This window comes from Grus americana, chromosome 9 (assembly GCF_028858705.1).
Source record: "Grus americana isolate bGruAme1 chromosome 9, bGruAme1.mat, whole genome shotgun sequence".
Classification (NCBI taxonomy): domain Eukaryota; kingdom Metazoa; phylum Chordata; class Aves; order Gruiformes; family Gruidae; genus Grus; species Grus americana.
Window position 1 is genome coordinate 19,824,697 of NC_072860.1, and position 71,687 is coordinate 19,896,383.

At 47.0% G+C, this 71,687-nt stretch overlaps 1 protein-coding gene and 2 long non-coding RNA genes across 4 annotated transcripts; 1 reads left to right on the forward strand and 2 right to left on the reverse strand.

Moving 5' to 3' along the window:
• Positions 1-3,914: 3,914 nt before the first annotated feature.
• LOC129210179 (uncharacterized) lies at positions 3,915-52,679 on the reverse strand. Of its 2 annotated transcripts, XR_008578341.1 has the most exons (5): positions 52,409-52,679; positions 17,721-17,888; positions 16,353-16,722; positions 10,879-10,970; positions 3,915-5,159 (listed from the first exon to the last, which is right to left on the reverse strand). It is a non-coding gene; the product is annotated as an uncharacterized LOC129210179 (long non-coding RNA). The 2 variants fall into 2 exon arrangements; XR_008578340.1 differs by having other exon boundaries at positions 16,353-17,888.
• On the forward strand, positions 20,438-32,837 carry LOC129210180 (uncharacterized). The gene is made up of 3 exons (XR_008578342.1): positions 20,438-20,521; positions 23,627-23,826; positions 32,637-32,837. It is a non-coding gene; the product is annotated as an uncharacterized LOC129210180 (long non-coding RNA).
• On the reverse strand, positions 39,601-42,034 carry SOX2 (SRY-box transcription factor 2). The gene has a single exon (XM_054835837.1). The coding sequence runs from the start codon at positions 41,575-41,577 to the stop codon at positions 40,630-40,632; it is 948 nt and encodes a 315-aa protein (XP_054691812.1). The 5' UTR covers positions 41,578-42,034; the 3' UTR covers positions 39,601-40,629.
• Positions 52,680-71,687: the final 19,008 nt, after the last annotated feature.

Genomic DNA, 71,687 nt, shown 5'->3' on the forward strand with positions numbered 1-71,687 from the left:
TGGCTCGGCTGTGCTCCTCACCCGCACATCAAAATAAGCCACCCATGGGCTGCTTCCTTGGAAAAGGCCTTTTTTTTTTTTTTTTTTTTTTTTTTCCCCATCAAAATAGCACCCAGGGCGGTGGGTGCAGATGCTCGGGAGGCCTTTGCCCGCAGCACCCCCTCCCTGGTGGGACCGGGTCTGCCTGGGAGCGGAGGTGAGTTCAGTCTGTATGTGGCACTGTGGTATAAGTGACCACCGTTGTGAAGCAAGGAGGGGGAAAAAAAAGAAGGGGGAAAAAAAAAAAAAAGCTTAAAATTTTGCAAGAGAAAACAATCCTCCTGCCGACAGCGGTAAATAAAATAACAGCAGTGGGGTGATTTGCAACCATGTAACGGGCTTTTGTCTAGGCCTATTTCTCTCTGCCTTGAGGGTTTCTGTGTTCCCTCTCTGCAGGATCCCAATGTTTCGCCCTCCGGCTACAAAGGCTGAGGGCTGCAGCCCCTCCCCCGGCTGCTCACCCCCAATCTGCCCATGCTGCGCCTCCCCTCCAGCAGCCTGAAGGGCTCCGGTGGGGTGCAGGGCACTGCAATTTAGGATTTCTGTAGTACGGGTTGAATTTTCAAGAGTGCTGCTCGAGGACTTGCCAGGTTTAAAAATAGCTTTTACTCATCTTTTTAACTCTTTTTTACCCTGAGTTTACATTAAGCCTGTTGGGCATTTTGTTCCCTGTAGGAAAGTTAGACGTATTTATAAGTCTAATTAGAGGCATTTATAAGAGTGATTAGTGTGAAGCATCAGCTGCTGGCGGCTTTCTCTGTGTGTCTGTGTGTGTGTGTTCACACATGGATGCAACACTACAGTTTACAATTTGTTCCTGTGCCTGAAAGCTGTGAAATGCCCTTAATTCCCCCGGCGCTGATGGCAGCAGCGGGCACTGGCTGGCTCCATGCAGGGGCTCAGCACCGGACAGGATTGCAGCCCTGGGTAGTAGCTGCGGTTTTGCATCGATTGTGCCTCTGTATATTCATGCAGTGATGTAGGAGCAAGTGGTTGGGGGGGGGGGGGGGAAGGGAAGAAAAAGGATATATTTGCTGAAAGCTGCTGTTTAACTCCTAGGGACAGAGACTAACATGGCCCCCATTCCTGCCTACCCATGGGCTGCCTAGCAATCCCTCATCTCACAGATCATAGCATCACCGAATGGTCAGGTCCTGCTCGCCTGCGTGGCACGGCAGGGAGAGGGCCGGCAGCAGGGAGGGCAGCCGGTGCGGCAGAGGGTGCTTCCAAAACAGCCAGCCTGCGAACCTCCATGCTGCCAGCCTCCAGTCACGCTGCTGGGCAGGACCTGCCAGAAGCATGGGGCAGCCCCACAGGTTGCTCCGGAGCCGGTGAGCGCCCGCCAAACACCTCAGCCGCTGCAAAGAGCAACCTGGGAACCACCGCCTGACCACCAGCCTCGGTGCTGGGCTCCAGCGCTGGCACGAGCAAAACTGCATCTGAGAAGATGTTGAGTTGTGTGTAAGTGCTCACAGGCACAGGACCTCAGCACTGTCCATCTCTTAGGCCTAGTGGGACGTGTTTGTGCCCTTGCATCTCCTTCAAACCAGTGACAACCCCGCAGGTGCCTGCTGCCAGCCAGGAGCGCGGGAGCAGGGCTGGCTGCCTGCAGAAACACCTCAAGTTATTGTTGCTTAAAATGTCTTGAGGCAACTCCTACAAGTTCAAGTCCTCCTGGACCAGGGATTTATTTTTTCTAGTCATCATATAAACAGAATTAAAAGGTCAGTGCTGCCCCCACACGCTTACAAAAGCTTTTGGTTGGAATGGCTTGAGAAAGATAGGGAGATATGTAGGGAATACTTTAATAATATATTTGTTCTGCATAACTGTGGTCTGTTTCCCTGTCACAAAACAAACAAACATAAAAACTTCCTTGTTGATTTCTACTTTAAAAAAAAAAAAGAGAAAAGTGTTCACAGACTTGCCCACATCCATGTCACAGCTGTGTTTAAAGTACAGTTACACTGGCACACAGGGATGGTTTAGCTTGATTTTTTTTTTTATTATTATTTTTATTTTATTTTATTTTATTTTATTTTATTTTATTTTATTTTATTTTATTTAGGGAGACATTGATAACCTGATGGTCCCCAAAATCATCTACAAAACAATCTTCTTTTCAGATACCCCATCTGTGTCTAGCCCATGTAACCCATATAATCCACATGGTGATTTTTCTGAGGGCAGACTTTTGCTTGCTTTTTCATTTTTTTTTTTCTCTGTCCATGTCTGCACAAGCTACAGAAAGTCCCACACAAACTGAAACGTGAAACACAAAGCAGAGGAGTTACAATGAACTCACTTTACTCCAAATAGTACCAAGTGACCATGTGAAGCGATGTACAAAAACCAAGCTATTTTTCTCCCTAGTCTTTTCAGCGACAGTGAGGTTAAGGTATCCTTCCTGGTAGGGGGTGAGACTCAGATGTCATGCTGAAGAATGACGTCGTGTATGTCCCTTTAAAAACTTTGAATATAAACTAGTTTAAATTTTAATCTAAAAAGAAAAAGTGAGCTGGTTTCAACCTGGAACTGGCTAAAATATTTCATGCAACATCTCTCTCGGGAAATAACAGTTGCTTTTAAATTTAAATGTTGCTTTTGATCATTTTCAGTAGCAAAAGGTTAAAAGACTGCTTTATTTTCTTACCACGGACTGTTCATTTCACTCCAGAATTACAGCAGTGAGAGCCGGACCCTGCAACGGGGTGGAGACACTGCTTGGAAATCCCCTGTGTTTCTGGCTCTTTGGCCCTGTTCACAAAAACCAGGCACCACAGCCCATCAACTTGTTTCAAGAAAGTGATGTTTGCCCAAGACCACCCTGCAGATGCAGGCAGGATGGCTCAGGCGGGACGTGGGCTGATGTGGGCCACCACCACCCGCCCCATCTCAGTGACAGTGAGGGATTTCACCAGCTCCGGTCTGCCCGAGCGGCCCCGGAGGGTGTCCCTGGGGTCCCCGTGGGGCTTCGGCAGGTGGCAGCCCCGGCAGGGTCCCCGCTGCTCTGCCCCCACGCCAAGCCAGTTCCGTGGGACAGCGGGAGGGATGGGGAGGTGCCGCGAGGGATGAGGGGACAGGGAGGTGAGGCAGCAGGGGATTGCAGAACACCCCCATTGCATCAAGCTGGGCTCCCACGAAAGCTCAGCCTAGGCAGAAGGAAGAAACAAAGCTTCACCGTGGCCTCTAACACTGACCACATCTTTTGCTGGGCCCAGTTGTTGTCCATGTACAAAATCCCCTTACAGGCTCACAACACAGCAGTGTACGAAGTACCGGCCAGGTATCCTCTCTGCGCAGGAAAAACTAGGATTTATCTTTCAGAAGGATTTCCCCCCCCCCCCCACAAGAGGGTTCAGGCTTTGAAATGAAGCTTGCAAAACTTCCTTTGTCCAATTTTCTGTACATTTTTTTGCAGCCCATGAAGGAAACTTTGCCACGATAAATTTCATTCAATCTTCATTTTAGTCCTTGATGAAGATTCATGTGAATGCATCCACTAAACAAACTGCTCTTACTGCCCAGGCTTCTTCCAGCTTTAGATATCCTGAATATGCAACTGGAATACAGGTACCTCAGGGTTTTAGCAAAAAAAACAAAAACAAAAACAAAAAAACCCCCTCAAAAGCCAAATCATTGAGTTCAGAGAGTACCAAGACCAGCAGTGGGGTTATAGAACAGATTGACATGTAGGAACAACAAAAATTTTGATCCCACTTTCCTAATTACCCAGGTAATATGGGATAAGGTACCAAAATCATAACTAGAAATATAGAAATGTCATGAAAACACACAAAAACTAATACAAAAATATTTTAATGTTACCTGATCAGAAATTCCATTTTTAGAAATACAACAAATACAAATGTCACCATTATTTTGTAAACTTCTTCCCTCAAACCCCTTGAAATGTCAAACCAGATTTTAAATACAGTTTCACAAAGAGAATTATGTAGAAAAAGAACAAATAGTTACAATGCATTTGAGAAAAGTCCTGAAATGAATTGAAAAAGGACATGACTTTATGATGAAAATACATCTGGAAGAATTGCAGTTTTCGTTTGTTTAACAATCCTCAAATTTTCCTAGCAGGAAAGCTGGATGGGCACTCTCTGTAGCATCCCTCACAATTTTGAATTATTTGTTTGTTTGCCATGAGGTAATGGATGTGAAGTGACTTTGACTTTGTAATAAACAGCCAGTGGGAGTTCTGAAAAAGGTGTATTAAATACCAGAAGGAAAACGAGCGAGATGGCATAAACTGGAGCCTGATGCTGCTAACCCTGCTCCTCTGAGCAGCCCCCTTTCTTTTCTACTTACTGTACAGTGTAAGAGCTTCAGGATTAAGTCAGATCTTGGAACCATAATTCCATTTATTTGGAGAGGCAAACGTGCCTTTTGCTTAACATCAATGTTTTCACTCAAAAGGAGACTGTCAAGTCTGCAAGCGTATTAAACCCATGTTTCGAAGAAACTTTGCGCACAGTTTCAGACAGACCAGGGGACTGTGCAGAGCCATAGGGATGGGGTGATCTCAGCAACTCCTGCACCCAGAGCAGCCCCAGAGCCGCCCTCCCCTGCCGCGGTCACCACGTGTTCGGCAGCCGGACGAGCAAACACCCACCGCGCTCACGCGCCCGGATGCACGTGACACACGTGGACGCAACGCTGCCAGACACCCTTCGGATGTTCAACGCCTGCAGGAACTCCAGGGCCACCGATGCCTCCCACTGCCGCGCAGCACCCCGAGAGCCCGGCCGGCCCCCACGCAGCCCCTTTGCCACCAAAGTCACCTCTGCTCCGAGTCGGCAGTGGGAAAAGAGCTCCTGGAATTTCAATATCGCATCCCCGTCACAAGGCCGGTGGGGTGCTGCCAGCGCTGCAACGCGTTAGGCTTGCTTGGGATGGGAAAGAGCAGCTCATGAAATAAGCAGCAGGCACCACACAAAAACAGCCTGCCATACACTTAAAGTTTGTGTTGAGTCATCCATCACTGAAATTCCACTTGAAAACAAGCGTGTCAGCAGCACTACATGCAAATACACATGTATGTGCACACAGATACACAGTTTGCTGTTTCATTTTATACAGGGTTTTTTTGCCTCTTGAGTTATCTCCTGTAGAGAGAAAAGACAGAACAGAATGTAATTTACTGTTCACAACATTTTTCATACAGCATCACACAAGTTACCAACAACAACAAAAAAAAAAAATCACAGCAGCCTGTGACCTGGTTTTTTACCTGTAATAGTGAACAGCTAATTCTGAACACACTTTTTTTGCTTGCGAGCCTCAGATCTGAGTTTTGTTACATTTAAAAAATTGCATCAGAAACTTAATTTCTCTGCAAGAAACGGTCAAATCATCCTTTAAGAGTCATTCTTAATTAAATAGCATCATATATAGTTCCCCGCAAAGGACTAAAAATATCCTGCTCTGATGAGCCTTTTTGTTTTTACATTTCATCCAGCTCAGGAGTGCTGCAAAATAAGTCAGCAGTTGTCATCCTTTCACAAATAATGTACTTTCTAAAAGGAGAGGTTTTATAATAGTTTGGATTCAACTAATGGATGAATATCATTGATTCATACATCCTTTTTTAAAGAAAACTGGGTTGAGTCATTAAATAACCCAAAATAAGACATTTTTTACTCCCAAATTATTAGACCACTTTTCTTAAGAGAGCACTAAGGCATATTTCGCCTCACTTCAATATGAGCCAATTAGTTTCCCCCAATTTGAGTTGGTTAGATGTGAACATCTCAGGACTTACTCAGCTTTTTTCAGTGTCTCGAGTGTAAGAAGAGAGTCAGGTTACTCATGTTTACCTCTGTCAAACAACAGAATATAGCCCTTCTAACAGAACACTACGAAAATATAAAAGCAGTAGCTGATTCCCAGGAAATTCATAGAACAACCTTTTCTAATGATTCAAGGTATCTTTGTGGAGGCAGATTATTTACTATTTTTAGCTTTTCCTACTGTCTAGCTTGTCTAATTGCTCCTTGCGTGAGTGCTCTGGCCCAGGGGTTATTTTGCTGCTCTAATTGCAAAGGGAAGGATTACATGGCTTTGCTGGTGCTGGAGATGGGGCTCAAACCCTCAGAAAAAACCTCCCTGCCCTGATTTCATGCCTGCCCAGCACATCCACTCAATTTGCTGGTCTCATCTAGAACTTCAAATGTTTTGCTGACAACATGATGGCAGGTAGGCGAGTGCTGTATGTTGTCTACTATCAGGGGAGCAGGTCTGTCCAAAAAGTGCTCCGCTCTTGATAATGACTGCGCGATATATAACATTATTTCACAGGAAATGCACAAAGCCCAGTGTTGGAGTTTTCCAATTGACAGTTCTCTGCTACAGATCTGCTTACACAGTAAAGGCGCACAGCGATCACCAAAGGTGTTACCTTTCCCATTTTCTTTGAGAAGTCAAGGAGACATTCCCACAAAGTCCTCCTCATTGTAACTCTAGCTGGACATCCTGGAAACAGCAAGTAGCAGTGAGATCACGCTCCATGCTGGAAATGGGCACTGACCGGAGAATTTCATTTATAAAGGTACCTACCTACCCACTCCCCTACCTAAGTCTGGGAAAGGAAAATCAAAATGCCAAATTACTTTGACTTTGGCAAAAATGCCAGAATGCCACGATCGGAACTCATAAGTGGTGGGCTACCTACACTTCTCTACCTAAACTTTCGGAAGGTAAGAAAACCCAGGTAAGGGCCCAGATTTAGTTAACAACATTGTGTGGATGTACGCAAGGGCTCTTTGGGACGTTTTCACCTCAACCCGCTGGGTAACTTTGCCAAGCAGCAGTCTGGCAGAAGCACCTCTCATTTCAGAGCTTAAGATTCTGGCAACTCACAGCACAGCTCCCCAGGAGGTCAGGGGAGGAGAAAGAAAGATGGATCTCCTGCAGGAAAGTGGAAAACCTCAAATCTGAGACTTTGTCTTGCCTACATAAATAGTACTTGCAGTTTGGCCCAAGCCTGAATTTGCCATTTAAGTAGCCCTTGTCTATACAAATGTTAGGAGACAGTCCAAGCACCGGCACAGCCTGGCACATCACTGTGAAAAAGCAGTCACTGTCATCTCCTGCAAGGGTACAGCGGTCCTCCAGAGCAGCATCTATCTGAAAATAATTTTGTTTTCTTGTGACAATACAAACTTTAGCACAAAGGGCTGGTTTATGAGAGCAGTTGTGCAACACGCAATAATTTCAATCCCTGGTCTGAAATGTTCTACAGGCAGTTGGAGGGTCCAAGGCTGAGATCCTAAAGCACCAACGTATTCACAGCTATGCAAGTATTAGGAACTACTCACATCTCAACACATGCAACATCTTACATTATACTTAGAAGATTCCATTTAAATTCACATGCCAATAAGCAGTTTCCAATACAGGGCAACAGGGAAATATTATACTCATATAAATATTTACAGGAACTTGCAGAGGGAAAAAAAAGGTAGAAATTAAGCCAAATAATTTTTCAGCTATTATTGATTTGAAGTCTGTTTGGGGTTTTGTGCGTCTTGGGAGATACGAGTTTCTAAATATTCCACCAGGCTCTAAACCAGCAACATTCGAGACACTCCGCTCCTCCTGCGTGCCTCAGATACGCATGGGTTTGCTCCGCGTCTCGTGCTTGCTCTGCAGCCCATGTGATGCTTTGTTTACTCACTGCACAAGCAGATACGCGCAACAGCCATTCCCCAGCAGAACGACTTCTCTCTGAGTCCACCGCTTTCTTACACCAGAGTCTGCAAACATTGGGTGGCCAATGTGTTCCCCTCCTCCCCGTTCGACTACCCTCTGTGTTTTGGGTTCAAAGTGAAACTATCCCAGACTCGGGGACCTCGAGAGAGCAGGACTCGGGAAACGCAGGGAGAGACACTGAGGGCATGAGCATATTATCAGAAAGAATTTGAGTGCTCCCAGCAGCCCAGCAGCAAATTAGAAAGTTTTGGCTCCCAAGAATGAGTTGTGTTGTTTGTTCCTGCATACTGCAGCTGCTCGTCCCTCTCCCTCCCCACCCCCCTCCTTTGGGTGGTTTATTACACACAAGCTACTAATGAATGGGAGCCGCTGTTTTACAGTACACCACACTTACAGGACTTATCTCTAGGCCTACCACAGATTTGACTGATCAACAGCAGGGCACCACCATCATAATTCTTCCTAGAAACAGGAGGATAAAAAGGGGTTTGTTGGAGGTTGGCTGTGTCTGCAGAGAATCCTGCCTGCAGGGCCTGCTGATGCCATCGCTAGCTGCTATGGTCTTTGGCCTAATAAGGTACAGAAACAAAGATTGTTCACTTGTTCGAGAATACTAAAGTACCCAAGTGACGGAAAGTGGAGGCAGCAGGGCACACATCCAAGTGGGATTAAGGCCACAAGTGCAACGTTACAGGGCTGACTGGGTGGCAGAGGGAATATCTGCCTCTGAAAAAAAAATCAGTTCAAACATAATTTATAATATGTCACTCACAGTCAGAGGTGGCTGTCATTAAGAGTTAAATGTTGCATTGTGTTCAACTTATTCCGATAAGAATTCTCTAAGCTGCTTATATGTTATCGTAACTCATGAGTAACCACAGCGTGGGCATGGGGAGGGGGGAGAGGCTCTCTGGGGCAGGATGGGACCCAGGCTGGGAAGCAGAAACGCTGGAGCTGAGCTGGACCGCTGGTACCTCAGCATAGTGTGCCCACAGTCTGCACACTCCAAGGACACTGTGGTGGGTCTTAGAGCCTGCCAAGCCCATAATGCTTGTCAAGGTCCAGACTCTATTTGGACAGATGCAACTTTTTTACTTTTATGCACTTCTCCCAGCTAGGGAGCCAGGCACTAACGCCGAGGTGATCTGAAACGGTGCAGTCAACCTCTGTTCAGCTGGACCCAAGGGAACAGCCAGAGAAGGTCTGGGTGCAGTAAGGTTGTCTAGGGAGGCTTAGGCATTGGTGTTGAAGGAAGAAAAAGTAACCAGTGTTGTAGCCAAGTAAGAAGCCCTTGAGTTAATATTGCTCAGTGGACATGGGACTGCAAATCCAAGAGAAGAGCAGGGAAGCAGCTTACTTGGGGACGATATTAAATGCCGCTGACTGGTTTAGCAATTTTGAAGCAGTAAGATTGTTTGCTCTGGCTTAGGGAAACCCAGCAACAGACCCCACTGAAGTCCAAGGAGCCAAATCAGGCCCAATCCCACTAAACCTTACAGGCTTATTAGGGAAATTTTTTGCTACAATTTTTCCCATACCTCGTTTTGGATGTAGAGGGAAAAACCTGTGTGGAATAAAGAGAATTATCAGTCATGGGAGCTTGTCCATTTTCCCAGGTCTTTCAATAGCAGCACAGCTCACTTAGTGCAAATATCCACTGTAATTCCCAGTTAGGAGCGTTTCTCTGGTGCAACTCGTTCAGAAAGCAGCAGTTTGTTTACTCACTGGCTTGGGCTGCTGGATCACGTTACACCTGCTGGGGCTGCTGGTAACGTGGGAGGTTGGTTTTAAACTGGCACTGTTGCTTTTATAAAGCCTTTAATGGCATAGGCTCTGGCTATGTTCAAGATCTCACCCATCAAACCAAGACTTAAGGGAGTTTGGGCTGAGACATCCCAGTCTCCCATTCCCCGTCACTCAAGTCAACAACCAGGATTTTGCTGCGGTAGGTGTGGGAAAAATGTTTCGGTACCTGCTCTCCGTGCCGAAACAGCCACCCTCACCTTTACGCAGTTACTGATATAACCTTTTCTTGTCCTTTCCAACTGTGTTTCTTAGTTACGCTCTTATACCAGGGTCTTGTGGTGTACCTGGCTCTGAGTGCTCTGCCCGGTGCCAGAGGATGAGCTATAAACATCAGGGTACGGTGAGTCATGAAGGAAATATCATTCACTAACAGCCCCAAGGGATTCCCCAGCCTGTTCTTGGTGCTTCTCCATAGTTTTCAAATTTACTCCAGTCAAGGGAGAAAGAACTCCTGAACATCTTCCCTACTTCCCTGAAGCATCATTTCGGTATGTTATCTGTGCCTGGTCCGGCTAAGGACCAAGGGTCTCCAATTTGTCCACAGTACTTCAGAAGCACTCTAGAAACTACCCAGTTTTCTGGGTACCGCGCTGAAATGCAAACGTCTTACTGGCTACCACAGCACTGTCTTCAGACATGTTTGAAAGCCGACGGATCAATCACAGCGAGCTCTTGGTATCCAGAGGTGGCCGTTTCGTGTGTGCCCATGGGATGCTGCAGGGATGTGGAGGCTAAAGGGGCTGCGCCTCGTACGTGCAGTCACAACGTGATGCCAGAGCACATTTATGTCTCTGGTATCTACGTCTCTGAGGTGTTGCAGACTATCCAGCAGCAAATAACAGCAAACCTCTGTCCTTAGAGGGAGCAGACAGTTCACCATAGCCACTTCTCTCCGTGGTGCACCGGCGGATGAGATGGGAGCTGCGTGCGCCCATTCCAGCCATGGCGGCAGCTGGAGCTCACCTACGCGTGGGAGGTAAACGCATGGAAATACGTTTGTGCGTGTGTGTGCCCCCATGGGGGGATTCGTTTGCCTGTTGTGTAGCCTTGAAATTGTGCATGCTTAGATACATTTGTCTGGATGCAAGTTATGGTAAACAATCGCATTTTAGCAAATAAAAGTTAAAAATCGATATAGCTGATTTTAGATCTCTGAAGACGTGTTTTACCCTTCTCTGACTTCTGTTGGGTACCTGCGTAGAGGTGGGTATAGGTTCACTATGCAGCTACAGAGACCATAAAGACTTTCAGAGGAACAATTAGTCCAGAACTTTCATTTTATAAAATTGAACCTTTTACAAAACTTACAATATAGCTAATGACAAAGATTTCTTCAAATAAGTATTTCCCTCTGATCTTTATCACATGGGGGCTGTAGCGTCTTGCCAGTATGTGAGAACCTGAAAATGTAAAAGACAATTTTTCAGCAAAAACGAAACTCACTGGTTTATCCTCACCATCTGTAGGGAGTATAAACAGAGAGAATAAATAAATAAATACTGTAAAATACATTTGTTTCAAATATATGTGAACAAAAGGATTGACACATTTGCAGTATGTAATACTGTTTTTAAAACATGATTTTAACCACCTGACACATTCAATTAAATACAGAAAACTCTCCAGATTGTATTTGCATTCTGGAAGAGCAGATACAAAAGAAAGTGTAAGTGCAGCAAATCATTCTGAAAATAAACTGATTTAAACAGCGAATGCATTCTCCCTGAAAGGCTGCGGCACAATTGACTTTGCAGTATTACTTGAAAAACCTGCAAGTATCTTATTTTTCCCCATAAAACAGACTCACTTTGGGAAGGACAGACTGACAGTTTGGTCTACACTCCAAGAAACCATGAGAAAAAAATCATTTCTAAGAGCACAACATTTTCAGTTAGGCCTCTTTTTTCTCCAATATTCTGTGAAATTCCTAATGCAGTTCATACTCTTTACTTAAAAAAAAAAAAAAAAAAAAAAAAGCAGCACTAAACGATGGAAGAAAACCGAATCCCTTTTCCAGGCAGTGACACTGCCACTTTAACAGTTTCCCACTGTACTTGGGGTTAGTTGCCAGAGAAGCCTTGTTCAGCCTATTTGGGGGCCCCATGAAATGCTGCGAGTGTTACTGAAATGAGCACTTGTCTTTTGTTGTGCTGCGTGCTAGCACCATACAGTGCTGAGCTGATAAATCCACTTTTTCTAACACAAGCATTTTTCAAACAAAACTACCATGAGACTGATGAGTAATGCCAGCTTGCCAAAAAAAAAAAAAACCCCCACAAAAAAAAAAAAACCAACCGCTGCTGACACTGACAGCTGTTAAATTCACATATTCACAAAATGAGATGGGTTACATAACTGGAAACTACAAGAGCAACTCCCCAGCAAGAGGAACTGCTAAGCAAGGCGTAACTGGGGCTCAGGAAGGAATAGATCACACATTTCGATGTGCGCTGGCCCACTAATGACCACGATAAAGCTGGGTGCTGCCTGGAGCACGCAAAGGTTACCGGGCACTTGAGACCGGGCATCGTCAGGCTGTTTGTAGTTTGTTCAGGGTTTTGTTTCAGCAAAGCGAAATTGCGTGTGGAAAAAAAATATCAGGGCTGCTATGTATGTAAGAAACACAAGGGTAATTTAAAAGCCCAAGCATCACAAGGCATGCAGCAAAAATCTGACTGTAAATGGTTTATCGGCAAATCTTCAGCAGCTAAGACAGCAGTGGAGAAGGTGGAAAGTGCAAGGTAGGGTTAGGCTTGACAACATCTAGGTGGCTTTTAATTTGCATTAAGTCTTTCAGACATATTAAAGCACTTTGCAAGGTTGTTGTTGTTGTTATTCTACGGCCAAAGAGCTGAGCTCTGGAGAAGGTCTATAATCTGCCCGAGGCAGGGCAGGAAGGCAACGGCAGAATGTCGCCCCATCGCCAGATCACCTGCCTTTACTTCACTACCTATTGCTAGAGTGGTTTGAAAAACTTTGAAAAAAACGACTGACTCTGGAAGAGCCGTGGGGCAGATGACAGGGAAAAGGCATCATTAAGGGCTTCTGAGAAATGACAGGCTGTGGAGCTGGTGTAACAGCACAGAAGAAGCAGCAGTGCAGGGAAGATGGCAATGTCTGCAGAAGCTGCCAGACCCCCACGTGTTGCTGAGATTGCCAGAAATGGGGTTCTGAAGGGGGCTGAGCTGGAGGGAAATCAAAGCGGAAAACAATAGATGTCTGTATGAATAGCAATAAAAATAAAAAAATCCTGCAATTAAACCACCACTAACCTCAAGCTAAATTTTATACATCTAAAATAATCTACACTTCCATTTTGTCTACTCATGGCTGAATTCATTCTTGTTATATAGTAAGAGGGGTTTTTTTATATATAAAAAGGATTTAACCTGGTGGACAAACAACACATAGAAGCTTTTTTATAAGCAAGTGTGCCTGTCCATCAAACCAGAACTGAACATGAAATGACCAACTAAATGCATAAAGTTCCACGTGCTTTATCGTGTTACCTGTAATAAACTAGGTTAATGTAAAATCGAGATGCATAGACAAATCAGGAAAAAAAAGAAACACAGAAATGAATGGTTTGAGAATGACATCACCTAAGCCAGTGTGTAGGTACAGTCTGCTGCGTAGGAGCAGTTAAAGCATAAACAGAATATTAGATGTGCATTAAGCCACAAACTGAAATAGCTGTGAACAATGGCAAAGTCCAGTTGGTCTTGGAACCTTAATGTAAGGAAACATCCTTATAAGACGAGACAATAGTGGGTCTATAAATGACAGTCCCGTAGGCAGAACTTCCTATAGCTCCTAAAGTATCAACCTATACTGTAACCCTTCCACAAAGGCTGCCATAAGTGCTTTCTCTGACTTAGTCTGCGCAGACTAGGGGAAAGCATCAGAATTATTTTGACTTTTCCTCTGCGCGCCAGCTGCGCACATGCTCAAAGAAGAGAGGAGAAGGAGAAGGAAATGCAGCTCGTGTTCAGGACCTTCTGCCAGCACACCTCTAAGTCCCAGTGCTCCCTTGCCCTTCCTGCTCTCCCCAGAACGCACAGACCTTCGCCAGCCCTGATCCAGGCTGTGGGAACATGCCGCTTTCTAGAGCAGTGCTCCCCGGTCTCTGCGGAGTGCTGAGAGTGTGGGCTGTAGATACAAGCAAACACAAACTAGGCTGAGGCTTCAGTGTATATTTATTACTTTTATTTTCTGCATTTTATTTTGAAGGGGTTTTTTTGTTGGGTTTCTTTTGCTTGCTTTCATGAGTAATAAAGTACGTTCATCTAACTAGGCATGTATTTAATTTGAAAACATTCTCAAAATACCTTCTAATGCCTCATGGACCACAGGCTGAGACGCATTCCTGTAAAGCAGACATCCTCAGAGCTTTCAGGCTAGTAGATCACTCTCAGCCCGCAGATTTTGTTGCAGACTGCCACACACTCTTCTCATCAAAATTTTAATTGAAGACTATGAACATTATTATTTGACACAGTGCCATAGACCACCTGCAGCAAACTTGCCAAGGCCTCATGGATTATCAGTGATCCATATAGTGGAGGCTGGGAACCGTCAGTCTGGAGCCTTTGGTGATTCTGACCATTCGTCTCTAATGCTATATTAAGCCCATTCATATATATCACTCCATTAAAACTAAAAGAGCCTGTTCTTCAGAAAATATTTCAAGGAATCAAATGAATCTGAGTGAGCACTTCACTGAGCTGAAGGGGATGAGGAAGACAAATAGTCCCACTGCAGCTACTGCTAACATGCACCTCCAGGCACTCCACATCCCAGTTGTAGTAGGGATGAGCGACCGAGAAAGGTGAAGAGGTACGAGAAATGCAAGCCCTGTTTCAAGTGACATTTGCAGATTTGCAGTTGATTATACATTCACTAGGATTTACAGAAATCTACTCAGAAGAATTTGCAGCAAGTCAAAGCTTTTGAGATCCCCTTGTCATTCCCCCTGCTGATGATTCCTTATTCCAAGCCTGAGGCTTTGGGGAAAGTTTGGGGCAATTTTGGTCCAAAAGTTCCAATGGAATAGTGATCCCCTGTTTGTCAGATAGAACTGGCACACTGTATAATCACATTACAAAGGAGATATAAATATATATATATTTTTAAAAGCTGATAAAAATTCTCCAGATGCTTTCGAAAATATTGAGGATTCACCTTCCAGCTGCTCACAATTCCTATTTTTAAATGTTTTTTTTCTGAAAACCAAGCAAATGCACTGGTCCTCACTGAGGGCTGTGAGCTATGTCTTACCAAGCTTAGTCACAGAAGGCACTCCTCAGAATCAACACACTTGCTAATGTGAATAAATTGTTTTCAGCATAGCTCTCTTAAAAACCAACGACAACAACAAACCACAATTAGTATTCAGGATGGAATTAAATAGAGCATTGCCACTGGTATCTGCATGCGCAGGTCTGGGCCCTAAATTATTTTAGAGCACAGTTCTGCCTGTCTTCTTATTCCCAGTAATTAATCTCCTGCCTTTCAAATAATCCCACTGGAGCAGATTATGTCAGCCCTATGAGAAGTAGGACCTTGGCCAACAGGCATCCATGGATTTTGGGGGACTTTCTGCAGAGCAAGGTGTTACCGCAATTCAAAGCTAGAGACTCTTGCTGTTGTAACCTATGGGACTTCTCAGCAGCACAATGATATTTAGCATGTAGAGCAGCTCAGACTCTCATCCGGAGCTGTATTTAACAGCCCCGTCTCTGCGCGGCCCCTCCAACCTCAGGGGAACTGCTCAACAGGTAAGTGACTGGGAAGAAGGATGTCAGAGCCAGGCCCTCTCCTGCGAGGCACAAGAAGTATTTGGGCAAGATTCCCGCTGGGATAAGTTTGCATATTTTTTCTAAGACTGGGAACAAATATTAACACAATTTTCTTCCTTCAGAGCAGCTTTAAAGTCACTTAAAGTCTGAGAGCATTTTCCACCTGGAAGACTGGACTTTGCTCCTCGGTGTAGTTCCACTTACTCATCTGATGACTACCGATTACTCATGTGAGCAATGCGTGCGGAGCTGAGGTTTTGTAGAAGCAGGAATAAAATACAAGAGCAAATCTGCTTGCTGGTAAGGGCAAGTTTCTACATTTCATAACAAAATCAGACCTCTGCAACAGCCTCTCCCCCACGTAGCTTGTTGCTTAAACCATATCATATTCTCTATATCGTCTTCTCTATAAATATGATCTTAGCATGACCACAACTTTCTTCTATAAAATACATAACCAAATTTGTGGCTTGCCTATTTGTATTACAAATCAGTAAAGGAACTAGCCTGTGAAAGTCTCATACTTTCATTCCACACTATTCTGAATGTTATGTAATTTCCTAGTTTCAAAATAAAATTACATGGATCAAGAGCCATCTGAATTTAAAAAGAATGCACATCTCAGAGAAGTTACTTCCTGAAATAAGCAACCCGCTTTAATAAGCAGCTTCCCAGTTTTTATGATGTTAAGGAAAAAAACATGCTTCACAGACATCTAGTTTAACCCACGTTAGCCAGCTTCATTTACAAGTTCAAAATCCAGAGGTAGATAAAATCTTAGTTTGGTTTGGAATACATAAAGTGCCAATTTTTCATATAGTCATGCACTGAAATACTTGCCACAATGTTGTCAGGGAATTAAAAAATAGTTGCCAGAAGAGTTTATTTAAGGAAAGGTTACTGCTAATAAAAACTTTCCACTAACAAGGATTTTTAAAATTGTTTTTTAATATGCTTTTAATGACCTCTGCTCCTCATACCTACCTCCTTGCTTCCAAAACTGTTTGTACTGTCCCCAATAACACTCAGTGGAAAGCTGTCGTTCCTGGCTAAATCCTTACTTAGGCTGGATGCTATGCCTCCGTTAGACAGGGTCACAAGGTCACAATCGATTTTGGAGGCCACCTGGAGAGTCCAGGCCGTGAACTGACTCAAAAAATTTATATCAGAGCTGGAATGGTCCACCTCCCAGGGCTCAGCCTGCGCTAACACCCCAGCCGCAGGATGGAGCCTGCCAGGCCCAGCTCAGGGAGAGGCCAGAGTTGTTGACCCCGTTAGCTGACCTCTTCAAACTTCAGGAGAATTTTTCTGGCAGTTACCACGGTGACTGGGCACTCCAAGCTTATCCTTCTTACTGAAAAAAAAAAAAAAAGAAAAAAAAAAGAAAAAATTAAGAAGAAAAAAAATGTTAAAACCTACCTTGTAGAGATGTCTATCAAGAATCAAATACGTAAATGTTTTAATTGCTTCTCTCCTTGGGCTACTCTGGCTCTAACTGTTACATCCGAAGCGATCATCGAGAAAGCAGTTTGGCTAAAAACATTTCAACTTCTGAAAAAGTAGTGTTCAGTGGATTTAACGAGTATCATTTCTCATATCTGCCTGTGATCGCAAATGACACACTAAGAGGTTTATTGGGAAATAATATTTATTTTTCTTTATCTGTCTCCAAATTATTACCATTCCTTATCAAATTCAGAACAAACTGAGAAAAGGCTCAGGGAAGGATTCCAGGCTGCCTTTGGCTTTCTTCCTCTTAAAAACTAGCTGCTTGATGAAACATTAAGTATGCGGCAATACGTTGCTTGGGTCTCTTAAGAAGAGACTGAGTAACTCATTTAATGTACCATGAAATATTATTTAAGAAGGGGGGGGGGGGAAATAAAAGAAAGAAAAGTTGTCAGACATCGTTACTGTTGTTTTTTTCAGGCATTTTGAACACTAATCATTTCACACATAAAATTTACCAGGTAAGCAAGGTCTCATGATGCTGACAGCAAACGCTTGAAACACATCAAGGGATCAGAGAGCTCACTAAGTAAACAAGAAAACAAAGTGCACTCTTCATTTCTAAAACAATAAGGGGAAAACTGGTGCTTCTTAATTTCAGAGCAATCATGTATTATATACAAAGCTTTTATGTAAATTTTCCTCGCGCTCCTATACTTGAAATAGCATCTTGCGAAAGGGAGCACTGAAGGGTACGCTGCGTTATAGCTGGAAAAATCCTACTTAAGGGCTCCTGATGGCAAACTGTCAATCAGAATTCCCCGTTTGTTATGAACTGCTCATTTCGGGAGTACAGCTAAACAGAGGTTTAATGATTGAAAGTTTAATGTCATTTTGTCTCACATATGGTTTTGAAGTATCTTCTGTTGTTTGAAGAGTTAAATATGAATATTCAAATTGCCGCTCAGCCACTGCTCTGCGCTCCTCCTGGGCTTCTCCACTGGCAGTGCTGAGATGGCAGAGGCGACGGAGCTGCTGAGTTGCCTCTCACAAGGGGACATCCCGCAGATCCTACGGGTGTAAAAACAAAGCAGGAGATTTGGGTGTGAAAAGCAAAAAAGCACATAACCGATCTTCTGTCCCAGATTTATTTTTCATTTCTGCTGGAAGGGTGAGAAACAGGCAGGCCACTGTAAGTGTATTAACCAACATTAAAAAAAGTGAATATGGGCATGGCAAAGGACTCTTTCTCCTTTCAAAACTGGTTCAATTGCTTTGAAATATCATACGCCTCGATGCTAAATAGATACATAGACACATGATAATATTATTTAGCAATTTTGAATTAAACATGAAAACAATTTAAATTAAAAACACTTAAAGATTGTTTTCCTATTATTAGGGATGTGTTAGAAAAAAGCTAAGCCTCTCATTAAGAGATGAATTTTTTCATTTGTGTTTTTATTATGGCTATACAAGATGGTTTTATGTTTTCCTTTTTTTTTTTTTCTGCGTGAAATAATGTAAATTGAAACAATCAGGTGACTGATTAATAGGCTAGTGGGAAGAAAAGAAGTGTTTGTTGCATTTTATTTTAATTTTTGCATCCTTTTTGAACAACGCTGTATATATAACCATGTGCCTTTCAATTAGATAGCATGATTTATGAAGTCATGCTCAGGGCTAGCCAGGTTGTTGACTCAGATTAGAGCTATGATGCCAGCTTATTCCCTGGTGACAAACACTGACTGTCCTTCCCGCAGCCAGGCACCCCTGGCAGCCTTATGAAAAGACTTTGTGGTTGGCAGAGCACTGAGCAGGAAATGAGGTCCTCTCCGGTTTGGGACAGAGATGACTGGAGTTACAGAAAGCTGTAAAGCAAAATCAGCATCTCCTGAGTCACAGACTTTAAGCTCTAGGGGACCCCACAGTTCCCGGCGTGACCTGGCCCACCAGCGCTGCATCGCCTGCGCGTCCTCCAGTCTCCCACTGACTTCCCAGGGGAGCACCCTGCAAACTGCGAGTCCATCATGAGAAGAAGGGAGTGATTTCACGTGGGAGAGGGGAAATGGTCCCCCGGCATCCCCCCCACATACCCCAGCCCAGTCCTGGTGCTCAGCACCCTCCAGACGGAATGCCTTTCTCCCTCATCCCTACCAGAGAAATTTTGGCACATTGCATGGTGTTTTTCTAATTATATTACAACAAGGCATTTATCTCAGCCTATGGCTTGGGGATCTTTTGTGTGGCCTCCTCTCTTCTAGGAATTTCACATATAAATCATTGGAAAGCAGGAAATCTTAAAGACCTAGTGGGAAGCTGTATGCTATGTTTGCCTCTTGGCATAGACAGCTGCGGACCACAGAGCATCTTGCCTTGTAGATGCTACAGCAATCCAGACACCTGGACCTGAAATGGGGGAACTCGGCCCCCTGTTTCAAAAATCTCTGAGCCAGCAAGTGAGCCCCTGGAAAAAGGTTAGAAACTCTTGCTGAATTCATGGAGGACTCCCTGATGCTCTCAGTGTAACACTTTCAGTCTGAATTCCCTCAATGCAATTGAAACAATAATATTTAGACCATTTGGGGCTGAGATTATTGCTCTAATAAATTGTTTTTTTATTGGTTCATTGTGGCAAATAAGCCCCCGATTGATTTTTCTCCTAATCAGCATGGAGAATGCATTCCACTGTAATTAAATCCTGTGTAACTGGGCACTCTGTGTTCGCTTGTCTCTTAGCTTGCAGTGGTATGAGATACAGTACATCAAACGCTATACTGTACACGATAGGCACCCTGCCAGCCCGGGGAACGATTATGCTAGCTTGCCTTTAGCGTGCTTACAAATGAGTATAGCTGGAGCACATATGGAGCAGCGTGCATCGCTTGGGAGACGTAGGAAAGTTATTAGAGGAGGAAGATGGCCAGAGATAAGGTCTTTTCTCTCGAGGAAGGTTTGACCCCCCTCTCTGAAAAGGCTGAGAGACGCGGAGGCCGCCCCCGGCAGGTCCCCGCAGCCCCCGCCGCGGCTCCTCTCCCCGCCGCCCGTGGGGCCCCGGCCCCACGCACCCCCCGCCGCCGGGGCTCCGGCCGGGGCGCCCGGGGCAGCCGGGTCCCCTCCGCTGGCGGGAGCGCGGCCGGGCTGCCAGGCGGGCAGTTTTGAAGAGTCGATCTTCATAATACAAATCCCCCGGCTTCGCCTCCCCGCCAGCGGCGCGAGCCAGCTTTTTAATTGAATCCCGGGGACTTGGCCGCTGCCGAAAGCCCCGGTTCGGGCCCCAGCGTCGTGCCCCCCACCCCCCGGGACCGGGGCCGTCTCTCGGGGGTTGATCTCTCGCCTCCAAAACCGGGGGAGGGGGCGGGTGTTGGGGGCCTGGGGTGAAGCCCCCGCCCCAAGCACCCGGGAGGCAGAGAGCGGCCGCGGGCTCGTTGCACCCCGCGCAGGGCCAGCGGAGATGGGGGCGGCGGGGGGAGCCGGGGCGGGGGGGGCGCAGCTGGCAGGGCCCCGGCGAGCTCCTGGCTGCTCCCGCCTCTCGCCCGGGCAGCGCTTTAAGGGGGGGGGGCTTAGGCCTGATCCTGCCCATTCTATACGTTAATGCTCTTTTCTCTCCGGCTGCGCAGCCCGGCTGCAGGGAAGCAGGCCAGCGGATAATTACCCCTCGCTGCAATCCGCAGAGCTGGCCTAATCCGAAAGCTCAAGTGCCCGTAAGTAAAACTTCAGGAAAAGTTATTGAAACTGACAAATACAGGGTGACAAATAATCAATAAAAGCCCAGTCCCACATCCTTTATTGTTTCCAGGCACTAACAGCAAGTAACGAAACCTCGGCGAGGACAGGGGGAGGGAGCAGCAGGGACCGGGAGCTGGGCTGGCTCCTGGAAAGCCCCCAGTTAAAGAAGCCAAGGGAAGGACCCGGCAGCAAAAGGGGGCCGGTACCGTCCCCATGCGGGCAAGGAAAATGCTCCCCCCGCCGCTTCCCCAACCCCTCCTTGCCGCCCGGTCGCTGGGCCGGGGCGCTCCGGCTGGCCGAGCCCGCAAGGCGACGGCCCCGCGCCCGGAGCTGCTGCCCGGCTCCCGCGGCCAGGGACGCCCCGGAGCCCGGCTGCCGCCCCGCAGCCGCAGGCAGCCTCGGTCCACGCGCGTATTTCATGCACCCGCACAAACCCCCAAGCGCTGTAATCTGCTTTCTAAAATATATAAAATATCTGGACACCAAACGCACTGCTTCTAATTAGCATTTCGGCCCTGAATTTTCCACGCCGCAGTTTCTAAAGTTTCCGCGAAGGACGCTGGGCAAGATAAATCTGTGCTGTCGTTTCTCTCCCTTTCTGTCTCTCCGAATTAAGTTCTGATCTATCAGTTTAAACACTGGCCAGAAAGTTGATTCACTTTCTGTTAGGATTTCGGGTTAAACCGGGGGCTCCTCCAGTGTCTTTAAGCTTTTGAGCTGTGTAAATGAACTGCAGTGTCACATAATCGATAGGGAAAACTCAGCTGTCACAGATCCGAAAGCAGCCTCCTGCCACAGCAATAACGTGATTTGGCATTTCAAAGTTTGGAAACGTGCTGTCTGCGCGTCCGGGGCTCGGGGAGGAAGAGCTGAGCAGAGGGACGGGGGCGATGCGCTGGGGCGGGCGGGGGGGGGGGGGGGGGACGGCAGGGCTGGTGGCCCCCGGCGCCCCGCACCGCGGCACCCGCTGCCGTTCCGCCGCCGCTCCCTCCCTCCCCGACACACGCTGCGAAAGTTGTTTCCCAACTTTGGCGTTTGGGGAGGGTTGACCCAGAACAAATCTCAGTGTCTCGGTGGCCTTTGCAAAGCGACCGTGCCCCCCCCCGCCCCGAGCCTGCGGGACGTGCCCATCTGGAGCACGCACCGTGAGAGCAACTGTGCCGCGTACAGTCGGCCACAGCGGCCATCAGTCACTAAAAGCCACACGCTTCAGTGGGCCGGGAATAAAACGAAGTCCTGGTGACGCCTGGTTAAACCACTGACCCTCTTGCGGGGGCTGGAAAAGGGGGGAAGGCGACCCCCTCCCGTCAAACCCAACTTTGGGGGGCTTCCCGCCGGGTGCTGCAGGGCGATCCCCGCAGCGGCCGTGCCCCTCTCCCCAGAGCTGGCAGCGCCGTGCGAGTGGGGCCCAGCTCAGCCGTTTCGGGGTGTCCCGCGGGGGAGTCGGGGAGGGGCCCCGGACAGAGCCCCCCGGCCCCGCCGTGCCCCTGGGTCGCGGCGCCGCAAAGGGCTGCGGTGGAAGCAGCGGCAGACCGCGTAGGCACAGATTTTCCCCTGAAACGTTTATTTTTATATCGGCTTGGGTGGAAAAATCAACCTGTGGGCAGGGCGTGCTCTAAGTTGCGGGATAATCGCTGTTCTCGCCCCCCTGTCCCCCTGCACACCCCTATGTATCCGTACACACAGGCACACGTGCAAGAAAACAACTTACACAACATGTTCAGATGCTTTCTGGAAGGGGAGAGTTTTAGTTTCAAATTAGGGAGTGCTCTCAGATGAACGATAAATTTTTCTTTGGTCAGGCTACGGTGTTTGATCATATCTTTGTGTTTTTGTCCCCACCACAAAAGGACACGTAGGCTGAATCAAGAAATAGGATTTCAGATCGTTTGATTTGACATAAGGAAACTGTTGCGTTTGTAATATTATAACACTCTAAAGGGGAAAAATGAAGCCTCTGTAGCTGAGACAAGGAGTGTGCTTGAGTACCACTACATTTCAATCCCCATTTGGATATAATTTAAGTCTCCTCTGGCTTACAGTAATATACTCTCCAACCTTGAGGCTATCTAAAAGGGGGGATTTAATGAGGCCGAGTTTATACACTTATATAATTTAGAGGTTTCGCTGTAGCTGTAAAATGACAATTGGTACATGTGTAGTGCAAAGGAGCTGAAATCCCATCCAGGGACCAAGTTGCTTATTTCTGAAGGAGCTGTCATTTCCAGCAGGGGGGACACAATGAGAAGGCCAGGAGCGATGGAGCTCTGATCTCCACCTAGGAGAGATAACCACCTGATTAAAATAGGCCTCTTGTTCCATCGTTACTCGATCGTCGTGTGAACTTACTTTATTTACAATTATAGGCAATGAGTGAGTCGCCCAGATTGCAATACACCTACAGTTTTGGGTTTACCCCCCCTTTGTTATCAAGTCCATCTCTTGGACAGATTTCTGGACCACTCATAACATGGGAGCACAGAAACACTCCTTAAGGACAGAGGAGATTTGTACATTCAGAGCCATATATGCAAGCGCAGTGTGTACATCTCCCCGCTGGGAACCGAGCAAGGGGCTGGGCCCACCAGAACCAGCCTGTGGAAATCAGGATATTTACAGTACTCAAACACGTGTAAACACCACCAGAAAGCAAAGGGGCACTGCAATGCATGAAATACTACTTTGTACTCGACATCTGGCACCTGCTCATTTTCCAGGTGAACCCAGGCATGGCAGCTGTTGGAGGACACCCTGCTTTCGGGTCACCCTGGAGCCCAGGCGTGGACCGATGGCATTGGATAATGATGTACATCTCTGCTGAGATTTAATGCACTTTGTTCACCATTTTAATATTAAATGGCACAGTGTTTGCCAGATTATTATCCCACTATTGCTTGTGCATTTGTCTCTTATGTCTAGTGTCTGTCATTACACAAAGCGTTTTGAAGAGCTAATTTCAAAAGACAGAAAGTCTACACTTACTATAAAAGTCATTAAATTAGCATGACAAGCATAAAGTTCCTAGGTTATAATTTGGTTATAGATCTGAAATCTTCCCTGCTTTCTCTCTCCACTTGAAGGATGAAGGCTGCAGCAAAGCACTGACTCTAAGTTAGGACAACTGAGCTACAGAGTGCACAGTGGAGGAACAGGGAAGAGATGCGGGCTCCATCACCACTTTTTTGGCAATGCGGTGGGTGACAAGAAAGATCTCTGCTTTCCTCTCACGTCTCCCAGCAGCCAGAGAAAGGTGTGATCAGATGGTCTTCTACTACAACAGGTGGGAACAAAAAATAAATACATCTCGATGCATTTGTCATCGATTAAAATGTTGTTTGAATAGCAGGAAACGCTCTTGCCTTTTAGAACCCACTAAATGCTAAGATGGGAAGATGTGTCATAAAAGCAGCCATTGGCTGTGTGCGCTAAAGCTGCGACACATGCCATTTATTTTAATCGCTTCTTCATTTCGGAAGAAAGGTGGGGAGAGGAGGGGAAGAGCTACTTCTGCCAGCTCCGTGTGTATCTGCGCTGGCCTGGGGGACTGCAGGAACCCCCCGGTGGTGCCAGAACAGCGAGGGACAGGACGCGGCAGCGTGGGAGCGCCCGGCTCTGCCCGGCCGGGTATCCTCTCCCTGACATGTTTCATTTCGACAACGAGAAAATTAGAGAATAGACGGGGTATTCAAATGCGGTGCTCGCAGAAGAGGCTGCCCTGGTAGTTATTTAGGCTAAAAATCTGCTGTCAACTTTTTTTTTTTTTTTTTTCTTTTCCCGCCAGGACCAGCAAGGTGCGTTTCTGTGGGCTGATTTGTTTGCTTTTAACCAGGCACGCTGCGAATTGTGGAAGCTTTCCATTTACCTTTTCTTCTTTAAGCGTTTTAATTATCATCACTGACCTGTTGGGCATACCTACAGTATCAATGTCCCTTTTACATCGCTGCCTTCCCTTTCTCTGCATGTTTCTGCTATTTAACACTTGCTACCTTTGCCATTAGAGTCCTAGAGTGACCCCCATGGGTATCTTTGAAAGAAAGACCCTCTGCATTCCAGCACTGCCTCCTTACCCAAGTAATAGCAAAGGGACCATTCAGACACATGGACCACACTGAAGCATTAATTAGGCTGATGAAATCCATAGAAATGTATGGATTCAGCATAATCGAGTTTCTTCTGCTGACTATAGTTAAGGAATACGTGAGCAGCTGGGAGAATAGAAAGTACTGTTAGGGTGAAGTCATGCATGTAATTGAGTATATTTAACATAACCATTTTAATGATCGGTGATTAAAAGTGCATCTACTTAAATTGTATACCTCTGCAATTTGTCCATATCAACTTTAGAGCACACACAAAGAAAAGGTCGTCATATAAATTTATAAACAAGATCCCTTCCTGGCTACACATGACTCGAGCTGGAATGATAACTCGGCAGCGGCGAGGGGGGAAAAGGCCTTTCGCGAGAAAACAGCTACGCCAGTGCGATATTAATTAATCACTGGTTTGGCCCCCTTTCTCTCCTATGCAGTCACAGTATTAGAAGTGCATAATAAGTGAGTTTTCATCCGTAATTATTTATAACAATTAGATCACTCGGGGAAAAAAAATCCCTGGGTTTCTTTCCCATATTAAAGGAGTAGCTTTTCCCTCGCTTGACAGTATTGTGTGTACGTGTGTGCGCGTACATACAGATATATTTAAATAAAATTGGGGTTTTTTTCCGCAGAAACGCTGCCGGACACCCAGCAAAGAAACGATAAAGGTTTAAACTTCTCCCCTTGTTAAACTTCCACGCGGAGAGGCTAAGAACTGGAAACACGGGCGGTGTTTGGGGCAGAGGGAGCTGATGGGCACGGCCGTGTCTCCTCGCAGGAGAGCCCCGCAGAATAGGAAATTAGCAGTCGAAATCTGCTAGTGGGGACTAGATCCCACAAAGCCCACGCGTTGGGAAGGCTGAGTGTCTCTCTCTCGCCTATTCAATCTGTCCAGGCTGGTTGCAGCGAATAAATAGAGTCATTGTGGAGCCCATACACAAGCCGACCCAACTCCCTCCCCCATCCCTTCTCGCCCTCCCCCCGTCCCTTTATGCTTAAACGCACACAAATCTGCAACCGCTTTGCGCTAAGAGGAGCCCAAACTTTTCTTCCCTTTACTGTACGACGCCTGTGGGAAAGGTTTAGTCACACGTATGGAATATGTACTTATGGCAGAGAGACGGGGGTTCACGCTGGGTAAGGGAAAACAGGAGCCCTCCAGGGGCAGGACCCATCCTGCCCTCTCCGGGCATCCCTCTCCCCGCCGACGATAACGGTTCAAAGTAGCCAGATGCATTAAACAGCCACAAAAGGGGAGGGGGGAGGGACGGTTCACTTAAGTTTCTGGTGGAAAACTTAAATCGTGCTGTCTCCCCCTCTCCCAGCATCGCTGCAAGGTGAAATCCATTTGGAGCCATCCCTGCCAAGCGGCCCGCAGCCCGGCGGGGCGGGCGGCAGCTCCGCGCCCGGGGAAGTTACTCCGTGCAAGAGAATTTGCAGCCTTGAAAGCATATTTTTCTTCCAGCTATGGTGGCACTTAAATGATAATGTAGGCAATGAAACTGGGGAGATTTATATCTTTTGGAAAGTAGGACGAGCCAGATGGTAATAGCGTCATTAACAAACAAACTTAGGATCTGCAAGTGAAGCTTGAAATTGGGAAAGAGATCTGGAGAACAAAAGGAGCTGCTGTTGAGGGGGGAAAAAAAAGAGTCCCTCTTCTGCCGGCCAAATCTAAGAGCACATTCTGGAGGGGCTGCTCCTGCCCAGCGCTAGATAATAAACGGCGGCTTTTTCCTCCCCTGTTGTGACTGAGAAAGGACAGAGAAAACTTTTGCAATAGGCAAATGTGGCATTTATTTATGTGTAACCCTTTGTAGTCTCAAGTGTCCCAAATGGGCCTTTAATTCAAATCCCTAGTTTGATACGGAGGGATCGCTTCTCCCAAGTTTATTTTAGAGAAACAAAGCGCCGCTTGTGGAAGTTGAAGGGCCAAAAGTTCAGTAATTATTTTTTTGAATTAATAGAAATGAATAAATATTAAAGGTTAAACGTTATTTGCAGAGAGAGTGGAAACATCTGCGGGATTTATTGCATCTTGTCTTTTTTTTTTTCCCCCGCAAAAAAATGCTCGCTGTTTGCTAGGAGGCACCGACACAGCAGCGGGCGGAGGTCCCAGGGCAGGGTCGGGGTGCGGGAAGCCCGCTGGGCCCTCCCCGCTCCCCCTGGACCCTCCCGCCCTCCGACCGGCTTCTCCCCTGCATCACCCTTCGGGTTTAGTCTCTAAACCCACACCGGGGGTTTCTCGATGGCCAGAGGAAAGGACCTTCAGCACAGATTTACCCAGCAGAGAGTCCATAAACACCGGAGACCCACCAGCTCCAGGGCTTCAGCAGGAGGGATGGGGTGTTTGACTCCTAAATTTCAAACAGTATGATCCCAAAAGCAACAGAAATGTTTGGAGGTCTTTAGAAGATCCCCGCATCCCCCTTCCAGAGTAAAGTTGGTGGTTGTTAGATGATTAATGATTTAAAAGATGCCTGTTAACAGCCCCCAAGTTGAGAGACATGGACCCACGCTCTAAAGTAAAAATCTAACGTGATTTTTTTTTAAATGTGCTGGAGATCTTTAAAAGCCCCGAGGACTTACCCTTAAGGCATTATTCAAAGAAAAAAAACTGAGACTGGCGGTTCGTCACAGGCAATTGTAAAGGGTTTCAAAGGACCGATCAAACGAGTTGGAGAGTAATCTACATTAAAGTCCGGATGGCAGTGTTACAACATGCACCTGCAGGGTATTTGCTATCCGTGCCCCTTACAGAGCTACAAATCACCATTAAAGAAAGCTGCTTAAGCTTCCTCCTCGCTTCTAGAAAGACTTACTCGGGCTCCTTCACTTTGATATTTATACATCTTGTTATTGATAAGTGTGGGGCTGTTCAGCGCTCCCTTCCCCCTCCCGCACTGTCCCTGAGCACTTTTGCACCCTTCCCCCTTCCCCCCCCCCCCGCGCAAGGCTCCGGGCGGGTGTTCAGGGAGCCCAGCCCCACGGAAGACACTCGTGGGCGTGGGGTATCCCTCTCTGCGGAAACCTGCGAGGTGCCGGGGCCGGGAGAGGGTTTTTTATTTTATTTTATTTATCTAGTTTCCCCCACCTCCCCCCAGCCGGCGCAGCTCTCCCAGGCGGGCGCTGTCACCGGGGAGACCGGGGCAGCCCAGGCCGCATCGGCACGCTGGATGTCCCGGCGGATTTTCTCACAGTTGCGGGAGGCGCAGACATGGAAATGAGCTCATTAAGGGGGGGAGTGGCAGCCGCCCAGGTCTACCCGCCCCCGGCCCGGCCCGGCCCGGCCCGCTGTATCCCGGAGCTCCGGGAGATCTCTCTCTTGTTGATGTTTTTTTGGGGAAGTCGCGGCAGTTTCATCCATCGCTGCGCAGAACCCCGGAGCGGGTGCGGTTAACCCTTGCCACGCCGCGGGGCCGCCGCTGCCGGCCGGGAGAGCCCCAGAGACCCCCGCTCCCCTCTGCGCCCCCACTCCCCCCCGCGCTCCCACGGGCAGCATCCAACGTGCGCGGTGCTTCCTCTCGCCAGGTGATGTCAGTGGGGAAAAGTAAAGTTGTAAAACAAACAAACAAGCCATGAAAGGTAGAAGTTAAAAAAGAGAGAGAAAAAAGAAAAAAATTATCAAGATTCTCCACACACTCGAGGAGAAAAAGGCTCAAAGGTCAACAGGGATTCATCAACCGCTTCCCACGGCTGCAGGCAGGGCTGGCAACCCCGAGTCACTGAACCTGGATTTCTGTTTCGGGGAATTTCAGTGATCAGGTCTGTGTTTTCAATACTTTCCTCGAGTGGGTTCTTCCAAACAAACAAAAAAGCCCACCCCATCGCAGGTGTGAGGCTGGTGTCCCCGGTCTTTGGGATGGTGGTGCCCCGCGGACGGCACGGCTGACCGGGCGGGGTGCCGGGGGACCGGGGAGCCCCGAGGCACAGCATCGGGGACCCACATCTGCGACGTGGCGGCTCCTGCCTCGGGCAGCCGTGGGAGCACCCTGGGAGGGAACAGAAAGGGGCTTCGCCGCGCTTGCTGCGGAAGACGATTTAACTAGTCTGTGTCATTTTTTTTTTAAAGATAAACCATAAAAGGAAGGGAAAATATCACGAATTTGGTTTATCTGCCTCATCTCTTGACACCCCTAGTAGCGATCGGCTGCGCGGAGGGCTGGTACGTATCGCCCTAACCCCCCCGCTGGCGGGGCCCTCAGCGCGCATCAAACGCGCATCGCTGGCGCTGGGGCTGGGGCTGGGGCTGAGCCGGCAGGACGGGGCAGGGGCTCGGCAGCGCTGGCAGCTCCCTCCGACAAAGTTTGCCAAATCAACTCCTCTCCGCGGAATTGCCCTCGGAGGGGCCGGCGGTGCAGGAGAAGAGCGGGATCCGCCACCCCGACCGGTCACCTCAAGCGCAAGGGAAAAACGCGCGCAGCGCCTAAGCCGTGGGGCGCCCCGCGGAGCAGCGCGCCGGCCGGGGGATGGGGCCGGGAGGGCGGATGCGCGCTAGGATGCGCGTCCCTCCCTGCCAGAAGTCGCGCAACTTCTGCCTCGGAGCCATCCTGGGGAATCCCTGTCCCCGCAGCCGTATCCCCCCGGAGCAGGGTCATTGCTGATGCCACAGTGGAGCCGGGAGGGTTTGGATCAGTTGGGCCGGACAAGGGGACTCGGACAAGCAGGTGCCCCCCGCCAGGAGCAGCGGGTGACACGTAGGGGAGCTCCGCCGGGGGGCCCATCCCGCCGCCCCCTCCCCGGGGCGGGCAGGCCCTGGCACCTTCCCTGCCACATAAAAGCGTGCGCAACTTGCAGTCGCCTCCAAACTGCTGGGAAAAAAAAAAAAAAAAAAAAGGCACGTTTACAGGGCTGGCAAGAAGGTGGCGAACCGCAGCGCCGAGAGCCCAAACCCCCCCGGCGCTCCCCGCCGCCGGCCCCCCCCCCAGCCCGCAGCTGATGGGGGGGTCGGGGCGAGGAGCGAGCGAGGAGCGAGCGCGGCTTGGGCCAAGCACTAATTTGGTGTGTACGCTTAAGCCTGCCATCTGAAGTGCTGTATAGCAACGAGGGGAAAGGGGTGTATTTGCGACTGGAAGATTTAGGTTGTTGCTAGGATGTGAGAACAAAAAATCTTCAATAAGTCGGGGAGGAGGGAGGACGGGGCAGTGGGGGAGGAAGGGGGGTTACAAGGTTTGTCACAGGGAAAAGTGCAGACATCTGCTGGAACTTCCATATCTAAGCTGTTCATTTACAGGAGCCAACTTCTGAAATCTCCACAATTAGATCTGCATTGTTCTTTCTCAACAACACTGCCTAGAAAGAAAAGGTCTTCTCTGTCGGGGCCAATCCAACGAAGCGTTTGACGTTATTAAATAATAAAGCGATTGTGATTTACATTGTTGTTCAGAAAAAGGGCCAATTATCCACTGTTATGTTGCCATAAAGATCATATTAACTCGAATTAGTAATCAAACAATATGCTAGCGTTAAAAGTATAGAGGGGACAACGCGACTGGTCTTGTTGCATCCTCACTTTTCCTTGTAAAACCAGAAGCATAAATACACTTGAAAGAGGCGCAGAAACTTCATCCTTAACGGAGGAAAAGTGAGAGAGGTACCAGCATTTGTGATTAATGGTCCCCCGTGTTGATTGTTTTCAATTAATTCAAAGCCACCCAAATCTCATATTGATTTTTCTGTTTACAAATTAATTCTTCTTCCGAATGTCGCGGGAAATGTTCCACAACGCTCCGCGAATCGGGGGGATTTTTTTGTTGATGTAAGGTTGGGTTTAGGATTGGGATTTTGGGGCACGTTTTGTTTTGTTTTCAAAGTAATGTTTTTATAAGGCGTTTGAGTTCAATCCAAAGACGAGCCTCACCGCCACCAAAATGCAAACCCAGCCGCATCCTTGCACTTCAGCAAATTTCCTCTGCCATAATCAAATAATTATTTTTATTAAAGCAGTTATTAGGTTTATAACTCATTTGCCACTTAAATTTGTGCAACCAACCAAGGCGATCTAAATAGGTTTGAGTTTCCCCTTGGGTCGGGGATGTAAGCGGTAAGAAGGAGGATTAATTATGGGTGTGTGCAGCAATAGGACACAAAGGCTATCAAGTAGCGCGGGGGAAAGAAAGTGGGAAACCCGGAGCGGGGAGCAGCAGCGGTTCGCACCTCCTTCTCCCCGGCGATGCCGGACACTCCGCGCACACCCGGCCCGGGGAGGGACGGGGCACCTCCCCCAGCAAAACCCCAACTTTCTTTCTTTTATTGTTAAGCAGCAACGGGGCGAAGGTTGGCGCTGGGAGAGCTCCAACTTGTTGGCAGTAAATAAGGCTCTGTCAGGTGATGCTCCGGCGGAGGACCAGAGAGACTAAGACGTGTTTGAAACATCCCGAAAACAAAGTGTAAAGGATCTGTATTTTTCATATAGGCGCATCGATATGATCTCGTCTCTCCTATGTAGACAAGATCCGTTCTTTTGTGCGCGGGATGACAAGATCTGACCCCTGGAAACGTGCTCCAGGCACCCACCGGCATCTGACTGCTATTTCTAATGTCATTTATTGCTAACACGTTTTGTTATCAGCTGGGGGGGGGGGAGTTTACTCGGAGTTCAAGTAATAACTGGTTAGCTGTCAGCTTCTCCCGTTTAGCAGTATTCAGGCAAAGAATCGCTTTGCCAAACTGTTCCAGGAGCTGATGCTATTTTGTTACCACGATTAGGGAAAAAAAAGAACTTTCACAGTAACATGGGTTTTTATAAGCAAACGCCGAGCAATTTTCCTCAGCGCAATGCATCAGCAAGTATATCCAAAAGAGCTTAATCTACTTCTTGCAGGATAGGTGCAAGAGGAATCAGCAAGGGCTGCTCCGGGATGCCATGAAAATCCCGGCTCATTGGCTTGGCCGCGATAGGACGAGGCACATTAAATGCGAGGCGGAGAGGGACAGAATCAATCATCCCCTTGGCTGAGGAGTGAGCCCTCGCTCTGGAAATAATTTCGAATAAAACTTGAGTAACCAAGTGTAACCATCTAGCCTCCTCTGAGCAGATCGCCGAGAAAAAAAAAAAAAAAAAAGAGAAAAAAAAGTGACTGAAATAAGCCAAGAAAAACCAATCTGGACCGAATTAATAGGAGCGCAAAGTTTTTATCCGTGTATAAGGATAATATATTAAGCCAAAAAAGGAGACAGGTTATCTCTAAACAGGATTAATATGCGTTCGTGTATAGGATTAGACCATCTCATCTATTTAAAAACAGTGTCTCTCCTCCTCACACCATTTTATTATATATCTTTAAAAAAACAAAGCAAAACAAAACAACACCAACTTTCCCCGTTAGGAGTACTTGGAAAACTCATTTTATTAATCGAGAGTGGTTTTTTGGTTGTGGGGGTTTTTGGTGTGGGTTTTTTTTTTTTTTTAATCAAATGCAACTGATGGCCCTGAATGAGCCGCCTTGTGAGGAAACGGGCCATTTTTTAAAACCTGTGATCAAAACAGACCTGTCTTCAGAGAGAGCACAGCAGATTTAAATGTTGGTCAAAAGGAGTCACAACTGTTCATTAAAAGCAAACCCTAACTAGTGCTAATGTATAGCCATTTTGTGAGCTCAGGACTGTGGAAAGAGGCGAAAAAAGTCTGAGAGTGTGAGCTGATGCCGTGCTGGCTGGCAGTGTGTGGTCTATTGTAGGGAATGTGCTTTTTCCACTGAACAGAGAGCCCCCCTCTTTTATTCCCCAGCTCTACTGCACCTGCACTGGATCAGGGAGCTACTGCCATTCACCACATCAACAGAGAAGACATCTCTGACAGCACTCAATTCATTACATTTCTTCCTGCTTTTCAAACCAACACACAAAAAAAAAAAAAGTATTGCCAATCAGTGCCGGGGGGGCAGGGAAGAAATCTTACAACACTTTATATTCGCCACTCATTTTGGATTTCATTAGTCAGAAAACTCACTTCTCAGCCAGTTACAACTTTTTCTTTCTTCCTTTCTTTGCTTAGGGGGCTGCTGGAAGAAGGAGCTGGGGCGAGTGCCATCTCCCTCCCCGCGGCCGGGGGCAGCTTCGCGCCGGGGCCCCCGCAGCCCCAGAGAACAGAGCGAGGGGTCGATGCCGGGTGTCCCCAGGAGAAAGAGCTACAAGTTTATTCATAATTCATGGTAGCAGAGCAGCAGAGCAGCCTGTTCAAGGGAGACAGGGAGAAAGAAACGGCCAAAGAGACCAAAGTGTCCTTAAGAATTTGAGGGGGGGTTGTTACCGTGGGTGCCCGGGCATGGGCGGTGGGGGGCGGCGGGGCAGCTCCGGGGCTGGCGGCCACCGCGGGGAGGGGACGCGCTGGCCGCCCAACCCGGGGAGAAAGTTGTTATCGGCAAAACTCCTCGAAAGGGACTCCGGGGAATTTAGGGTTAGTTTGGTTTCTTCAAGAACCGTTTTGCAGAAGCATTTGCAAGCAAAAGAAACGGAGACGAGGGGTTTAGATTCAGGTATTTGATCTCGCCGGATCCAGACATCTAATTAGAGTGGCCTCAGCGATTGAAACGGTGTTAATTCCCATTGTTCTCCGCTCAGATCCCTTGGACCTCCACCGCTGGGCTACTCTCTTTTTCAAAATCCAAAATAAAAATCTTTCTATTTGAAACAAACAAACAAAAAGTCTGTATTTCCCCCCGCCTTTTTCCTCTATCGCGAGCAAAATCAAACACTCCTGGCTATTTTTTCTCAGACGCTGGCAAAGAATCACACCCCCTCAGTGGGATCTTAGCAGAAATAAATCACAAGGAGCTCTTGCCTACCTGAAAAGTAGGAGGAAATCCGATTGTCTGGTTTCGGGTGTAATGTGTGTATCGATAAGGAAGACACTGCCGTCTCAGAAACGGGACCCAATTAATCTATAGTTTTCTTTACATCAACCCCAGTTCGCATGTGTGCTTTGGAAATATTGATTCATGTGACAGGAAAGTCGCAACTACTATGTGTGCATAACATGGGGAGGACACGGAGTGAGAACCCGCAGCAACGCAAACCCCACTCGCAGGAGAGCCAGATTGCTTTTTAAGCTAAAACTAATAATTTCATAACTGATTCACATTCAATCTGGCGCCGGTGACGTCACGGGGCATTAGCATACGAGGAGGGATGAAGCCAGTGTGGCTGGAGTTGATAAGGTGCCTCCTGAGGAATTCGCTGCTTGTTTTAATACATTAATTATTTCTCTGTCTTCCGCAAGTTTTGCAATTTGTAAGAGCTTAAAGGAACCATCATTCCAAGAAATGCCAGAAGGACACGTTGGAGAGCTTCTCCCGTGGCACCCGCACCCCTGGCAGGAGCCGGGCAGCCGGGGGCAACGCGGGGACGAGCCCCGACCCCGCTCCCGAGAGCCCCGGCTCTCGCCCTGCGCGCAGCCAGACGGCCCGGCCGCCTTGCAGAGCGCTGCGGGGGTTAGTTCTAATTAAGCTGAACCCCAAGTAAGCTTTGCTCGCCCAGCCGGGCCTCCCCAGCACCGGGGAGCTGCCCGCAGGAGGGGAGGCAGGTTTGCAGGATCAGACCCGCAGCCTGGGATGTGTGTGAGTGTGTGTGCCCCCCAAGGCGCCCCTCCGCAGATTTCCCGCGGGAGAGGCTCTGCAGAGGCCTGTTTCTCTCCAGCACTCGGTGGGATTCCCCCCCTTCACCCCCTCCTGTTAATCACGACTTTCTGCAAAAAAGCGCCCACATTACGTCATCAGCCCTAACTGCTGCGGAGATGATGGGGTCACCAAGGTCCCGGGGCGGGGGAGCCCGCAGGGGGCTGGGCCTCCCCTCCCGCTCCCCCAGGGCAGCGGCCCAGGGCGCAGGTCTCCGCCGCCTGCCCGGGAGCGTGGGCACATCCCGGTCGGGGGGCCCGGGGCAGCCCCGTGCCCGCTGCTGGGCTCCGGAGAGAGGGACATGCTTTGGGGACCCGAGGGGACGCAGCCCAGCTCCACGTCCCGCTGCCACCAGAACCTCTAGGAACCCGCGGCATCGCCGCTTTGGCCCCACCGAGCTCCGCCGGCCCCGCGGGAGCGGCCTGGCCCGTGGGGTGCCCCTCCGGGACCCCCCTCCGAGCTGCGGGCCCTCTCGCTCCCCTGAAGAAGTCAACGGCCTTGGAATAACCGCTGGGTGACTCCAGCCTGAAACGCACATGGAGGGAGAGGCGGGGGGGGGGGGGGGGGGCGGGGAAGGGGATGCAAACAAACCACATAGAAAATCGAAAAGAATTTTTAAAAAGAACATTAAAAAAAAAAAGACAAAAAACCACGCTGGAAAAGCTCTCTTCCACATGGCAGAGATCCTGCGAGGCGGCACGTCGCGCTGGTTCCCGCAGCCGGAGTTACCGGAGAGAAACTCCGGGAGTAACTTCCCCGGCCCGGCCCCGCTCCCCGCGAGGCTGCCCCCGGCCGGGACCCCCGAGCACGGGCTCCCCCCGGCGCTCCCGTCTTCAGCGGTGCGGGCGTCTCCTGCGGGAGAGCCGGGCCGGCAGGGATGGACCTTCCCCTGCAGTAAGTGTCCGAGCCCGGCTCTCCACCAACCTTGCTAAATTGTAATGAAAAATTACAGCTCTTTTCGACTCGCCCCCTCCCCCTGCACGCACAGGCGCACACGGATACAAACACACACACACACTACACACACACGCTCACAGACACGCACACACGCGCACACAGGGCTCAGCCACAGCAAATCCGCTGCGTACTCCAGAAGCAAAGCTCAAAAATCATCACGGCAAGGTCTGGGGTTTTGCTTTGTTCCCTCCCAACCCCGCTCCGCCCGTCCGCACGGCACCTGCCAGCGGAAACAGCTCCGCCGAGCTCCGAAGCGCGGAGCCAAGCGGCCAGCGCGGCCGGGGCGCGGGCGCGGTCCCCGGGCAGAGCCGGCCGGGCGCCCGGTGCGGTGCCGGCCCGGGGGACGGAGCTCGCCCTCCCGCTCTCGCACGGTCAAATGTGCAGCTCCGAGAATTTCCATCCCTGGGTTCCTTCTCTTTTCAGCTCGCAATTGAAAAAGCCCCCACACTCACTTCAGCGCTGTACGTCCTCGCCAAGTGAACTGATTCCTCAAAAGCAAAATAGTACCAAACTTCTTGCAATTCCCCGTGCCATCGTCAGAAAAACCGGTTTTAATTACCAAAACTAAAATAGCGGTGGTGCTAACTAGCAGGCGATCAAACCGCAATCAAACTTCAATCTCTGAGCAGTTAGCTATAAACTGTCAGCAATTGAAAAGTAAACCTGGTGCACACAAAGGCTCTGTTTAATTTTCTTGTTGTAATGGCTCTAAATGAGGACCCCATCACTATGCAGTTAAGCGGTGTTGCTTGTCCCCCTGAGGCGCTGATCAGTTCTTTTTAATGTGAGAAAACTGGCAGCTCGAAGCCCGTCAATGGAGCTCCCACAACAAAAGTCCTGAAAAGCTGAATGAATTGGGTTTGTAATTACTGCTTCCCTCTCCCCCCTTGCAGCTTATCTCTTATTCATTCAACATATATTATTGTCACCTAATCGCACACTCCCAACATTTTTTTTTTTTTAGTATCTACTACTGCGGACATGTTTGTTGTAGAAATTAAACAAAATAATCCTCCCTTCTCTCGTCCCCCCCCCCCCAACAACAAAAATGTTGAAACGACAGTGTCAGGCGAGGCTGGCTGGCGTTAAAAACGCAAAGACGAAGCTCTCCCGCCGTCTGAATGTCAGCATTTTGCATACATTCTCGGAAATCTCGTACACACCGAAGTAGGCTTTACATTTTAATATTTGAGTTAGATCAGGATTTAAATAACTGAAGTGTATCTAATCACACCTATCAGTAATGGGCCTTTTTCTTTCAGTGGGACCTATATTATATACTACTTAAATTGCTGAGCTATCTACCTCCTATTCGGAGACAGATATACAGGTCTGCTACCCGTTGGAGACGAGGAGGAATTAATCTGTAGAGAGAACACGCTGCTGCGGCTATCATCGCCATCCTCGATGTCCCACCCGGCACCAGTGGGCATCTCAAAGAATAAAACAAATATGTTTTCGGCCGAGAAAAGTCTGATGGCAGCCGGCAGCCGCTCGCCCTGTCGCTGGAGCAGGAGCTGCGAGGCAGAGAGCCTCTCCCCAGGTCCCCCACCGCAAGAAGCTGTCGGTTGCAGAAATAAGTACAGCTATTACAACCAAATCTACTAACAGTCTAAATAATTAATTGAACCATTGCTCTTTGACCCTTGGAAAGTCCAGTAGGGACCCGTTTGTAGTAATAATACCCCCGAATGAGCCCTTGTCAAATATTCATTTAGTGGTTAATGTGAGCGATTTCCCCCTGGGACAGTCTGTAATACCAGCTTCCCAGCTTTGGCAAGAAACCTTGCTAATCTACCTCTCCAGTTCCGCAAAATATTTTAACACCCCGGTCCTTAAAAAGCCGTAAAAAAATCACAGGGGAAACTATAATCTTATCCTTGGGTTCATTTCGGCTCTGTAGAAGGTTAGCAAAACATTACACTGGTGCTCTTGGACGGAGCATCACCCTGGCTATAAAGCACACAGCAATTCACCAGAGGGAAAACACGGAGAAGCCAGAAGCTCTTCAACAACCAAAATAAAAACATATTCACGAGCTCTGCTGCACGTTTCAGCTGCCATAAACGAAAGCCCAGGATAATGGCTTAGGTGTAAATGGGGTTATTGAATGTGTTGAATTTAAAATTAGCAGTGGACAATGGCGTTCCTCCAAGTAACACTTTAAAAATAAAATCGTTCAGCTGTACGTGTAAAATGCTTTCGGTTATCCTCTCTAAACGGATAAACGGATGGATGGATGGATGTAAGGAATCTGTCCAAGGGAGATCAGGTTTCAACAACATATATTCCACATCGTACTCCGAAATCTAAGCTTAAACAAATTGCCCATATAAAAAGTTGCTGAATTCACTAAGCCTGAATATGTGGCTTAGTGCCTTTTGTTTAATGGTATTAGCTCGCCTTCTCTATGCGAATTGTAAAAGGACCAATATTTCCAACTACCCCCCTCGAATATTTTAGTTAGCACTTCAAAAAGGGACCAGGTTTTATTGCTGTTAATTGGCTAAGATTCGCTTCTTAAAAATGGAATCGCGATATCGATTGGGATAAAACCTCGTTCTCTTTTCTCAGCGAGGAGAGCGGGAGCGGGGATGTGGGCTCGTTATCACGTGAATAATCCCCAGACGCATTGCAAACGCTCACAGCTCTGAAAAAAGAATATTTTACTCGTTGCATTAACGTAAAAGAAATAGAAAAGGTTGGGAATCTGCAAGAATTGCTGTGCTGCCCAAGTACTGCGACGGTGCAGAAATAAAAGGCACAAAGGGAGCTAAACTACAAAACCAGGCAGCGAGCAAAACTCCACATCTCCTAGTCTGGCAATGTTAGTTGTCATCTGGACACCAGGCTTCAAGGATGGAGGCCAGAACTGAGCCTAGGAAATATCACTGCCAAATAAAAGCCACAACCAGCCAGGTAACTTTTTTGTGTGGGTTTTGTTTTGGTGGGGTTTTCGGGTGGTTTTTTCTGCCTTTTTCTTCCCCAAGCTAAAGCAAAATCCAGTGACCGACAAGAAATACTAGAGAGAAAAGCTGAGCAACACTTGCCCCCATGACGGAGTGCCCACTTTGTGCCTTGCCTAAGCCAACCATCACATTCTTTCCTTGCCATGCACAACATGCCATTAGCAGAAGACACGACCAGTCTGCAATCACAGTGCCCCTATTTTCGTATTATTATTGTTATGATTATTGTTGATAATGTTATTATTATTGTTACTACTACTACTATTATCTCTCTCATGCGCGTTTCCCAAGGGAAACCGCAGCCGCGTTAGCGGCACCAAATAAACCTTGGGGCTTCAAGGGGAGGAACACGGGCTGCCGCAGCGGCTGCTCAGCTCTGCTGCCCGCCGCCCCCTGCCCCTGCCCTGCCCGGGGCGACGGGCCCTGTCTCCGGCCAGAGCGCGGCCGCCAGCGCGCAGCAGCGCGGAGCCGTGTCCTCGGCGATTGCGGTTACAACTGTACAAAGTAAAACTCTACCTGGCACGGATGGCGGATCTCTCCTCCTATTTGGCGGGCGCCACCGCTTCCCTTTGGGCCTTGTGACCGGCTGCAGAGAGTGTCCGAAACGGGGCTACACCGCGCTGGCAATTTAAGAATATAGGATTCAAGAAAGAGCTGTGATAAAGCGTGAAAGTCTTTGGCATTCGATTGTTTTTTGTTTGTTTGTTCGCTTCTTTTTTGTTTCTTACCTTTGCTCGGACAAGCCCACCCCCGCCCCCACCTCTCACCTCCTCCTGCGCTGCCCAGAAGCCAGGAGAGGAAAGTTTGGGAAGTCCCGAACAAAGGGAGCGGGGAGCGCTCAGCCCCCCGCCAGCGCCGCGCCGCAGCTGCAGCCGCCAGGCCGGCCGCGTTACGGTTCCCAGCCGTGAAAAAGCCGGCTCCCCTCCTGCATGCCCCAGAGGAAGAAGGCACCGTTGGGAAAAGAGAAAAATAAATTATCTGTATATGCAAACAAGGCGCCCGCTCGCAGTGCCCCTGGCCGGGCTACCGTTCCCGCACCGGCTCCGTGCCCCGCCAGCCCCGGCTCGGCCCCGCCGGAGGCAACAAGTGGTCAAAAGCAGCCGAGTCCGAAGCCTCCCTTAACCCATCGCACCCGGCTTCCTCGGAAGGGAAGGAAATTGGGAAACGAGCGTCTCACTCCGCATTCCCGTCCCCCCGAAGGAGACACAGGCAGTTACTCCATTAAAGCTATCGTACTTTCTCTCCCTCTCTCTATACATACATATAAAAATATTCATGCGTTATATATATCGCTGAATTATTTATCGTACTCGGTTGGCTACGATGATACCTTCAACTGCATGAATTATTTAAAAAACATCTTGCGTTACAAAAATAAATCCAAGACTCAAGCGGAACTTCAGTGTCCATATGTCAAAAATTTATTTATCTCAAACTGTGCATAATGGAGTAAAAACTTAACTTGAATATGTACCTGTTATAAGGATGGTATTAGTTCAAATATATACATGGACTGTCGGCAGACTGATTTCAAATAATACAGAGCCGAATCTTTAAAATACAACTACGGAAAATGAGGAAAAAAAAGAACTTAAAATATCATCACAATAAATTTACAGAAATATTACAAACCATAAGAAAATATTTCAAACACAGTAATTTCAGGGGTTTTTTTCTTTTTTTTTTTTTCTTTTCTTTGAACAGGATGAAGTCTGGAAACAAAAAGTTATTATAAATTAACAAACGGCGTGTGAACCTGCATGGCAATTTTTGCTTTTTAACAAGAAGTAAAAAAAAAAAAAAAAAATTTAGTACGATCTAAACGTTTGCCCTTTTACAGCAAACCAAGCCCATGGTTCGCAAGTACTCATCCCACCTTTTTTTGTCTTTTGTACAATTTCTAAAACAATTTAAATGTCCAAATGCTGTAAAATAATTTCCTCTCCTCTCGCAGCTGCTATAAATTCAGCTGCCAAAGCCACAATGCTCCAAGTAGACTCTATTTTTAAAAAATAATTGGCAAATTCGCGAGATTTTTTTCTTCTATATTATCAATGGACATTCTGATTGCCATGTTTCTTTTGATAAATACTGTACAAAAGTTGCCTGCAAATATTAAAACATTTTCCTCTTCGCTCTTTGAGTCTAGCTCTAAATATTATTGGTAAAGACTTTTGCAAACATTCTGCAAAGTTCCTACCGTTTTCACTAGAACTTTTTAAAAGTTTTGTGTAGTTGCTTCCCCTCCGAGATCTATACAAGTTCCGTGTCGGTTTAATTTCTCCCCCCACCTCCCATCCCTCCCCCCCCCCCCACCCGCCCCGAGTTTTCTCTGTACAAAAATAGTCCAAAAAAAAAAAAGTCCAGAATTTCTAATAAAAGTTTTTTTGTTGTTTGTTTTGTTTAGTTTTCCTTCCCCCACCCCCCCACCCCCCCCGGCCCCTTTGTCTTACATATGTGATAGAGGGAGTGTGCCATTAATGGCTGTGCCAGGAACAGGTGCACTCTGGTAGTGTTGGGACATATGAAGTCTGCTTGGGGCAGCTGGTTCTGGTACTTCAGCACCTGGTAGATACATGCTGATCATGTCCCGAAGGTCCCCAGCTTGGCAAGGAGCCCTTGAATGAGACGAGGAAGTGACTACGGGGGGACTGGAGCTGGATTCCGTCTTGACTACCGAGCCCATGGAGCCCAGGGCCATGCCCGGGGTCCCTTGCTGGGAGTAAGACATGCTGTAGGTAGGCGATCCGTTCATGTAAGTCTGCGAGCTGGTCATGGAGTTGTACTGCAGGGCGCTCACGTCGTAGCGGTGCATGGGCTGCATCTGCGCCGCGTTGTGCGCGTTCAAGCCCGGGTGCTGCGGGTAGCCGAGCTGCTCTTGCATCATCCCATAGCCTCCGTTGGTCCAGCCGTTCATGTGCGCGTAACTGTCCATCCTCTGGTTCACCCCAGCTCCCAAGGTGGCCCCAACCCCTACCCCAGTCGTCATGGTATTTGTGCCCGGTGCCAGTAAGCCCCCTGGCAACGTGTACTTATCCTTCTTCATGAGGGTCTTGGTTTTCCTCCGGGGTCGGTATTTATAATCCGGGTGCTCCTTCATATGCAGAGCTCTGAGCCGCTTGGCTTCGTCAATGAAGGGTCTTTTTTCCGCCTCGGATAAAAGTTTCCACTCCGCCCCGAGCCGCTTGCTGATCTCGGAGTTGTGCATCTTCGGGTTCTCCTGGGCCATTTTCCGCCGCTGGCCGCGGGACCACACCATGAACGCGTTCATCGGGCGCTTGACCCGGTCCGGGCTGTTCTTCTGGTTGCTGGCAGCCGAGTTGGAGTTGCCTGTGCCTCCCCCCGAAGTTTGCTGGGGGGCGGGAGGTTTCAGCTCGGTTTCCATCATGTTGTACATTCAAACTACTTTTGCCTGGAACCAGCCTTGAGCAGAGAAGCGAGGAGCAGCCGCAGCGAAGTCCCAAGCCGGACTTTTTTTTTTTTTTTTTTTTTCCTAGGGAGGGGTAGGAAAGGGGGGAGGGGGACTCCCCAAAACCACACTTGGATCAAGATCAGGATCTTCCTCTTCGCTGATGGATTAATAATGCCAATAACTGCTATTATTACCGCCGGAGCCTTGATTTTAAAAAACTTCTTCTTCCTCCTTTTTCCCTTTTCTCTGCCTGCCGCTCGCTCTCTCTCTCTCTCTCTCTCTCCACCTCAGTCTTAAAGAGCCAGCAAACTACTTTACCCCCTTTTGCAAACACACACACTCTCTCTCTCTGCCTTGACAACTCCTGATACTTTTTTGAACAAGTTAATAGACAACCATCCATGTGATGGGGGCTTGTCAGGGAATAAATGTGTTCGCCCCGGCCAATCAGCGCGCGGCGGCTCCGCCACTGAGGACAAGTCTCTACCCCTGGTTTTGCATGAAACGGGGCGGGGGCTCGGAGCCGCCGGGACGGCTCGGCGGGGGAGGCGGGCCCGGAGGCGGCCCAGGCAGCCACTGGGAAGCCTTTGTATCTCCCCTTCCAGCAACAGGTCACACACGCCTTTTGGAGGAAGTGGGTAAACAGCATTGTTGCTACGTGTTGGGGTTTTTTTTTGGTTTTGTGTGGTTTTTTTTTTTTAAAGTTGGTGTTGGCTTGGGGCTGGGAGAAGCCTTGGGGGGAGCGGAGCGGGAACGGCTTCCCTCCGGACCCCACTCCCCTTTGCCAGTGCCCCTCGGGATGGAGAGGCATCCTGGCTGCGCGGGGCCCTGCGTGTGCAGCGCTCGCCCTGTCCAGACCGGCCTAGCGCGCCGAGCCCTGGCCGCCGCGGGCGTGGGATCCCCGTGAAAACGGAGCCCTCCAAGCTGGGTCTTGCGCCGTGCCTCTCCCGGGCCGCCCTGCTGCCTGCCACCGCCGGGGAGCCGAGTTCGCACCGCACAGCTCGGGCAGAGGCTGTGTCTTTCTCCCGGCCATCCCCCGGGCCCTGCTCCGTTCCGGCCGTGGCACACAACGCCCAGCCCTTCCCTCCAGCCTCCCGCCTCGGAGGATGTGAGGCGTCCAGTGCAAACACGGGTCCCCTAAATGCCATCCCTGCAGAACATAAGCGAGGCAGGGACACCCTCTGCACGGGCTGGGGAGGGGGCCGGGGAGCGCTCCGACCCGCGGGCGCGGCCGCACCCGGCGGCGTAACGTGACCCCGCGTCCATTGTGCGGGAGCGGACGACGCTGGGTGGGCGCGCAGCGCGGGGGGAGCACGGCCCGGCGCTACAAATAGGTAGTTTTGTTTCTCTTGTTGTCACTACACGGGCCGCACAAAGCCCCGGCTAAGTTTACTTCCACTCTCTTGTTGGGATCTTTGTTGCTAAAACGCACTTGACGACAAAGGAAGGAGGGGAGAGAGGACGCGGAGTGGGAGGGGGGGGAGCCGCTCGCCTGTCCCGCTCCACGCGCGCCGCTGCCGCCGCGCCCGCCCCATCCGTGGTGCCGCGCGTCGCTCCGTGCCTCCCCCGCCTCGACGGGGCTGCTCCGCCTTTCGGTCCGATCCCCCTGACGGCGTTAAGCCGGAGGGGGTGAGGGGCGGCGGGGGACCCCCGAGCAGGGGGGCAGGGGCAGCGCCCGGGGCCCCGCGCGGGTTCAGCCGTGGCGCTGCGGCGCCCCCTGCCGGCCCGGCCGCGCCCCGGGCGGGGAGGCGCCGCCGGGAGAGGGACGGGGAGCCGGGGCGGGGGGAGGAAGGGACCGGGCAATTACACCCAATCTAAATAATAATAATAAAAAACCGCCAGCGAACAAGGATGCATCTTTTTCTATGTGTGGATTATGCAAATAAATCCTATCGGGTTTAATGTGTTTAATTGGAAAATGTATATATAACCCGTAGATAAGTGATAGGTTAAACCGTCGAAAAATAGGTGCAAATTACGAGATGTGGGATATAAACGGATTCTGATTGTCCAGACACTCCTGAGGGCACGGTGGCTGTTTACTTTGTCATTCTCCCTTTGGTCAGCAGTTCATAACATTATCCCCCCGCCCCAAAAAAATCTTAGGGATAATTAAGTTTGGGGAAAAAAAAAAAAGGGGTGTGGGGTGTGGGTGGGTGGGTGTCAGTGGTGTTTATTCCTCGTAATAAACTGAGAACTGAGGGCTGATGGTGCACAAGTAAAGCGTTATTTTTGCTCCGGCTGTAGCTGCAGGAGGTGCGTGGGGTGCGCGGCCCGGGGCTCCATGCAGAACTGGGGCAGCGTGGGCTGCCCTGTGCCCGCTGGAGGCCTTTCGGGCCCTGGCCCTTTCCTAATTGCATTTATCATACGAATAAAGGATGGGAAATGCCGAACAATTGTGTTATCGGCAGTATTTACAGCTCTATTTTAATTAACTGTTCTCATTATCGATGCAATAAACTATCTGGCTTATATACATAATAATGTAGTACAGGATACAAGGTAAGGGGCGATGGCTCTTTTGGGGCATTTTCTCCCTTTCCTCTGGGTATGGAGGTGTGCTTCGTTGGGAATACGTACACACAGAGGCGGAAGCAGAGGCAGACCGGGATGCTGGCTATAAAATAATAATCATAATAAAAAATTTAAATGGTCCCTGATTTTTCTGTATTAATGACAATAACATCATCACTCTCTGGAAGAATATAGCCACGTTGGAAGGGAGGCCTGCGAAGGGATGGTTTAATCTGAGTGGATTTAAAAAATCGTTGCCTTTGGTATAATTTATGGAAATGAAAAGTGCTTACATTAAACAAATAGTCTGCAAATGTTCTCAGTGATGGGCTCTGCGGCACACACACTGTTATTTCCAGGTTATGAGTTTCTTTAAAAGAAAATGCATGTTAACTACTTGGATTTTATGTATTTATTGTTCTAATACTCGCCGATTTCTCTAAAAGCCCTAAGGATACAACCTATCGTGTTAACTGTATCGGAAAGAATATACGCATTTTCATATTATTTTTTTCCTGAACCTACTAGTAACCAATCTAAAGCAAACTATTAAGCAGTCTTGTGGAGATGGGAGATTGCAGCTCCATTTTTTGTTCTTAGCTGCAAATAGAGGTTTAACTTGCAGTAATTAGGTGAGAACTAGCCAAGCATCTTACTATTATGATGCTTGTTAAAAACGCTTCTTTTCTGCATCTGCATTTGAGTGTGTTCCCCTCCACTCTTAATCTTCTTATGGAAATGAAGGCGAACGGCAGGGAACCTGCAGAGACTTAGAGAATGTCCTTGTTAACTGGAATTTCTCAGCATTGCTAATTAGCAGAGTTTGACGACCACCAGTATTGGGGAAAGCTCTGTTTAGCCACTCACAAACCCTTCCGAGGAAGAGCAGACTAATTTTATTTTGTAATTAAAATCTGAAAAGGGCCCTATTTGACAGTTAGGGCTATGAGAGTTTTATCTCCCTGTGAAATAATTACTGCCTTGATAACTCAATTTTCTGCAAAATGTCAACTGTGAGCTCTAAAAGTTTTAATTTCATTACGTTAAAAAAAATAAAATACGAAGACGAAAACGTATAGAGAAATTTCCTCTTCCCCATTGATGCTGTAACAGCCCAGTCCTCAGGAGCCGAAGTTGGCCAGGGAAGTTTCACCGCACTAACTATATCCCAATCTCTGGGGAATTTCAAATATCACATGGTGAGTTTGCGTTAGTGTCCCGAGGAAAAGTTGGGGAGATATACCCTGAAATGCCCTAGAATAAAAAAACCCCACATTTCCAGTGGGTATGGAGCCAGCGAGGGGGTAGGGGCCACGGACGGTGAAGGGGCAGGAGGAGCCCCGCTGCCCGACCCGCCAAAGTCACCTTTCCCCAGCCTCCTGAACGCTCCCGAAGTGGGAAAAATGCGAGATTTCCTCAGACAAACAAATATTTCACACGGCGACGGAGGGAGACCCAGGGACAACCGCCGGGCACTGGGGAAAAAAAAAAAAAAAAAAAAAAGAGCTCAAATAAACTTCAAAAGTTTGGCGGGGCTGAGCGTGGGGAGGGCGGCGGCGCGTCCAGCTCGCGTTCCGCCGGGGCTCCCCGCCGCTGCCCGGGCCCGGCCCGGCCCGGGCCACCCTCTCTGCGAGGCCCGAGGGCGACTGTTAAGGGAATCTGGGGGAACCGAAGCGTTGGAGCAAGTGTAATCCACTCTGCTTACGTTTTGGATATTTTTTATTATTATTTAAAACGGTTTAATCTCCTTTTTGTCCCTGCCTGTCCAGCAAGTAGCCCGATTGTCGCTCTTAGAAGTGGCATTACACGTACAAACCAACGAGGGGGGCGAGTCACAACCGCTCCCGCCAGACCCCATTTCGCCCAATAATTTCATTCAAGGGCTCTAAGGACCCTTGAAAGCCGGGGAATGCAGAGGGAGCTCCGCGTTCCTCCCGGCCTCCCCTTTCATCCTCCTTCTCCCTAATGAAACCGCAGGGCGAGCACACGTGCGGCCGGGCGTCCAGCGCACTGCCCGAGCCCCCTCCGAGCCGCGGGGCCCGGGGACACCGGGGGGACACCGGGGGGACACCGGGGGGACACCGGGGGAAGCCAGGGGCGGCGGCGGCGGCTCTCCTGCGCCGCTGGTCTCTCCCGTAGCCCGCCCGCGGCGGCGGGTACCGCCGTGCCCTCCGAGCGGCCCCTCTGCCACCTCCCCTCCCGCATGCATGAACGCGCGGCTGCTGGGGGGTTAGCGCGTTAAAAAACAAATCCCGGGGAGGTTTCGGGGGGGGGGGGGGAAAGAGAGAGAGAGAAAAAAAAAAGAAAAAAGAAAAAGAACCGGCTCCACCTTTCTCCAGTGCTACGAGAAGTAAAATAAAATAGTAATAATAAAAAAAGCTCAGATCTTGGGACGAGTTTAACGTATAGAATAAACAGCAGAAAAGCCGACTCACACACCACCTCTCAAAGTCGCTTTCAAAAGGCTTCTCAATAAATGGGGAAGCCGATTGTCCAAACACGCTTCCAGGACTCTTCATAAATAGCCAACAGCCTCCTCAAACTCTCCGCGATTTTTTCCCTGCATTTAAAATAACACTCCCCGGACCTCCTTCCCAGAGGAGAGTATAATTAAAGCCCATACTTTTTCTTACATGACCTTAAAAATAAATCAGAAAATCAAGCACCAGTGGCGAGGATAAACTCAGGAATTACTGCACAACATAACAGGGTGAAATTACAGTTGAATGTAGGCCCTTTAGCAGGAAGGCAACCCCCTCGAGTAGGATCCTTTTTGGCAGTCTATTTAAAGTTATCTTTCCTTCCTAGTTTTATAAGAACAAATGAGTTTTCTTTTCCCATTGTAGTTGAATGAACTCATGTATATTAAACACAAAACCCCTCCTGAAGAACGCTAACTGCTTTGCTTAAACCCACAAAGGCCCAAAAATCCAGAATTGAAGGTCTCCAATTCCTGCCTAAGTCCCCTTAACTCTCTCAGGCTCGCAGTAGAGAGAGATTTGGGACATTTTCTCAAAGTCTTAATGCCTGGAAGGGGCTATCTCAAATAGAGATGTATTGTCTTTTGCTAAAGATGAGGCTTCTATTTTATTTCCCTCTTTCCCCTTCACCATCTTTGTGTTGACTTAAGAAAATAATGGTGTAAAAAAGTGTCTGTTCATGGGATCACACGTGTCGCCCAAATCAAATGAAGTCCTCTTTGGCCCCAGCGCAATTTTGATGGAATTATTCTGGCTCCTCCATTGAATTCACACCGTTTCCCAAAGAAGCTCTGGCAGTTTCAATGGGAACGCCTGAAGCACAGCCTGGGGTGCTTCAAGGTTGCTTCTCTCCTCAGCGCACCTCAAACCCTGGCATCCCGAGGCATGGTTTGAAAAGTACATTAAAAAAAAAAAGGGGGGGGGGGAGAAGAAAAAAAAAAAGCCCTTTCCAGTGATTCTCAGATCACTGACACGATCGCCCATAATGGAGCCAAGACGGTGACTTTTATCTCGCTGTTCCTCATAGTCCTTAATTTGGAGCTCATTGACAGGACAGACGGTAATGACACTTTCAGAACTGTTATGGTCTGGAGTGACAATCTCTCCATCTCGTCCATGGTTTATTGACACGATGGGCTCATTGTGTCAACTTAGGCTTGTGATTTCAGAATTCTCCAGCGACGGGCTCGTTGGGGGGATTTTAATTCAAATTATAGACTAGCTGTCTATACTGTGAATTCATATTTAGACGGCGCTTAATCGGAGCAGAGAGACGATGCTAAAAATAACAACAACACTTCCCATGTGTCTGTTCACTGTCCTCCATCCAAACACCTGAAAGAGCCTTTGTCGGAGGAAGCCCGGGTGCATGAGAGGGAGGCGAGGGTGCCTCAGGCCGCGGGAGGGGAAAGGCAGCTCCCCCGAGGCAGCAAAGGAGCCTGGCTGCCTCCTCGGCATCCTCCACCCAGGCTTAGGCCATGGATGTGTGTGCCACCAGTGGAAACAGGAGAAGCGTTTTAGGCACGTAAAGCTCTGGAGCACCTCTGAGGTTGGGTTGGGGGTGTGGGTGGGTGTTGAGGGGTATCACAGCCCTTTTTCCGTGGAAACGATGGGGCTGCTCCAAACACCCTGCCTGTCCCCGCAGAAGCCTTCCCGGTTGGGCCGGAAAAACGTGGGGCAAAAGGCCCACGGGAGTGTCCACCGGGCTCAGCTTGCTCCAGCGGCGGGAAGGGCAGGGACAGTGCTGCGGGCAGGCAGGTGCTCAAGGCAGCATGTGCCAGGGAGAGACTGAGGGATAAGAAAAAAAAAGTAAAGTGGGAAACTGGCGTTTGAAGTGGCTCTTCTGGTTTGTTTCTTCAAGTCTCCCCTTCCACCGCTCGAGAGAGAGCTGTAGGAACTGCCAGCATCCAAAAAACCTCCTTCCAAAAGAGATAACTAAAAATGCACTTTTCCTCCAGGTGGAGATGAATGAGAACAAGCACAGAGCTAGCCCCCTCCCTTCCCCCCCCCCCCCCCCCTTGCTGCCAGCTGTCTGCCAAGCCTGGGACCCGATCCCCGATTTACAGCATTTGCTCCCTTGAGTAACGTCCGCAGAATAAAACCCGGCAGCTGAGTTACAAACTGAGCCCAGGAAAACCGCATTTTGGTTAAAGCAATCACCCGGGACCCTTGATTTTATGTGCCAACTTCTGCCCTTAGGGGAGTTTACGACCCCTTTACAGCCCCCCTCGCAACTGCTGTTTTTAAGGGGGGCACTAACAGCCCCTCTCCTGGAACCGAGTTAATCATTCACCTTTTAGCAGGAGTCACTACATTTTTTGTAAAGTGCCTCCTGACGTTAAACCATGTGTACCAACCGCTCTGTATTTTTTCCGTTTCCTGTGGTAATTGACATATAATATCTCTGCTTATAGCTAGCTTGACAGATCTATACAGATGTATATTTTTGTTTAATTTCAGAGTTATATATACCCAACGCATGCTAACTAAAGAAACAGTAAAGGAAATCTGGGAATTCCGTTGTGCAGGAAATCTGTGCAGGACTCTTGCTATTATTTATAGAAAATGCTATGTCTTTATTTTGGGCGCTCTTACTACAGAATTGCCTTATTAGGAGTCTCAAGCGGAGATCAAACTGAGAGAATGGAGAAAGTATACTCAGCGCGACAAACAATACTCTTTTATAAAAATCTATTCGTATGTAATTTCTAAAGTGAAAAGTTTATTGTGAGACCAACAACCACAGGATTCATTTAATAGAAAAACTGCGGCGTTATGACTTTCATCCAGGCTGTCAACAGGAGATACGAAATAACCCAAATTTAGCAGAAATAATTTGGTATCCATTAGTATTTCTCTTCGCACGCAAGATGCATAAACCGTGCTGGGTCTTACCGCAACTCGCAAATACCGCCGCTAAATGCACTACACAGAGCTACGCAGATGCCTATAAAAGAAGTAGCTAATTCATCTAAAAAGTTGGTGACAATGTAGCACTTCACATATTTTGGCTAATCGTTTTATATCACCCAGGTTTCTTTTAAATCTATCATCTCCACAGTGAGGAAGAAAAAACCCACTCCAGGCATTCACTTAAGATAACACTTCTTCCTTTTCCAGGAATTGGGGGAGGGGGTGTTTATTTTGCTAGTGGTTTTTTTTTTTTTTGGGGGGGGGGGAGGTGAGACAACTTTATTGCTTCGGATTTAAACATATACCATTTTAGAAATTTTTTCCTTTACGAAAAGGAAACGCTCAACGCTGCTTACAAGCAACACCTGTCAATGCTGACTTATTTAAGACACCTTAGGAGGAAAACACAAGCACAAGCCTCTGAAAGGCTGGAGTTTGCTGACAGCTCTGGAACACCGAAATTGGGAACGAGGAAAAATTCCTCCTTATATCTGTGCCTAATGCTACTAATAAAGAAGTTGGTGTCCTGAGGATGCCCCGCTGCCCGGCGAGCAGAGCCCGAGCTGGCGGCGCGGTCCGGCAGCAGCACCCCTGTTCTTCCTAGGTGTGGGAATGCAACATATATCGACATTTCTGTAGGACCCAGGCTTTCGGAAAGCTCTGCTTAGAAACAAATCTGTGGCATTTAAATTTTTTTTAAATGTTTGCATATCCACAGAGCAAACAGCACAAGCTGGAGGCGGCTTCCCCTTCCGTGATTTCTGGACTGGGCTATATTCTCACCCTGCCTGTCCCTACTCTTCCCCGTGCTTACTTTAACGCCCCCCCCCCAGCGATTCCAAACCACTTCCAGGCGCCGGCTTCTCGCCTTCCCTTTAATCCTTTCCACGCGCTCTTGTTCTAATTGCGGGCGCGCTCTCTCCCGCGGAAGTTTCCCGCGGGCAGCAGGGAGCCCCTGGCGCGGCCGACAGGGGGCGCCGCCACCCGCGCTCGGCGCCGCCTCCCGCCCGGTGCGGCCCCGGAAGAGGGGGAGAGCCCGGAGCTTAGCGGGGTCGAGTACAGATCTTTAGTCTTCGTGGATAAAAAGAGATTAAAGGCTAAATTCTCTCTCTCTCTTTTTTTTTTTGTATCAATTTTAACCAACTACGAAAATGTAGAGCTTTTATCCTTTGATGTTTCCCAGAAAGAAACTGTTATATCGGTTGGGAAATTACATCGTTTCAGAGCCAGCGAACCAGCCGTGGAGTGGTAAAATAATTTAATTAAAAATAATAATAATATGAGAACCCGAGTTTCCGCAGAGGCACTTAAAAGCTGACACATGCCCCTCTGTCTCCCCTCTCCCTAGCGCTCCCAATATTTCCTGACTGCCGTTTGATGGGAATAATTAAAAATAAAATAAACCCACGCTAGATGGGGGCTCACATCTCTCGTTTGCAGCGCGCTGTCCTCACCCTGCCTCTACACGACCGGCCCCTGCCGCACAGCCCTGTTCTGAGGAGGCAGAACACCGCACAAAAGCAAATCGCTAAAATCATAAATCAAATGTTGGTCTTTTACCATATTAAGCATAAATAAAATTGTAACCGGCTACCCACTTTCCCCCTACTACAAAAACTCTTCACCTGTATTTAAATAGCACGTCTTTAATTACAGCAGTTGGGGATGTATGAGGCTGAAATGAAATTAGCAGTCATTACCAGTCCTTTAACTCTGTGGTGCTTTTGATCAGCACTAAATTAGCTTTCCAGTCCTAACAAAGGCTCTATAGCAAGCAGTGGGCTGTAAATAAGACAGCTCGACCTGCCCTCAACACCTTTTCTCTTGTCAATCACAGCTCTATCATTCAGCCCAAGATTAACCTTTATCTACCAAATTCTTACCCAAAAAAGAGAGGGGAAAAAGAGGGGGAAAATCCAACCTCAACTTTGCTAACTGTAACTAAAAAGAGCTTCCCTTTAAATGGTATTATAATGAGCCAAAATGTCAAAATCGATCTTTTCCCAACCCAAATTGCCGTGCACCAGAAGGCAGCGTTAGACCGAGGCAGTTAAATGTACTGATTTATCCTCAACTTCCCCGGGCACGGCCCCCCCGCGCCCTGCCCGGGGATGCACTGTGCCTCCCCTCCGGTGTAACCCCTCTTTCAGTGTGCAGGGCCCGGGGAGCCCCGCCGGGGCTGAACCCCCTTTCCCCGGGAGAGGGCTGGAAACCCGCAGCGCAGGCGGGGAGCGCCGCCGCCTCTCCGGCAGGAGGGTGCGGGTTGCGCGCCGCGCCGCCGACAGGGGGCGCCAAAGAGCAGCCGCCGCGGGGGGCCGCGCCAGCGCTGCGCGCCCAGGTAACCCCCGCCCGGGCCGCTGCACCGCACCCGCGCACAGCCCCGGCCGCCCCTGCGGAGCGCCCCAGCCGGAGGCACCTCCCGGCAAAGGAAATCGACAGCGCATCGCTCGAAGCTGCGGGATGGCTTAGTGACTGCCGCCGGTGGGATGCGCGCTGCGCAATTGGGACCTGCCCCCCCCCCCCCCCCCCCCCCCCGCTCCGCGGCTCACCCCAAGGGGGAACGGAAAATAACGGCCCCGTCTGAAACAGCCCTGGGGGGCGAGGGGAGTGTCCCGGCTCCGCTCCAACCCAGCGGTTACCCCCCGGGCCGTGTGCTCCGGGGGAGAGGGGCAGGCAGGGCAGAGGCAGACTGTGGAAGGGGAGCGCTTCTGCCCAGCGGTACGGTCGCGATCAACTACGGCGCAATTTCAGCCTAGCCCAAACCCGCACACGAGTCCCCGGGGTTAACGCTGTGGAGCTGGGAACGGCGGGTCGTAGGTGGGAGCTACGTTTCCAGATCATTTTAAAGGTCACGGGGGAGGAGGGGGGAAAAAAACTGTGAATGTCAAAGTTGTGCTGCAGCTACTTACATGTCGATGCCAGAGCAGGGTGGTGGCTAGTTAGCGCTTTGATTGGCAGCTTAAAGCGAAAGTCCGCGCGCACTCCTGAGCCCCGCTCAGCCCCGGGGGTCTGAGCACTTTTCACCGGACAGAGGCAGTTGAAGGAAGCTCGCACGTCCCCTTCTCTTCTCCTCTCCTCCTCCATCCAGGACAGAGAATGAATCCATTTCGGTTTTTCTTCCCCCGGCTGTCCTTCCGTTTGCCTACACATCCTCCAAGTCCTAGCCCTAGCTTTTAACTGCAGTCCCTGGAACAAGAGGGGAAAAAATCGTTTATGGCTTAAAAAATCCAAATGGCTGATTTTGTGTGTGTGTGTTATAAGAATGCACCCACAACAACAAAAAAGTCACTTCTCTGTCCCCCACCGTACAGCAGAAGAATAATAAAAAAGCTTTATATTTTTGCAGTGGGTATTCAAAGATAATTTGATGCCATTGTTTCTGCTACAGATGGTTCTTTTTAATACAATAACACTGCTCTTTGTGCATACTACACACAATAAAAATCGAAAGCGTTCTCCTGAATAACCATTTTGTTCTCGCTTGTATACAGGCCAACAAAAGCTGCCGTGAGGTAATGGGTTCTGTTTATTGAAGCCATAGAATAGAGGTTTGATAAAGATTTTTGTATATGGGGGGGGGGAATTAAAATAAAGACCTCGCAAGGTCGAGCTGATCTCTGTGTATTTATTACCACTGAAATATTTTATCAATATATTTCTTTGAGCTGCAGCTGCAGGGATCCCTCCTCCCCCCGCGCCCCATCCCTAATCAGCCCAAACATCTGTTTCTTTGAATTTGGGGAGATCTATAGTCGTAGCCAGACCTAAAAATCTAGACTTCAAGAGCGAGCGGGGCAAACCGGCTCAGAGGCGAAGGCAGCGGGCGATGGAGAGACGAGGCTGAAGAGCCCCGGCTGTACAGCGTATGCGCGTATCTTTGTGTGCGTTGTTTTGCAATCTGCTGTCCACGCACGCCCACACACAAAGGCGCAAACTGGTGCTAACGGCCACCGGGATTAGCCCACGGGATTTTCCGGCGTGTGGACACGCGGCGTGTCCGTGCGCTCCAGCACCCTCCGCGGCGCGCAGCTCCCGCGCAGCGCGGTTGGGATGCGGGGCCGCCGGCCGCAAAGTTCCTCAGTCCCTCCAGACTCGTCCCCGCAAATGAAGCTCCCGATCTGTCCCCTTCGCAGCGCCGGAGCCGCAGCCTGCGGAGCGCACCGGGCAGCAGCAACTGGGAGTTAGCGAGTACCTCGGGTGCTCCGGACTCTAGCAGAGTTCTTGTGCATTGCTAACTTTCTGCTCAGTAATGAATAAATTAACACCGCTGAAGGGGAAAATAAATATTAGAGGGAAACGCCAAGACCTCACAGCTATTTTTGTCTTGGAAATTGTTTCACAGGTCAAGAATTCTGCGCCCGAAAGTCTCCCCGTTACCTAGTTTTGGATCTGGTTACGACTGTAGCAACTCGAAGAGAGCCCCAAAGCAAAAGAAAGTGCTTAGACAATAGGGCTCTGCGGGAAAGTTGTTAGTCAGTGACTGTGTTTGTCTACCTTTCTATAGGAATTAATGCCACAGTTCTCTGCGCCTCTGTAGCCTGGACTGACAGTAATCCACCTCTGTGACTTCTGCCCTTTGTGTTTTCACAAAACTCGGCTCACTTGTAGCACGACAACAGCACGGAATAATGACTTTAACCTTCAAACATTCTTTAATTAGCTTTTTCAGCAAACTAAAAGATGCTCAAAGGAGCCCTTTGACAAAAACTGACCTGCGCCTTCAAATTCTACTTTCACTTTTGGGACTAAGACGTTATTGGTTCACAACTCGTCTGAAGTCATCTAATAAGGGATTATTTAGGAACTATTACCCACACGCCAATTAAAGCCTCTCCGATGAAATTCGGGAAACAAAGATAAGCATCAAAACGGAAAATTAAACTATTTGCACATGGCTTGTTTTTCAACAACCCATTTTCCATCTCAGGATAAACATCTTCGCGCCAGCTCCCTCCGCCAGAGCGGGGAGGGTGCGGGGAGCCTCTCTGGGGCGGCCGCGGAGCAGCGGCTGCGTCCCCGCCGGCAGCGCCCGGCCGCAGCGGTCCCGGTCAGCCCGCCCGTCCCCGCACGCCTCCGCACAGGGGGGCCGTGCTTCCAGGGGACGCGGGGAGCTTTTCTTTCCAGGTTTAACGCCAAGAGAAGGCTTGCAGGGAGGGTGGCAGAGCTCACCTCCACGCACACAGTTCAAGCAACCTCCTATCATTTTGCAATAGCCTTTACATGCAAAGGGGGGGCGGGGGGGGGGGGGAAAGGAGTGGGGGAAATGGCATCCAAACCTGCCAAAGTTAAGGAAATCGTGCAAGAACTTTCCTAAACTGGTAAGATTCGTGAAGAAAGTACTGCTTCTCCTAAAGAGGTATTTTATTTCTCAGAGCAGTGAAGGAAAGGGATTAGGAGGAAATGAGCATTTTGCTACCTACGGTGGTTCTTTGGGTTGAATGGGAACCAGGCTCTGAACAGTTTAATACCGACTTATCAAGGGAAGATGATTTTTTTTTTCTTTCCAGACAAAACAACCCGATGGCTCAGAAATTTTACGTCGTTCTTAACCGCTGTATACAAATCTTGGAGAGAGTTTCCAGGCAAATTACAGCAGCATCCTACAGCAAGCTGACAAAGAGATTCCAGGAATGCCACGCATCTAGGAGGGAAATACGAATCCCTCTCTTTAGCCTGAAGCACGAAATTGGCTTAAAGCTCATTTTGCAGATAACCAGAAACGAAATCATCAGTGCGTGGACCGGGTGGCTGCAACTTTCTAACGCTCTGCAGCAATTTCTAAGACTTTCTGAAGGTGGGGGGGGAAGGAAAAAAAAAAAAAAAAGAGTGAACCACAGGTTGGAAGGGCTCCCAGAGAAACTCGTATCTCAACATACATTTTTCGCCCTGTTCTGCGGAGGGCTGGGGCTCCCACACCGGGCATCGGCACCCTTAAGTCTGTGCCGAGACCGATCCCAAGGGGTGGGAAAATAAGCGTCCTAGATTTTGGCTCTCACAATTCATTTTAGACTCGAAAAAAACCCACCTGCACCCGGGTGCACAGATAAAATAATGGGTCACTCCAAATTTGCGAAATATATCTATATCTCTACGTTGCATATCCAAACAGAAAAGACCAGTAAGGTGTTTGCCAGACACACTCTCCCGCAGAGAGGCTGAGTGCGGATGTCTGACCCACAGCTGTGTCCAGAGAATAAATAATTTCTGAATTTCGGGGTTCCTACCCAGGGCAAACGACTGGCCGTGCTCTAAAGGAAAGAAGAAGAGCCAGGCTGCTGCTGGCATTTCTCTCCCCAGCCAATATTTCTGCACTTGCTGTATCCGCACTGGCTCTGACAGCTGCTCAGCCACAACCTCTGCCCGGCTCCAGCCGCACACGGACCCGCCATCCTCCGCCCCGGAGCTCTGCCGCCGCTCCGAAGTTAATCTTCCCCGGAGGAATTAAGGTTAACACGGAACGGGACAAGCCCTTGTTTCGCATTCTGGCTCGCTGACAAGAGGGTTAAAGTTTAATACCGGCGGGCTGCCCCGAGTCACCGCCTGCCCACGGCTGTCGCCGGCCACGCGGGACCTGAGCCGGGCAGGGGCGGGCAGGGCGGCTCCGGGGCGGCCTGGCCGCGCAGAGCTCCGCGGGGGCCGGGCGGTCTGGCCTGGCCGCGCCGCACCAGGCGGCGGGGGGCGAGCGGGGAGGGCCTGATGGGCCCGCAAGGGCTGCGCCGGCAGCCAGCCTGGGTGGGTGGGGAGAGCGGTTCCCGCAGCCCCCACCGGCCGCCACCGCACTCTCTGGCTCCGGGCAGCGGGGAGAAGCGCTCGGGGGAAAGTTGCTGCGCCCACGTCCCTCTCCTAAGGGGACGGGGGGAAGCCGGGCCGCGGGGCCCGCAGGGGTGCTCAACTCGCGAGTCCCTACCCCGCGTTTCCTCTGGGTTTTTTTTCCCCGAGGGGAAAGGGCTTCCCAAATCACCATTTCCAGAAGCTCTCATCGTCTCATTTTATCAATGTTCAGGCTTTTCTAACAAAAAAGCTACGTATGAGAATTGTGGTGTGCTGCCTGTGCACCAGTGTGCATGGATATACGGTCCTCGGAAAGGTTGGACTAGCTTCCCACCACCTTACAGCCTTAAAACAACATACATGAAACACCCATAGCAGGGTTTTTTTCATTGTTCCCCCCCCCGGGATACGGCAGTAAAAAATCCAGTTACTTAAAAGCAAAGTTACTTTACAAGAGCGCTCTTGAGAAGCTGCAGGTTTGCATAGCGGGCAAGCCTTTCACTATATAGAAATGTACATAAGAACTTTAGCTGTGCCTCCTAAATGGGAGAATTTTCAACTGTTTAGTTGTTTGGGTTTTCTTTTTTTTTTAATTATTTCTGTGAGACACCCAATACCTGTTCATTTATTACCTCAACATCTACTGCAATATTTTTTGCTCTGGGTAGCTGTGGAGCCAAATATGCCTTTAGTGAAAGGTGACCACATGGTATAGGATAAATTTCTCCTGAGAAGAAGAGCAGAAAGTATAGCACCAGTAATATTCTGCAAGTATTTTGTCCAAATATCTCTGACACTTGACACCTTCATATATTATTTAGATGGCAACTCTCTTTGGAACTGGACTTTTTTTACATACTAAAGATTAATTTATCAAATAAGTGGTATAACTATTAAATTCCTGTGTATGTTACATCTGCATTACAGATATATATTGATTCTGAAAATGTTTTGGCAAATAACAGCAATTACAAAAATAGACAATGTGCATACATGTGCACACAGTGTATATATATACTTTACACTGTATGTCTCTCACCCATGCACATGCTGTACCCTATACGTATGACAGTACGCAATCTAGTGCCCGGTACATACATGGCATAAAATACTGCATGTTATAGGAGTCAGAGACTCCCTTCACACACACTTCCACATGCACACATGGAGTTTGCATGTGCTCTTACATCTTAAATGATGTGAGAAACAATTTTGAGTGCTAAATTCTGAATATATTACCGCAGAGTAAGGTGACAATCCATGACCTACATGCAGGCCATTTCTCAAAACTTCTGTTTTCATTACATGCTTATTGTTGCTGATAACAGACTGGAACTGGAAGGGAGAGCGCCAACCTTGGCAGGAGGCTCCCAGTGAATCCCAGAGAGCTCTTCACTGGCAATATTCTGCCTGGCACTCTCTTCATCATTGACTTAAGATCTAGAGTGAATTTGGGGACGTTATTTGGTTATTTTTTTTCTCTGTGGTTTCTGTATGGTTTCAAGTAGTCTACCATCACCGCATCATCATAGTAACGTCTGCTGATCCCCATAACCTACAATGACTTAGTGACTTTATAAGTTCAGTTTATTTGGAAACACCCAGATTTAGATAGATCCTCATAATATTTGCCTCCTATTATTCCCATTTTTTCCCAATACCTGTTTTCACTCTAGCCATTCAAGAACTCAAGATGACAATCTGGGTCCACAGTGGGCCACAACACATTGTCCTCAACACTTCCTTCTGCTGAACAACATAGGCCCTAAGTAGGAATCCCTCTGCATAATTTGAAACCCTTCACCAGTTATTACAGAGTAGCAATTCCAAGGTTCTTGAGAGGTCAGGAAATCCAGGTTATTTGAAAGAACATTAATAAATGAGAATATGCAGAAATGAGGGATAGCTATTTGCAGCAGGAAAAGGGCAAAACCCTCATACTGTAGCTGGCACTGAATTAAAAAGTATACAACGGATTAGATATCAACCACTTCTATCAAATCCAAGGCCCAGGAACCTAGGGGGAGGGAAGTGTGTAAGAGCAGATGCTTAGAAGGTAAAACACCCCAATTAACCTCATTATCTGTAACAAAACTGTAGTATTAATATTCTGGGTTTTTCAAATTACTGTTGTTGTTGTTGTTGTTGAAGAGAATCTGTTGACTATAGCATGTGTTTTGCTGTAGTCTCCCAAATCAGCATTGCCCTTCTTAAGGTCAGGGGAATGTATCTTAAAACATTCATATATTTAAAAAATATGTATTGTTATTTTAATAGGCACTGTGGATAGTTTAATTTGTATCTGTATTAAATTAAACATATGGTGAACAGGGTATAATAGATTTTCTATAATTTAGCTGCCAATGTGGCAACAGAAGCCAGTTACTCTCACCAGCAGACTTGTCAGTGGTTTGTTTACTAGCTTATTTGAATTAAAATAAAGCTTCGCTTCTGCTGACTGCACATCATTATCTATGAGACCATAATCCTGCTAGCAAATCCTATATCTTCCAGAACTGGCTCTTTTGTTTGGGATTACTGAGAGCTTAGCCTATAACAAAGAGGAATAAGGCATCCCTCTCATCCTCGTAATTAAGTGTGGGGAGTAATTTAGAAACAAACCCAGAAAGATGTACAATTTGGAGTTCTGCTTCTATACAGGACTGGGGAACAGAAGAGGCCAAACACTGATTATGGTAGCACAATGTTTAAACTAGTAAACTACTGTACAACAGGAATCCAGCTTTTAAAAAGAAATGGCAACTATCAATAAAGCATTAAGTTGCTTTACACTAGAAACATTTTTTGCTTATCTAAAGGTATGCTGGAAAATTTGGGTGGAGCTTAAAGATTGAGGACTATTTTAAATCTCAGTTTTTCTACATGCACACGCTACATACATGTCACTTTTATAACATCCCCATTTTGAAATTAAAGAGCATAATTTAATACATGAAACTTGATTTGTATTTTAAAGTATCCCTTAAATGATTTAACTATTTTGGAATATTTCCTAGAAATAGGAATATCTCTGGTAGCTGAATATGCTTAAGTGCTGTATTTTAATACCACCAAGATTTATGTTTCCCTTTGGGAAAACAAGTGGTTTGAAGTTGTTAGTATTTACAGCCACCTTAGAAATGACCATAGCATTCAGGAAGACAATAAAGAATATTTTAACATAGGTATTCTGAGGTCAGTCAAATGTACATCAGCAATCTTTTGACTCTGTTGCTGTAGCTGTAGCAATGTCATCCCATTCTCTTTCTGACTGAAACAAGAGTTATGGGATATACAAGTTGTGGACATTAATAACTAGGTCACAAAAAATAGAAGTCTCAGGAGTATACGGATACACAATATCTATTTGCAGAGGGCTAATATGGACAGGGGTTGATTTATAGAAGTCTTAGACATTAATTGTCACAGATGGGAATTCTGAGGACCTCTGTGAAACCAAACGAGGCCCTAGTGAATTATAAAGCAGATCCTTAGACTTTAAAAACATTTAGGCAAAGTGACAGTTCAGAACATCTGTTAGCCTTCTGTCTGAGTATAAACTGGATGTCATGGAGTGCACAGCTGTAGGCATTTTCTGCCTCTTTTTGCCAACATCTGTCACAGCATTACAGTAATATAGGTAATTATCAACACCTCATATAAACTGTTTGCTATTTTAATTTCTGAATAAGTAAAATTAGCATTATACCCTTTTGCAAAAAAAAAAAAAAAAAAAAAAAAAATTCAATCCAGAAGGGGAAGAATATACATTCCCTTTTAAAGCTGAATGACAGATCTGATCATTTTAGGAGAGCTGAAATTCAGAAAAAATCTCTACTACAAATAAGGTCCTTAGGATAACATAAAAGACCTAGGTGAGAACAAGTTTAAATATTCTCCCTTTCTCTCTCTGTCTCTTAAAAAAAGACATCTGAGTCTCATCTGTCATAAGCAAAGAAGATCAGTAGCAAAAAAAGATAGGGAACCGTTAATCATATATGGTTTTTTCCATGCACAAGCAGCTGTCAAATGATGTATGTTTTACCACAGTAACAAAGCCAAGGGCTCATCAGTACCAAGCAATTCTACTGTCAGCTGGTCATCCTTGTTCTCAACATCTGCAGTAAGAAGAAGAGATCACCTTGCAGCGATACACAGAAGCTCGACCTCATGGGCTGATGATGAAGTGAGGGTGGTAACAACCCGCAGGACTTTCAGAAAGAAAAGCACGTTCCAGGGGTCCCCCAACAAGTGAACAGAAAGGGGGACATGGGAAGAGACACTCCAAACAAATAGGCCTTCAAGTCAACTTTTCAGGACCATGTTTGGTCCTTTTACACATCAACAGAAACCACTGCCCAGTCCTGAAGATCATCTACCTGACTGTGGACAGCACAGAGAAGATTTCAAAAAGTGACCAGATATTTTGGGTTCCTCAATTTTGGAAGTCCAGGCAATACAATTCATACGAGTATGATATTGAACATGAGTCAACAGTGTGCCCAGGCTGCCAGGAAGGCCAACTGTATCCTGGGGTGCATCAAGCACGGCATTGCTAGCTGGTCTAGGGAAGTGATTGTCCCACTCTATACTGTTATGGTGCAGCCTCACCTTGAGTACTGCGTGCAGTTTTGGGCGCCACAGTACAAAAAGGACATAAAACTATTGGAGAGTGTCCAAAGGAGGGCAACAAAGATGGTGAAGGGACTAGAGCGGAAGATGTATGAGGAGAGACTGCAGTTCAGCCTAGAGAAGAGGAGACTGAGGGGAGACCTGATCATGGCCTACAGCTTCCTCACGAGGGGGAGCGAAGGGGCAGGTGCTGATCTCCTCCCTCTGGTGACCAGTGATAGAACCCGAGGGAATGGAATGAAGCTGCGACAGGGGAGGTTTAGGTTGGATATCAGGAAAAGGTTCTTCACTGAGAGGGTTGTCAGGCACTGGAACAGGATCCCCAGGGAAGTGGTCGCAGCACCGAGCTTGACTGAGTTCAAGAAGCATCTGGATAATGCTCTCAGTCATATGCTCTGATTCGGCTGGTCCTGTGTGGAGCCAGGAGTTGGACTCGATGATCCTTATGGGTCCCTTCCAACTCAGGATATTCTACGATTTGCAGAAGGCAGTTGCTTATCATTTGTGATAATCAGGCTCCTATGAGATGTTGCTAGCCAAAACCCAAAATCATCAGCCACCTTTGGTAACAGTGGCCCTCTTGGTGGTTGTCTTAATGAGGGAGATTTTGTCAGTGCCCTACGCAGTCTTTCAGAGCACAGGATAAAGAATAGTGGAACAACAAAGCAATGCTGTCAAACAGCAGCAGTGGAGACCATGTCAGTCTGAACTTGCAAGTATGAGGCTAGTGACAGAAAATAATCATGTGGCAATGAGTTTTACAACATTACATGGAAGCGATGATCATATCCAGCTCATACTTATTTTGCTTTCACCACAAAAAGAATAGCACTCCTGCTAGAAGTTAATGTTCCAACATGGAAAACCTGAAAAAGTGCCGCTAGCTCTTTTTGTAAAGGAGGCATATGGAACAAAGTGGTCACTAATACGCTATTTTTAGTGCCTGAACTACAGTCCAGAAGATAATACCCAATTACTTGATATAGTGCTCTATACACTGTCTGAACAACAATAGTGGACTGAGAAGCAAGAGAAAGCACCAGAATATGGTTTTGAAGTCATTCAGATTTCATGTATTTTATTTTCTTGTAAAAATAAAGGCTTTGAAAACAGTGTTGTCCAGGTTGAAGGAGGGGGGGCAGAGAAGAGTTGAAAGGGAGATGAGAGCAGCTGGAGGTTGAGAAAGAAGAGAGACCGACCTTGACTACAGGAAAAGATAGCTAGGGCACGGATAGCCAGAAATCTAGAGAAAAGAAAGAGAAAACGCATCTGGGGTACACAGTCAGAGAAGGGTATCCACGTAGCTTTAGGTCTGTCGTATCTGTACCTGCACGAAAGACCAAATTCAGGACAATCTATAAAGTTGGGGACAATACAGTATTTTACTAATTCTACTGTCTCCCCCTAGTTTACGCTCTGCTGGACTGAGAACTGTGGTGGCTGAGCTGCAGATGCATATTTTTTTCATAGCCTCTCCTAGCAATGCAGTAATTTTACCAAGGACATGGAGGACAATTCTGCGCCAGTACTGTTTGAGACTGATCCAGCAATTTTGGAAGGAGATGCACAGAAACCTTACTATCTTGCTTTCTTATTTTCCCCTTCTCTGTTTCTTACTGCCTCTTCAGCCTTTATTACACGCCACCTCCTATCTTCTCCTCACACACAAAATTAGCGGAAATTGTGGACCTACTCCGTGTAGTCTGAGGTCTATCACGCTAACAAAGACAATTCAGTGACAAGGACCGTTTCTACTGTGGTCCTAAGCCACTTGTGAGACGTTTGTAGGTTGTGACTTGTTCTTTCAAGATCTCCATCCCTCCACCAAAAAATTACTGCTCTGGCTTTTCTTGCCTACCGCATCTAGGTGGATGCTAAGCAGATTTTACCAAATTACAAGCTGCAGGACAAATATTTTCTTCCTAGTTTTGGTTTCAATGCTAAGATTCTTAAACATTTATTTTAACACTCACAAATAAAACTATCTTACATATTCCCATCACCCTACTACCTAAATGCATTGTTCAAATGCCAAAGAGTATGTGAGCTATTGCAGATCACATAATAGATGCCTACACATTCACTATGCTAGTAATATTTATTATTGAAACAGAGTGTTTTGTAAAGAGCTCTGAGATACCTAGGCCATAAAAAGTGTGATATAAACCAAAATGCTATTCAGTTCAATAGATGTCTGATAAGAAAACAACCCTAAAATTTGAACAGTTCCTCCTCCCCTTAATCAGCCCTAACAATGGTACCCCAGTCTCAGTGCTCCTGCATGCAGCAATATCTGTCTCTTAAAGAGAGGAATAGGAACGTGCCGCTAACAGAGCGCGCTCATTGGTAGAACATTGTTAGGTGTTTTATAATTGATAGTTTTCAGCATCAGCACAAAGGTAAGGGCTTTAGCCTTGAATACTACCCACTAACAATATACCCACATACAGAAAACTAGTGCTAAATGTATTTATTAAAATAAATGCTTTAAAATAGTCTGCTTTTCATACAAAGTAATTATCTTACACTATGTGTAAAAGGTACTTTTGTAATCAATGGTATACAACCAGCTTCAGATGCAACCACACACACACCCCGTTACACACAGTGATGCTCATCAGATTGCATGGGACTGAATAATTTCATTATGTTCTATAGCTTAATTCTTCAATTCCTGTAGCTTCAGCTGGAATTCATCCAGATCAGCCCCATTTTCTAAGATGAAATCAAAATACTTCAAGGCCACAACCACCAAATAATACAAGCAGCTCTAAACATAGCATAAGGCATTTCATACTTTTTAGAGGCTCATAGTTCATGTTCTAATAGTGCCAGGGCAACAGAGGTTTGGTGGTTTTTTTGGCACTTCTAGCCTATTAATTACCAAAGGATAAGAGAACTATGTTGTGGGTATGAGTGAATTTTATAGCAGGCAAAATAGACAGTAGCAGCCAGCTGGAGAATTTTAAATGCTCTAAATTTTCACAAGTCCTGCCTAAGAAGCTAATCACTAACAAGCTAATGCATTATTATTATTTTTTTTAATACATTGGATAGACCAGCACAGTCAAGAGACAAAAGAGAAAATAAAGAGCAGAAAAAAATATAATATAGTAGCAGGTCATGATTTTTCCACTGAACTAGAGAAAAATAATCTCCCTAGTAGAATTAGGTGAGTAGTCATAAGGGTGAAATGTTTTAATTACTAAAAATGGTTAGTTTCATTTGGTTATCTGTAGAATCCTATCATCTCTTTTAATTAATTCACTTGCAAGTATTTGGATGACCATCAATTTATTCATAAAAATGTTTGAGAGTTGCAGGCTATGCAAATTCTGTTGCTAATTAGTTAATGGCTACATTCACCCTGCCAGTGGTTGATGATCAGATACTTGTGCTTATAATTCTGACACCTACAAACATTTTTTCATACAATACACCAGAATGTTTCTGTACTTGCATAGAGTGGACAGCACCGATCTTGAGTGGCTTTTTCCCCCCAGGATCAGTGTTTCCATGGCAAGTCCTGTGGGGATCTATCTTGTCTTTTCTTCTCTGCAGTAGGTATTTAGGGATAATAAAACAGTTAGCGAAGAGGTATGTTCTACACTATTTTCAATGATGACAGTCAACATTATGGTCCAGACCCACAAAGGCACTGGGAAATCAAAGAGCCTTGGGATCCTCAATGAGCCTACATCTCTCAAGGATCTGATTTATTCTTTTAAATGTTACACCTCGTGGGGACAGGGATGCAGAATGGAGTTAAATGACCAAAGACGCCTGGATAAGATTGAAATAATGCTGGCTGATCATCAAATGACAGTGATATGGCTTCTCTACCTTTGATTTTATCCATCATTTGTAATGCACATGCACAACGTGGGGCTGTTGTTGGCCCTCACTGCTGTTGGGTGCATAGTGACAGTGTCCAGGACACTTTTTACCATCAAGAGAAGCAAAAGGGAACTGTGCTGCTAATTCTATTATTTAAGTAATTGAAATTCCCCTAAAAACTGTTGTAGCACTATTTAGGCAGTGACCAAAACTAAATTAGAAAACCAGAATTCTGTAGAAGACTAATTTAGCCCTAGTATTATAAGATCCGAGGATCCTGTCCAGCCTAACATTTATAAATAGTTCCACAGGAAAAAAATCACTTATGCGAACTTAAGCACATTGGTAACTACTGGACTGGAGTCTTGGTGAGTCATTTCACATTGTTAGTACTGCTCCTCCAGTGCCAAATGCTTGAAATTTGTCTTTTTGTGTCCTTCTTCTACATTTACTCATGCTAATAATCTAATCTTACATACTAAATATCATAATATCATTTAGGCTATTCCAATTATGGAAAAAAAATAATCCCAGTGAAAAGTCCTTTGCAACATACAACTCCTCCCCATCCTATTGCCATTAAAATGTTCAATTTCAGAGGACCTAGCATAATTTTCTTTTCCTTACACTCTTTTTTTTTTTTTTTCCATTCATTATATTTCCATTACAACGCTGGAAAAAGATGTACTTCAGAGGATGATAACCGAGACTATGCTGTTTAATAGATGAAGTAGCTATTCTACATTTCAGAATGACTAAATTAAGTCCTACTAAGAAAGTAAAAGTTTTACATTTCTTTCTTTTAATCAGGACACTTGTCACAGATTAACCAACTCACATTACTTTTCTCGAAGGAAAGTAAGAAAGAACATTTGTTTGATTCTAAACATTCCATATCCTTAAAAAGCTAAATCACAAAGACAATGATACATGCATACACACAGCAGATTGGAAAAGGTCAGCCACTTAAATGGTCAAATCACACAAGCCCTCATTTGAGCTAAATTACTCTCCCTTCCCACTATAAAATAGCACAGAAATGGGAGTGCTCTGCTGGGGAGAGTGAGTAACAATTTATTTCCAGTATGTATAAGCTTGGTTTGCAGTTTCAGGACTGTAACCAGACTTTTCAAGTACCTTCCATGGACTTCAGAAAAACCTAGGAACTTCATAGGGTTTAGCATGTGTGACTGCAGATTCACATAGCACGCTTACAAGACCCGATTACGTGAAATCTGAAATCATAAGAATGGTTGCACTAGAGCTGCCTCTAGCCCTGTATCCTCCTCCAACAGTAAAGGTCAGTGCAAGTACAGGGAAGAGTCTCAGGACAGAGCAAGCATAAAGTGTTATTTCCCTGCCATATTTACCCAATGTCCTTTCAATGGAACTTTCTGAGTCTAAAACAGTTCTTAATAGGATTTTGATAAATTTTTCTTCCCTTTATTTGTCCCCCTCCTCCCCCCCTTATTTTTTTCCTAATCATGTAAGCGTTACCAAAATTCTGTGGCAATGAGTTTCACAGGTGAATTACGGACAATGTGCAATACCACTTCTCTGTTTTGTTCAGTTTTTTTAAATCCCCTACCTAATAATTTTTCCGCTGAGATGGAAAAAGTAGCCTTTGGGTGGTTCTCTGCAGCTTGCTGGCTGGAAAGAGCACGAAAAACCTGGCCACAGCCTAGCGGAAAGGGTATGACCATTTCTCCACAGATGGTCTTCAGTCCATTTACAAGTAAATGGAAACAGCTCAACTGTCCTGGCCTCTGCTTTTGCTCCAAAAGAGAGGGTTCTGGCTCACCTGTCTTCTCCCCCCCGCTTGCATTATTTTCACAAAAATGGTAAAAAAAAAAATTAGTTTGCTTGTAATAAACAAGGATATAGAAATGTGCAATGGAATCCTCAGTGTCTGTCTGCCATTATATTGCAAGTAACCATACCATTCAGCTACCTCTCTCTTCCTATTTTTTCCATCAAAAGTTTAAATAGAGGAACTGCAAAAGTTATTTTAGCTGTTAGATAGAACAGTTTCCACTGGACTTGACAGAGAACCTAATGTTCCCATCAGTGGACTGAATGGCCTTAACTCTGAGAATGTCACTGAAAGCTCTTTGCCTAGGGCACAGGGTATTGCAGGAGCTGCTGTGCAAATTCTCACATCCTTGTTCCAAATTACTCAAAGCTTGCTGAGCCTTTGGGTATATCGTATTATCCATCTTTGGTTCATCATCCGTTCAAACCTTTGGTGACATAGGAGAGGAATGGCTTTCATTTCTCGGTAATGGAGCATCTGGCTTGGATTTCACTTTTATTTGTGGCTCGTCATCCATTTCTTCATTTGGGTTTTGAGATGAGAAGATGTTGCAGGATTTATACTTTGTCAGTAAATAAGTATTTTATAAAGCTTGGGATAGACATTTGACATGGAAAAAAAAAAAATTGTCCGTGGTTGGAATGGCAAAAGCACTTACTGATATAGCAACATTTTCTCAAGTCTTTCCCCAGAGAGAACTTTGTCTTTTTCCTCCTACTATTACGTTTCAGCCTGTGAGCCAGTCTTCCTCCTGCCAACACCTGCTGGAAAATAAGGATTCTGAAACAAGATGATCTGTCAGTTGAAAACAATAGTAGGACACCTTTTTTTTTTTTTTGACATTTTTTGAATACGTTAGCCATGTCTACCTTGAGACATTTGGACAATATAAGTCAAATTAAGCAAAGGGGTGAACTCAGATTTAGAGCATTAGTTAAAGTAAAATAAATCCTTGTGGGATTACTTTTATTCAGAATAAACTGGGTTTACTTTGTCTGTATCCTTGCCCCATTGAGTAAGTTACTTCTTCTAATAAATCTTGCTTTTGTTTATTGCTGTGCAGATCATGGAAATGTTCCCCCCCAAAAGGAGAATTCTCCTCTCTCTGAGGAGACATCCTGGAGGATAAGATATGCATGGAGCACACCCTCCCCTTGCTATTCATGTTTGTACCGATATGTACAGACAACTGTATGTCTACTTTGGTCTTGCTCTGAACCAGTCAGATAAAACCATCCAGAATACATCTTAACATGGCATTTACCATTAAGTTGTTAAGTCTACAGAGCAGCAAGATGTTTCATCTGCAGACCAGCGCTGCAGTAACGCATCCTACGGTTCAGAGCTTCCCTGACTGTACCTGACACAATGCCCTGATGGTTTTTACTGGCAAAATATAAGATGCCTGCAAGAGAAAGGAATGAAGTTATAAAGGCGCTTTCTTACTATCTACTGTTTACCAATTAATTCGGTTGCTTTCACTAGCTACTGTTGGTCACTTAATGAAAGTTGTGCATATACACTAGTGATTTAGTAGATACTCAACTGGTATAAACTACAGAAAGCTAGAGGAGTTGGCACTGAAGATTCCCTTTCTGCACAAGGATTGTGGGGCAGTGCAGGCAGCAAACTGAAAACTCATCTATCCCTCCTCCAGTACAAGGGAGCAGCAATTAAAAGAAAGGAGAAGAGCTGACAAAGTCACTACACTCCAGCGACAGCTGCTTGCCAGGAAGTCTGGAGTCCTACAGCCTTACAGAACTGAAGGGCAGCTTTACAGTTCCTGTCTTTTCTCAATCCCACGTCAAGACAGAAGCCAACCAACGCTCTGTGCAGCCAAGGGATCAGGTTTGGTGTTGCATTTTTCCTAGGCTACCTTTTCCCAGAGTTCTATACTCAAATCAGTAAAAATGATACTGCTAATGCCAATGATTTTTTCTGAGACATTCGGATGTTGCTAAGATCTCATTTTTATGACCAGCTCTCGTTGTAAGCTTATCGAAACCAAAAAGGAAAAATTATTCATGCTTAATATGTGAAATTTGAAACAGACTTCTATTTTTGTCATAAAAGCCCCAAGTAAGTTAAAACATTGTTTCATTAAAAAGGTTTGTTTTCCTTAGTTTAGAAACACAAGTAGGAATTTAATGAGAATAAAATACAGCTGTACACTTATGTCTCATTAATTTTTGATCTTTGATGCAAACACAATGTATGTTTGAGCATAATTAAATATAATTACAATATTTCTTTATAGTGTGGCTTTCCAATAATTTTAAAGAAACTTTGCTACATACAATGTATTCCAAACTTCTGCCACTTCTATTTATTTATACTATCCTTGTTATTGAAATAAATTATCCTTTCATTTGAAATGGTGAGTGCTACTGACTGAGATCCTTAGAAATGTTCACATAATGATAGACTAATCCTTGGGAAGATTGCCTTCTGTATGTTCTAGCTTTTGTGTTCTCATGGCAGTTTCCATGAGGTGTGAGATTATTAATTCCCAACATTTTCCTACAGTTTCAAGGGATGTTGTTTTAAGTCATCCTGTGCTCAGATAATTGAGAAACGTGGACATGAGGACTAAGAATTTTGACCTGATTTTTTGGGATAGCCTGTATTCAGTATAGCATTCAGAGGACAGATCTAAGGTTGTCAGTAACCGATGCTGCAGAGGGAACATTTACACTAGTTTTCTCCACAGTCGCACTTGAATATGCTGCAATTGCAGTACAACTGGGAGCCGACTAAGGCATACTTAACAGTAGACTGTTATTATACCCAACTGAAGATGGTAGAAAGCATTACTCACAAACATATTTTCACTAAATAATCTTGAATTGCAGATTATTCACGCAGTGCAGTCTAACAGCAATGCTACTCACTGCAATCACATTCCCTTCTCCATAAGGAAGATGGAGAGACGGTACCTCCATCATAACTCCAGACAGAGTTCCGCACTGTAACAGGTTTCTCAGTCTAGAAGTGCTACAGAATGGTGAGCTCAAACCAGTGTTGATAAACATTTTACAGTCACTACATAGCTGCGGAGCACAGCTTCCTTAAGTGCAAGACACAGTGTCCTTAAGCAGAAATAATGTGGATTATCTTTTTAATATAACACCCCAAAATATTCCCAAGAAATAAATAAGCAATATACATGAACTACAAATCATAAAAACTCTGGATGAAATGGTGTTTGTGTGTAGGGGGCTCAGAGCTAACTGGATTATGTTTCTGCCCACATTCCAGAACCCCTCACTTTGCATTAGAACTGCCATGTACCATTAACGTACAAACCAGTTACTTTACCTCAGACAGGAACTGGGCACCTCAGTGAAATAAGTGGGGAAGCTGTCCAATAACAGAGGGCCATTCAAACTGGATTTCTTCCTGAAAACCACACTGCAATGCAATGAGCCTTCTGCACAGAGCCCTGACGGAGGTGGGAGACGAGGGCTGCTCTCTGCCCACACTGCAAAGTTCTCCTTGGGGGTGAGTGAGCCTCAGAAGCAGGGGACTGGTCTTCACCCCATGCAAACAGAACTAGGAAGGCATTGGATTGACCCAGAGAAAGAGGTCACATATGGAGAGGTCTGCCTTTATTCAGTTTCTAACTAGCATTCTGTGAAAAGAAGGACAGCTAAAACATTTCTTTGCTAAGACAGTGTTTCTTGCTTCAATCTCGCATCACCCTCAGGGCCTTTAATCAGAAGACAGAGGTCCCTAATGAAGTACCTTCATTAGCTTGGTGCATTTGCTGTACTAATGCAAACTAACTGCTGCCGGGATCAACTTGTGTGAGGCTGCATCTGTATCCTCATAGAGCTACTGTACCCTTCTGTACCTACTGCAAACCAAGGAGCTGGCCCGCTGTAGAGCAGAGAGGCTGAGGTCCAGAGAGAGACTGGAGCAATTTGCCATGAGTTTTGCAAATCTCACTAGCCAGTATGTATTTAACTACCTAGTTAATTGCTTCCAGCTGTAATTCCTTTCTGTTTCAGTTGGCAACATGTACTCCTTTTGAGTTTGTTGGGAAATACAACAGTATTCCTTTCCTTTCTTCATCAAATCTACGCTTCTTTGAACTCATCCATGAATTGTTTGGTCTATACAGCCAATTCATATGACCATAAGCACCATAAAGCCAAACATGAGGATAAAGTCCCATACATAGAGACTACTCCAGCTTGTGCACATCTCTAAGTACAAGCCAGGCACCCGTCGGAGGGAGATGAGCGCATACAAAAAGTGCTTTGATAATTTTCTGCAGTGTTCAGATTCCTCAGCTTTGAGTTACAGTCATATCTTTCCAAATACTTTAATTTGGCCATATTTGGTTTAATTATATTAAAATAATAAAGTGACCAGTTACTAAACCACTTCATATTCATTGCAATGCGAAATAACACATCAGTCTGGTGAATTACAGGAACGTATGGTGATTATCAGCTAAATCTTGGAAAAATCATAAGCCTTTGACCACATATTGTGCCTTTTATACAGAGGTGTCAAATGATTTAAATAAACAACAGCTACATCTTAAAATCATAACAAACTTCAGTACCAAGAGGTGCCACGTGTTCACAATGACACAGTAAATCATGCTGAAAGTGGGGATCTCTCAGCCATCCCAAATTTATAACCGGTAATCTGCATCAAGATTTGACCTACGCACATCCAAGTGTGAGCACACAACATACCTGCCACCTGAATCGAGGAAGAGTGAGGGGAAAGCACTGGCTCTGATGGGAAATAAATTGGATCCTGCAGGCACAAGAACCCTGCCAGATCCGGAGTCTCACTTTTCCCAGAGCCATTTCTTTCTGCACGGGAAAGAAAAGGGACTGGCAGTGACAGGGGAGTAACAGCCTCTCTGCTAGAATACATTCAACCAACACTGCCAACAAAGAGGAAAAGGTTCCTAGTTTTCTGTTTGTGATTACACTGTTTTGTCATTGCTGTCAGGATGTGCCTATGCAATATGTGCCTCTCTGATGTCTCGTGCCTCTGTGTTTCATTTTTAGCTGAGTGGGATGTACAGTAATTAGCCACTCATTCTCCTTGTCTATTCTCTGCGTTTTGTTTCGTTTCCTTCACTTACAGGATTTTGGCAAGCCTTCGGCCTT

Coding starts and splice junctions, on each gene's coding strand:
- SOX2 (XM_054835837.1), bottom strand. CDS start 41,577: ATGTACAACATGATGGAAACCGAGCTGAAACCTCCCGCCCCCCAGCAA.